The sequence below is a fragment of the Streptopelia decaocto genome, assembly GCF_964273445.1.
Source record: "Streptopelia decaocto genome assembly, chromosome: 2".
In the NCBI taxonomy this organism is placed as follows: domain Eukaryota; kingdom Metazoa; phylum Chordata; class Aves; order Columbiformes; family Columbidae; genus Streptopelia; species Streptopelia decaocto.
In genome coordinates, this window is record NC_138655.1 from 144,713,061 (window position 1) to 144,785,149 (window position 72,089).

The following is a 72,089-nucleotide window of genomic DNA, read 5'->3' on the forward strand; positions in this document are numbered from 1 at the left end:
TCCCCAAGCCTGTAGTGCTCCATGGGTTTGTTGTGACCCAAGTGCAGGAAGGCACTTGGCCTTGTTAAACCTCAGACAATTGGTCTCAGACAAATGATCCATCCGGTCCAGATCCTTTTGTATGGCCTTCCTACCCTCCAGCAGATCAACATGCCCACCCAAGTTGGTGTCATCTGCAAACTTAGGGTGCACTTGATCCCTTCATCCAGATCACTGATAAAGAGATTAAACAGAACTGGCTCCAATACTGGCCACAAACTGGATTTAGCTCCGTTCACCACAACTCTTTGGGCCTGGGCCTCTAGTCAGCTCTTTACCCAGGGGAAAGTGTGCTCGTCCAGACCACGAGCTGCCAGCTTCTCCAAGAGAATGATGTGGGAAAGGATACCAAAGGCTTTGCTGAAGTTTAAGTACACAATATCCACAGCCTTTCCCTCATCTACTAGGTGAGTCACCTTGTCGTAGAAGGAGATCAGGTTGCTCAAACAGGACCTGCCTTTTATAATCCCATGTTGACGGGGCCTGGTCACTTGGTTTTCTCATGTGTGCCGTGTGATGTCACTCAGTATGTTCTGCTCCATGACCTTCCCTGGCACCAAGGTCAGACAGGTCTGTAGGTCCCTGAATCCTCCTTCAGGCCCTTGTTGTAGATGGCTGTCACATTTGCCAGCTTCCAGTCAACTGGGACCTCCCCAGTTAGCCAGAATTGCTGATAGATAATGGAAAGTGGTTCAGTGATCACCTCCACCAGCTCCCGCAGCACCCTTGGGTGTATCCCATCTGGCCCCATAGACCTGTGGGTGTCCAAGTGGTGTAGCAGGTCACTAATTATTTCCCCTTGGATTAGTGGGGCTTCTTTCTGCTCCCCATCACTGTGTTCTGTCTGAGGGGACTGGTGTTGTATTACTTTGCTCAGCTTCCTTTCTAAGATAGAAAAAGAAAAGTGTAAAGAGAAGTTGTTAAATCAACACAGAAGCTTCTTAAATATCTTCAAGGCTCATCTTAAAAATTTTGGCCACTACCCTTCTGTGGTTTGCCTTTCTTGACCTTTGTGTTTCTTCAGTTTCTCCATTTCAGCAGTCTGGGATCTTTCAGCAGCTTGCTGTTCAGGTACTACATTTGTTATCTGAAAGTGAGTAAACCAGTGTTTGTTTTCTTTGCCAACTATGCAAAAACAAAGTTTTGCTCACACACAGTGCTATTCCTGGGACAAGTTTTCCCGTTTGGGCCTGTTAGATATTTCCAGTATCCTGTTAAAAATTGAAAGGTTTTGTAACCTAAGACAATAGTTCAAAGTCGGCTCTTTTTTTTTTTTAATTTTTTCTAAGGATTGTGACAGGCAACATTTTGGCAGCTATAATAAAAACAGCACTGTGGATAGTTACACGCAACCTTGTCCTATCTATATAGGTCTTATCTCATCTTACTGCTATCAATGTTAAAATTGTCATTGCCTTAAATTCGATGAGGACTCAAAACCTATAATCATAAATTCTCCATGGCAAAACCAGTAGTTTGTGGAAAGTATATGGTCAAGAAATTACAACAAAGAATTGAGCTCCTGATTCAGACCTAACTCTGATTTTCAGTTATGTTTATACTTGGGATCCAGGAATGCTTTCTAATATTTGCTTTTGTGTGGGTACCCTGACTCAAATCATTCCCATGTCAAGTGTAAGAGCTAGGAAAATCTGGTACACAGACTAGAAGGGAGCTGTGGCATATATCTAGTGCACATGATTGGGTGGAAGTACCTATGCAGGTGCCCACATAGCATCCATATCATACAACTTGTACACAGCCTGACTTTCGATCTCCACTCTCCTTTCTGGGAAGCTGTTTCTTTGTGTTTCTCTCAGAGAAATGTAATGAGAAATTCTGCAAGGTCCTGGGATAATGTTTCTCCATAAATGTCTACTACTAACACTACTTTAGCATCTAAAATGTTAAAGACACAGTAGTTCTGTGAGATCCATACATTTTAAAAAGGTCTGTACATAAATATATATAAAAGATACACCTAAATGTATTAGCTTGTAATAATTAAAAGACCACCTTGTCCATAAGTTCTTCCTTCTGTTTTGTAAGATGTTGATTTTGCAATTCTCTTTTCTTCTTGGGCATTATAATTTCAGTTTCACTTGGCATTGGAAGATTGGTCATTATAACTTCTTTTTCTTCTGCTTACAGTGCTGAGAACTGACAAAGAAAGTCTAATGAGCATACAAACCTGTTTTAGTTTCCTGTAATACTTTTATCATTCAGGAAAAGAGAGCACCATTGACTAGGAATGCCGTATCAGAAATCTGAAAGAAACTAAGCAACCTCAAATCTTCCATTCTCTCTCAGCAGGATGTCATATATATTATTTTTCCAACTGTAAATTATATTATCTATATGATAGAGCAAATCTGGAAAAAAAATTGATGAGAGGCATGTTCAGTCATCCCTCCATCCATCTGGTGCTTCTTCACACCTCACACAAATACAGGGTGTTTCAAAAAGATGCACCCAATTTGAAATCACTAAATCTCTGCAACCATGAACTGCCCATGATTAACCACCATTAGCAACTAATCTGGAACACAGGGCATTTACAAAAAGGTTACTAAACTTGATAACTCATTAAACCGTTTGTACATTTTGGTGTAATTGTAACATGTTGCCATTGTGAAACATACTGCTCTATTAAATTTGGTCTATCTTTTTGAAACGCTCTGTACATATTTCTTCTCCCAAGATACATTTCATCCCCATTGCGTTTCCATACGTGTCCACACAAACACAGTGGACATGAACCTGGTAAATCAAACACATTATCAACCTGTCTGTTTGAACAGAACTTCCAGGCTTTCCGTAGTTTTGTATTACACCCTAGCCCTATCCAGATCAAGTCCTCGTTGTGTTTTTTCAGCTGCAGATACATTCAATTTTCTCTCACATACACTCACGAATAGCTATGTGGCTAGTTCAGAGGTGGAAACACCACAGTTAAAGAACAGATAGTATTGCCAATACATTGCAGCATCAGGCCTTTTAAAATAATTTTATCTACATACTATGAAAGCTTCAAATAAAACTCAATGTAAATGTTACTTATTACTAAATGACTGCAAAACCAATTGCATGGTCAAATTCTCCTTACACACATGGATTTTATACTGGTGTAACACCTTAGATTTTTGTGGCAATATAGCTGGGTAAATTGAGAGTTTGTACAAGCAGAATCGGGCCCATTGCAGCTATACACAAAATGGGCTGGATGTCAAGCCATGGAATAACAGTGCAAAGCAACTCTAAAGCCACAAGTTTTGATTCCTAGCTGCTTGTAACATTAGCATAACAGGGCTTCTGTAACCCTTCCTCATACCTTCGCCAACTGTTGAGGCACAGCAGTGTAGAAAAGACTGAGTCTAAAGACTTCCTGTAGTCTGAAGGTCCCCAGCTCCTGGGATGGTCCTGTGAGGAATAAGTGGCACTTTTAAACTCCAGTTCAGTATGACAGTCAAAAAGAAATGAATGACAGTTGCACTTGTGTTTCATGTAACATTTGCTGTGAAAAGATAGTAAACCCCCCAACTTCAATGATAAAGGTAGCTACTTCCTAGGCTTCAAACAGTTAAATTTTAAACATATAAATTCTCTGCGTTATATTTTTCCAGCTCACTCCTTTCCCTCATTGCAAATCATTACTATGTTTCTCATTAGGTCACTTTAGTCCCTTCTGGGTTTTGATATTCTTTCTACTGTGCTTTTATGTATTCACATTAAATCTCTGTCATCACATGTATCTCTCAAAACCATGCTGTTTCTGGCTGAAGAGTAAATCTCTTTGCAAACACAGAAAACAACCATAAACTGGATTAAAATTCAACTTTCGAATATGGTCAAGACTCCTATGCCTTTTCAAGAGCATCTCCAGCTGATTGAAGTGTACTCTTAAAACAGAAGGAGTCCAGATCAACTGAATTAAATTTTATTCAGATTTATATATAAAACTGATAAGAAACACTGAACACTAATGTACGAACCATTAGTGCATGAGTGCATTTAAATGTTTACTTTTCAAAAGCTGGAAAAGTATCATTTTAAGTATTTACTACTGTTACTCATTCAACTCACTGCAGAGTGACGGACTAAATTTTATACCCTCTTTAAGATGACTGAAGGTAATTAAGCAAGTTTCTGCCCCCTATTGATCTATCTGATGAAACGTGGATGAAGGGCTAAGAAACTACTGCTTTCTTCCTTCCACTCAATTTAAGTTCTTATGTGCCATTGTTTTATTTTATGCTAAGAGTAGGACACCAGGGCACCCCATAACCATAAGCCTACTGAATATTCTGCACTGTGAGCTTCAGCTCTCAGTGAGCACCCTTGGTACATTCGCATGGTCTTTGGGCTGCCTCAACACTTGACCATCTGTTGTGATTGCATGGTGCCTCTCCACAACTGGGTCGGACCATTGCCTGAGGGCATTAGGTTCCAGACAATGCTGGTTTAGATGAACAGTTTGGTTAACACTCCAAGGGCCATCTGTTCTACAGGAAATCCTTTCTCTGTGTCATTAATGAAGTGTTCCCAGCACATAACTATATATTTGTCTCCTTTTATAAGCTTTTATGTGATGGGAACTATGAGGGCATGTTATTTGCCAACGAATTGTTTGCAAAAATACGAAATTTCATTACATAAGTTACCTCTTAGTACAGATGAACACTAACTATTTGGCAGAGGAAGTCTCTGCTTAGCTAGTGTTTCAGCACAGTTACACCACCTCGATACTTCAGGCAATTTAAAAGAACTAAACCTTAATCTAAACCTTGCAAACAAAGTCTATTGCTTCCTGGAAATCAGAACATGAATTTAACTATGGTGAGGAAGTTGAGCTCCTCTGTAGTGTAGGTTAGGCTGTAGCATATTAGCATGGTGATTATAAGAATTACATTTCAGGGAAGACCTTTCGTATATTTCAGATATGTAATCAAATGCATAATTAATTTGTAGAAAATTAAGCATGGCCAGAATCTAATAACTTTTTTTTAAATAAGTCTTTCATGTTCATTAAGCTTTTCATTCATTGTTCAAACATACTCAACTTTCTGGCATTGGAACTGTAACTTACTGATCAGGAAAGCGCATTCTACAACTAGTCTTTCGGTAACTTCTCCTGCTCCTCCCAATCTCATTTTCATCTTAAGAGGTGAAAGTTTGAAATACAACATATCCTACTTATCTCAGTACAAAAAGCTACTTACAGTTGTATTACTAAAAATATTTTTACTTCATTTCAAAATATGATTAGATTTCACCCTTGACAAGACTCCTAATTGCCTAAAAGGTTCTAAAAGTGAACCCTCTTGGCTGAGGCATGAGGGCCTGGAGACAGATGAAGATAGCATGGATTTACAGACTTGCTCAGAAGGCTTGATAGGTTTTTGCTTTATGCCTAATGTGGAAGAGTGTTGTAAATATTGGACACAGTGACCTGACTGGGAACCTTCCATTTTGGGGAATTTCAGGAATATTCTTTCTTCTTTCTTAAGTCCTGAAATTACAATTACTTGAGTAATTTAAAAAAAATCTGGAACCTTAAGATTTATGTGCTAGCCAAAGATTACTGCCTTTTTTTTTTTTTTTTTTTTTTAGTTATAGCTTCCACTACTTGCAATACATCTGGCATCAAAATGTTTTTATAAATGTCTGTCCAGATCATAGAGAAAATTCACTCCTTTTAGTCTACTTAAGTTCAGAAAGGTCTGGCAAACTTGAATGAGTCTCAATGATATTAATAGGACAGATGTCAACCCTAATAAATACTTTTTCCCATTAATTATGATATTATTATAAGGTTTTATGGTAGTAAGGAGAAACCTTGAAGAATATAAATACTAAGGAAGAAACCCATTCAGTATGTACTAAATATCAGGAGTTAAGGGATGTATTTAGGGAAGCTGGAAAACAGAATGACAACAAGAAATTGAACTATAAATGAGAGACATGAAGCAACAAAACAGATTTCAGAACAACTGTGACAATCTTATTACCTGTGACACTATTTCTGCTCTGCTATTATACCCTTCCCATCATGACATTACTTGGCTATGAATTATTCGCTTTAAATGAAGAAAAGAATAAAAATCACTCAATAAGTAAAACCTCCCCATTAATGGGACTAGCTGGAATGATCTAATATACTTTTCCACCTATAGTCTCCTGTTTCTGTAATAAACACTATTTCTTACTGCGTATATCTCCAATTTTATCAACAGTGCAGTATGCAGTAATCAGCTACCACTGAAACAGAGTATAAATAGATATCCTATTATTTTCAAAATCTTCATCTGTAGCAAAATGGCTTTTCCAGTGTAAATATAATCCCTATCTAGATACATAAAAATTTCTAGAGGTGAATGCAGGTGTCCCCTGCTCTATTTACAAAACAAAATTACACAACCAAACCTGCTACAGTACAAACACCAAGTAAAATATCAGCTAACACCATATGTATACTTAATAGTAATTGAATGGTAATTGAAAACTAGGAACTTTATTGAGTGTGCTATTGTGTGCTCCTTCAAACCCACAGTCAACAATTAAAAAAACTCTGCAGCAGAGCCTTATGATATCATTTAGTCTTTTACTCATTAATAGCAGATTGTATCTTGAAAGCACTTCAGGCCACGCCAAAGTCTACACAGTTTTGGAGAAGCACTGTCCTTCCAGAGCCGTGGAGCTGTGGGCAGGGTGCCAGGTTGGGCACGGACACCCCACATCCCCCCTGTAATGGCCAATGAGGAGTGTCAGGTCTGCGCTTCCATCCGCTTCTTTAAGAGACTGAAGGGAATGAATGTCCTTTGGTGTTTTCAGAAGGGTGCATGGAGGAGGATTCATGTACTTTCTTGCGGGATCAATACAATGTTGATCAATATCAATACAAAACCATACAAAAACGTATCTTAAAGCAATTATGAAGGGTTGTAGAAACCAGAAAGAACAACAGTATGAGTACTAGTAACATAACAGAACCGTGGTTATTATGGATGGGATGTTATTGGAAATTCGGCTAACAGGAAAAAAAAAGGTTGCAAAATAATGGTAGTAAATTGCTCAAAAATAGTATACAGCCAAGGATCATGAAAGACAGAACAGGAGAATTGGGTATTACAGGAACACAGAAAAATGTAAGCTGTGTTTCAAAGTCCTCAAAACATTTCTAACGTGAGAGGAACTAGGCCAGGTCATTTTAAAGCTGAAACTATAATCAAGGGCTCCTTGAGTTCCTCAGGTATATTCAGACAGGCACAGACTTTGGATAGTGGGTTTTTGACATACTCATTACAGGAAAATTCACAAAATACTAAAAGAAGCAAGAGGAAGAAAAGCATTTTGAACCACAAGAATTATACCTAATAGAATACTGGAAAAACTGAAATTCTTATTTTATTAAATTGTACTGGAATAAAAGAGGAGACCTGCCCTTAAAAGGACAGAAAAAGGTTTTGGAGGTAGTGTTGAGGCTGATTTTCAGTCAAAATTTTATGTCGTTGCTGCTGAGATTTTACTGTATGATTAAAGAATTAGGGAAGGTAGAGATATGTGTAAGTGTCAAAGCAGTACTTAAATTACACTGAATCCATTAATATAAATTAAATTATTCAATAAAGGATATTCCTCTATGTCTAATTTTTGGAGCCATAAGCCTAAGTAACTAATAGATAATTACTAATAGTATTTTTTGTTGTTGTTGTTTAGTACAATCAAATACCACTTTCAAACATTACACATATTTCAACTACCTTAGATATGCTCCAGTTCAGTTTATCTCAGCATATGGCTTGTTCTCACCACATGCCATAGATTTCTAAATCTAACTATGATTAATAGGATATGTCAAATAACTGTTGAAGGAAATCCAGTTTCAGAAAGTAAGGCTGATTAATACATTGATTTAGATATTAACTTCTAAGCATTGACTTTTTCTTTTCCTATTATTTGAAGCTTTAGAAAGATCAAGGATATCAAGAAGCCTTTCCTCAAAGAAAAGCATCATGAAACCTAAATTCAATCTAACTTTAGGATAATAAAACAATTAAAAATCTCTTGTTCTTATAATGGTTTTCTACATTTATTCCGATATTAAAAAATATTCTGCAAAAGTTAAAGAATGTCTACAAATATACATTTGCATTTTCCAGGCAATTACTTTCTAAAATGATTAAAACATAATTAATAGCAAAAGAGAAATCCAAACAGTGTAACTGTCCCCACACCTTTGGTAAATGGCAGGATGGAGTAGAAAGAACAGATGACAAATTGCATTTTTATTTGATTATGGTCACATTCAGAAACCTCAATAGTAGAGTGAGTTTTTAAATATTTCAAGCAACTAATGAAATTGGTTATAGATTTGTAAGTGCTAATTATTCTTATGAAGGAAGAAAAAGTGATTTTTAAAGGAAAACCTTCAAATGCTATTAACATGTTAAAAAAAATTTCCTTATAACTCTCACACGTTATTTACTTAAAGGATTCCAAAGTTGGCAAGTTTATGGAAGGACTTACAAGAGTAAGCCTTTGAAAAAGGAGGATGACTTATGTAAAGCAGACCACACTTTTAATCAAAGAAGTGGTTTTGATCATTCAGCATGAAAAAAAAAAGAAGAAAATATAAATGGAAATCTATTCACTAAACATTAAAAATAACACAAAGACATACAATTTTCTTACAAAATCTTTTAGGCCACCATCACTGGAATCCCCTCCCATGCCATTTTAAATGAAACTAGAATTTCATGAAGGACAAATGAATTCTTTGAATGATATGCTTTCTGGAGTTAGTATGTTCACTTCACCATGGGCATATTTAAAAGTGTTTGGGAGATAGAGATTACTATAGATTTTTGAAAATTACACTGAACATTAAAGCATTTTAAAATTTAGCTATGTAGTCATGTATACTTTATTTGCACACTCTTCTATATTCCAATAGCATTTCTTGTTTTGCAATAATCTTTACTTTCAAGAGAATTCAATGATTTCTTAATATCCTGAGTCCTGAAAGCTACAAGCCAGTAAGATCACTATATAAATATTTATCTGTTTGTCAGATTTCCTTCAACTGCATATCTTCATAATGCTTGTATTATTGTTCCTTGAAAGCTGGGACAAGTTAGGCACATACATTTGCAAGAATAAGCAACCATACCTCATATCAGGTATAAAGACCTAGAGGAACTAGAGGGTCTCCATGATAGGTATCTTAGTCATTTCTTAAGAGCCTCCCAGCACCACCCAGGACCCACACAGGATTTTCCTGGTAGTTACTGGCTCAGACACCAGTTTTACCCAAATGCCTGAGCAACATTTTCAATTCTGCTTCTACTTCCACAGTCCCTTTGGGATCTTATCCTACTTAGTTAACCTTGATGAAGTAGAGGAAATATTTTTCACATGTGGGCAGACATGCATCTCAGCTTAAGCTTCAGAAATAAAAGTCTATTCAATACCTCGACTACCTTTTTATTTAAACTTGCTGTGCGAAGACACTGTTGTAGTAGAGTAAGCTGTTGGTCTTCTGCAATACTATGGCATGAGCTTAAGGTAGGATTTGTGCTGCTTTTGGTCTTGAAATATGTAGGTATTATGTCAAACAGCAGGCACCCTGCTTTTCTGTCTCTGTGATTCATGTAATTGCATTTTTTGGTAAAGCACTGCTGCCTGTGGACAAAACTAGGATTTGAGGTCTAGTATTTAAATGTTTTTCAGCATTTTTAGCTATCTATGAGGTACAATGGTAATAAAGGGATTTCTTCCATCACTACATCGTAAATTGAACTGAAATCTGCAGTTATGCTTACTCACTAATTATAGCTGTCAAACATCACACCTCGTGACCTACCATGCTCATTCTCTCTAGATTAAAGGGCAAGGAACAGTGAGTACGTTTCAATTCAAAAGGGTAGGGAGTAGAAGATATGGACCTAGTCTAGTAGTGATGTTACTTAACTCCATATAGATTAAATGGAAAAAAGACTGTTTAAAAGAGTATAATTGAAATGTAAATAGACTGTTACTGGTGCAGTGTAAGGAAAGTATTTAATTACTCAGTTAAAATGCAAATGTGGGCTTAAGAGAAATCAGCGGAAAAAGAAAAACTAGAGTAGGACAAATAAAATAGAGGTATAATACAAGCAGAGCACTTTGCATTATTAGCCAATAACATCTATATTTTACTTAGGAAACCAAGTTAATTGCGTACTTTTTTCTGTGCCACACCCAGGACACTTGGAACTTTTGTCTTTGTATTTTCTCTCTTCTCCTTCTGCTGCTAAAAGGAACCACCAAGAAATACGAACAAAACTATAGGCATAAACTTTTGGAAAAAGTCTAATATTAATCAGCGTTATAGTTTATTGAAAAATTGTAGTAAAACAAGGAATGAAGAACTTATCTGTAAATTATATATTCAAAAGGCATATGTATTTTCGCACGTTTGAAGCTAATTGTATTAGCAGTTTGATCTATGACAGTGAAAAAATGTCTTTCACTTCACCATCTGGGGACATAATAACTAGAGAGAAAAGTACTTACCCTTTTTCTTTGAAAACTCTGTTGAATATAAGCTGGGACTGTCAACAACATCAGAAAATGACAGCAACTCCTCGGCTTGCACTGAGTTGTAACAAAGCCAATTGCTTCTCTGCTACCGCTCAGCATTGGGCAGAAATTTGTACCACTCAAATGATTGGAAAGCAACGATATTGTTTATAGACAATGAAATCAAACTGAATCTTGATAGAATCATTAAAGTTGACAAAAGAGGAACACTTAATCAACTGACACTTTTCCCCCTAAGATTTATTCCAGGATTTTACCATTGATTCAGTTTTGGGTACTTTGCTATTGACTCTGTTTTGTAATTGTTTATTTTCATCTAACATTGTTGCATTATATTAAAACATTAGGAGATGTCATTCTATATCACTTACATTTTTATTTATTTTAATAGAGTAAAAATATGCGGAATTGTGTGGTAATACAGAAAATATTGTGTTTATATAACGATTTTAATGAAATTGCTCTAAAACTTGTTAAACACTTAAGATACTTTGAAGACTGGAAATGCTTCATTCCAATCATATGCCATAGGATTTATATCTTCAGATTCAACCTTACTTACAAATTACTTTTTTACATTTAGTGTTCATTTCTCTTTCTCTTGAGCACTAGTACTCTGACAGTGTTTTATTTCTCTTGCTTGTCCATCTTTCATTTCCACATTCGTATGCACTCAGAGTACCAACAAGAAGTCTCAATGAGCAAAGCATTTAAGTTCTCACTGGGTCTCCTCCTTCCTTGCTGTTTCCCAGAGGATAAGCATTCCACTTTCAGTGTTATTTCCCATTCACTGTGCACATTAATGCTCTGACTTACCTGACTAAACCGCATTACTGCTGTATTTCTTTTGTGTGTAATACTGATTTGTTTGATAATCTGCGGTGAAAAGATAAGGCCATAACAAGTTGCATGCTAAATAATATTCGGTATTGCAGATTAGTCAAGGTATCTTTGTCACATTTCACAATTATTCGTCATGCATGCTCTCTGTGTTTTGAGACACTTAAAGACCTTAGAACCAGCCTCCCAAATATTTCTAGATATTTGACAAATGTGTGCTTGATTTTAGAGATAGGAGGGGAGGGAAGAGTGAGGCAAAATCTCATTCAACAGCCTTTGCAAAGATTGGACTCCTATGTGCTCATTTGTGTTGTGCAAATAAAGGTTTGCCTAACTCAACCAAGAAGATCCCCTTACATGAAGCATTTCTAGGTAAAAATTTGAACTAATTCTGGAATAATAATAAAAACCAAAGAAATATGTCTAATAATGCATTTAAAAAAATATCTTTTATTTCAAAAATTTATTTTTCTCCTGAATTAATGAAAGCTTTCTAATGTCTAGATTATTTTGGTATACATTAAAGATATATCAAACCTGACTACTTAAGCTTTGATCTTAAACGTTGCACTGGGATTTCTAGAACTATCACAACTCAATTTTTGACTTATTAAAATTGTTTTTCTAGGTACCTCAGCTGTGATCCAGAAGTCTGTTTGATCTGTTTTCATCTTATGTATCAGTTCAGAAACATAGCATGAAGCCAAATCAACCCTCAGTTATACCATCTCACAATAATGCCTTCAAATGCTTTCAGTAAATACACAAACCAGACTGTAATTTTTAGCATTAGCTAGGATTCCCTGCTGGCACATTCTTATCCCAAAAGATTTTCCTTGAAGCAAACTCTATACCCTGGTCTAAATTTAGACACACAAATTTTAAAATATTTTATTTATAATTTCCTAATTCAACTACAGTCCTGCTCACACCTTCAGGTTAAAGAAATTTTCTTAAAATGTGATGAGAATTAGAAACCATTTTCATTACAAAGGTGCTTATTAGAATTTATTTAAGAAGCAACATATTTTGTAGGTTTTTTTAACCTTCAGAAACTGATTTGACAGGCCTACTCTGTAACTTTTTTTTTCTTTAATTTTCAAAAAATGCAGTCCTACAGTACTTACCCAGACACACTGAAACTGAAAACTGAGTAAGAACTGCAGGATTGGCCCCCTATTAAAAAAGCCCAAGACACATGGTGCTGAGATTAACAAAACAAAGTAAAGCAGCTATGACTTGGCACAAAGTTTGACAAGCTGCAGAAAAGCAAATGTTTAAATAACTGAAGTGGTACTGATTTTCTATTCACAACCTTTTCTCTTCTAAACAGTATCATATTCTTTTCCAGCACATTTAGATTGCAAGTCAAGCTGTGTTTTATTTTTTATTATAATAAACCCAGTCAGTTTACTGTAACAAAGACATACTAGTGGTGATCAGTGTGAAAGCCAGTACGAAATCAGGCTAGGGGAAAAAAAAAAGTCAAATGGTAAAATAAAGGACCAGCCGTCTGGAAAGTTCCTGGATCATGTAAAAAGAAAATAAAAGGCAGTGTTCTTATGAGACTAATGCAGAATACAGAAATATTTTAAGACAAAACTCTGCATCATTGCCTACAACATTTGTAAACAGCAGCAGCAAATAATTTGAAATAATGCATTTATTAAATATTTTCCAAGTCTTCCTAAACCAAAATAGTATCATTAAAAAAAAAAAATCTATTAGCATTTTTTATATCTGTGCCTCTGAAATACGGTAAAAACAAAATAAAACTGTAAGGTATTTCTGCTACCTTTTTTTTTTCTTCACATGTAAAACAACTTACTTAAAAATAAGGTTATTAAATTTATGAGATATTAAAGGGTGTTTGTATATTTTATTAGATTTGCAATAAATTATGGTTTACAAAAAATAATGTATATATATCTTACCAGATTTTTAGCTCATGGCTTTTCATTTTCAATTTCTGCCTTCATTTGTTCTTCTATTTGTATCAGCTAAAATATAAACGTGAAAATTATTGTTGGATTTTATACTACAAGCAGGCATAATTCTCTAAAAATCCTTTCTAAGTACGGTCTCCCTGATCAAGAAACATCATGCGGACATACACGTATTTTTGTATTATAACCAGTAACAGACATCTTCACTTTCAGCTAGATACTTTAATGTGGCATTTCATAATGTCACAAGAGTCACAAATCTAAAGTCATTTTGAACTAAGTAGAGTGTGATGTCACAGGAGGTAGGAAGATGAAGAAAACATCGAAGCAGAGACTTCAATGACTTAAACTCTCAGAAAAGTGGATATTTGTGGAAACCTCTTGCAGTCAAGCAGCAGTGGCAATTTGGAACCCAATTCCACTGTTGTGTTGTAAATTCGTAGAAAGATCAGCAGGCGTCTATATCATCTGCGGCAAGTTCTAATGTATCCCCACAAGACAAATACTGTCAGACAAATTGCACATCTAGTCTCACCGAGGACAGAGGATTGTGCCTGAAGAGTGATTTAAGCAGAATTCTTTAAGAATCCAGAATCAAACTCCCTTAAACAGTTACATTGCACGGCAAAACTTCCTTGGTTCTACTGGCTTTGGGCAGTCTGGGACTTCTATCAGAGCTACTGTCACTTGGGACTTGTAAGTTAAACATCTATATTTCTCAGTGTCACTCACAGCAGAGTTTGTTAATTACTGAATTTGCATTTAGAACATATTTAAAACCAGACAATGTTGCCTACAACACTGACATTCATTTTCTCTCATAAAAATGGAGAAATGCTCCCCTTCAGCATAATAACCTAGAAGCTAGAATGCACAGCCACAAATCAGGGCAGCTGACATTGTATGCCGCTGGGAGTTTTATGGGGCTTGATTACAATATCCCAAGTCATGGAAAAGTAGCTTAACTACCCCTCTATGATGAGAATAAGCCACCAGTTCTGTTCAAGCTGTGCCATTGGACACAAAGAATATGAAATTCATGAGACTAGATACAGAGTGCTCATGCACAAGCTTGACGACATACCAAAGCTGTGACTGCATGAGAAAGAGACAACCGTGTGTTTTGACTTGCTTGATCATTTATGCATTTTACATTAGACTATGAATTGCAAGACAACAATGTACAAAACATCCCCTGCTCCTCCTAAAACCCAAGCAAAAATACTCAGTAAAAATCTGAAGAAAGAATGAATAAATCTATAGAAAAGTTCCTTTCTCTGTGCTGAGTATCCTAATGTAGTCTGGAGATTATGGTTTTTCTGTGCCTGCTCTCCCTGTATCCAGCTTTAAAGAGAACATTTTTCCCACCAGAACACAATGTAAAACAGAAGTTAAGTCATTGGTAAATGGAGCTACAAGTTCAAAGGTCCTCAAGTTCAATGATCAGAAGCCTGGGCAAGTGCCTCAGTCCTTATGAAACACTCAGTCCTTGCCATCTTTTATGATGCTTTGAGAGAAATTAGAGAGCCCATTGCCCACAGGTAGCACACAGCTCGGCTGCCTGGGCACAGGAGGAAGATCCAGACTCCAAGTCCCATCTACAATAAATCAATCAGTAATTTCTGACCAGTCCAGGTAAGTGACAGCGCTTTCAGTGTGTTTCATCATCACTTATTACTGACTGCCTGCTTTGAATCCCATTTTTAAGAGTTAACTTTTCCTTAAATGGTGTATATTGGGTACTGGTGTCTGTACCAACTTTGTGAACTCCATTTCCGGAGCAAAATGCTCAACTGTTGGGCACTACAGCAGTGTGTGCCTTCATGCCCAGCTCCTCTTTTTAAAGATCAAAGCTTTTTAACCAGAGAAGAATTTATGCACATTCTGGCTATTGAGAGAACATCTTTCAATGGGATATGCAATGCAGGGGAGAGGAGGAAGTCAGAAACTTCAGTCAGTGTAGTTAATTTTTTAGAATTGTAGTTTTTCTTCTGGGAATGGAACTATAACTAGATTCATTATTAGAATTATAATGAGAAGAGGACTGCTTCCAAGATTTCTCACAGCACCTCAGTCCTACAATTTAGCTGACTTGACACACTGCGCAGTGATGGCGAAGGGTACCTGTCCAGGTAGCTGTACCGGAGGCAGCTTGGGAGGAAGGCATGTGATCCAAATTTACAAAAAGATAGCACTTCCAAATGATGTGAGAGGCATACAGAAGGGAGTTTCTATACTGCTGTTCGAACACACAGACTGAGGTGATATCTCTGGGAAGATACTAGGTGTAAGACAATGTCCTCCATTGTATGCAGATGAAGGGAAGGAAAATCTAGATTAAGTTTCAGAAAAAATTCCGTGTAAGTGAAAGGATGAAAAAAAGTACTATTAAAAATATTCTCTGGACTTTGCAAACGAACTAAGAAGAAACGTTCAGTACAGGAACAGGTGACTGGCCATTTCTTTCCAGCATAATGAGACTTCAAACCTAAGCGGGATTCCTGAACATTGTCAGACCTAGATAGAAAAAGAGAAAAACTAACAGAAGACACATCCCTTCTTTGACAGACTAGTGTATTAGACAGATTAATTACTATTCCACTTCTGATTTTGGTTTTCATGTGCAGAATTATCATGAATTTAACCTTTCAATGCTCCTGTAAAGATGAATAGATACCATTCTTTTCAGAGTGGCAAACTTGGTCATAAAGGAGAAATCAATCTAAGGTCACAAGGAAAGGCAATGAAAGGGATGATTTTGGAAATCTAGTGCCTCACTGTCTGCAAAAAAATTTTTTTTTAATATGAAATTACATTAGAATTTAGTAATCATGAAATTAGTATTTAAAAGTATCACTATTTCCCTTATATTTCACCACAAATAAGTGAGTTATCTACAAAACATTTGTATTTTGTATTTATATCTACAAAACATTCTGTATTTTCACTGTGTTTAACAACATTATGAAACGTGACAGGATAAAAAAATCAGAATCACGATATTCATTAAGGGAATACCAATTCATTGTTACTCCACAGTTAATTACACTACCATAAACCAAAACGTATCACAATTCAAGTTAAAGTCAGCTTTCTAACATTGTTTGAAATATATAGTGCTGACAGTCCAAGCTTGATACTGTTCTGCCAAGAGTGTAGCTTACAAAAGTAAAAATTACAGTATCTTTTGAACAGTTTGCTCATCAGTTTCCATTTTTTTATCACATTCTTGGAACCTGTGTATCTGAAAACAAGAGAGGAAAGAGAAAACCCACGAAATTACATGGCTACATGAATTTATCAAACATGTTTGCTTCAGGTCAGTCTCTTAACCCAGAGGAATGCTCCAGGGATGTGAGTCCTGGCAGAACTGTGACCTTCACCACCGCCCTTGACATTCACAGCCTCTTCCTGCTGTTCAGCCGGCTGCTCAGAGGGAGATGAAGAAGTAAGTTCAAGAGCCAAGTGTGACCAAGTGCCCACAGCTTTTCATTAATACTGATCCTGGACATCCTTACTGGTAGTCACAGCCAATACAAAGTGTTTTAGCAGGTGGTTCTTTATCGCTAATACAAAACTTCCAACAGATAAGAAGCACCATTGAATTAGATAATAAACAGGAATCAGGAATATTGGGTCAAATTCATCTTGCCACTATTAAAGTTAATATTTGGTCTAATCTATAGAGACAAAACAAAGCTAAACAGCCAAATTCTACTCTGTTGCTGTAGTTTCTAGTCCTCCATTAAATATTTCACTCTGGCAATATATGAGAAGTAACCTGCAGGTAAAGACTGTGCATTGTGTGTATCAGGAAAAAAAAAAAAAAAAACCCCTCCTTTTAAGAGCTGTAATAAAACACAAGCATCAAAAGTGGCGATGGCTTATTTGGGAGAAATTAATTTTGTTAGAAACTTCTGTAGAAACACAAAACTAATTATATGAAGAAAAGCACCTTCGGGTATTTTGCAGAAGCTCAAAAGCTACTTTAGAGAGAGAGTAGGTTTTAATATAATTCCATTAAAATAAAATAGTAGACCACCATTAAAAAATATATCTACATACAACACTTCTCTATTTCAGTAACTTTAGAGCATGTATCTGTCACAAAATATGAACTGTAGCCACATTGCTAGGCAATAATAGAAGTCTCAAAAGCCACAGCAAATATTCCTTTGTCATAAATTAAAAATATGTAAATATATGCATTTAAATTAGAATAAATATGTATGAATTCCTCTACAAATACATAGCAAATTAGCATTCAATACCAGAAAAATACAAGTCCAGAAATGAGTCGCCAATGTTCTGAAGTGTGTCAACAATTAATTGTGACTTTAGTAATGTTTCTTACACGTTGCATTTAAACTTCGCATCTTGGTCCAACATCTGTTTGAAGTTTTACCTAATAAATACTTTTCTTTTTCAGAGCATTTTAGAGGCGAGAAATCTCATTGCACAGTTTAAAAACTTCTTCTTTGAAACCCTCATTCTCTTTTTCAAGCATTTGTTTTTTTACACGTTCATCATCTCCAAAGACAACCTGAAAGATCGCGACGCCTTGAATTCATAAGTAAGGAATCAGGGATTTAAATAGGCTGCACTGGTGTAATATTATACAACACAGTATCATATAATTTCGGAATTCTATTATGGAGTCATAATATGAATAGAAAGAAGTCGAGACTCTAAATGGGTCCCCGCTAGAAGAAAGGCTGCCGTACATTATGTACAAAGCCCATAACACATGGGGACGTTTTATTGACAGGAATAATGCAGATCATACTGTTTGCGTGCCCTCATCATTCAGGTCAATTTCTTATGGGGGCTGCGGCCAGGAGGCAGCTGGGGCCTCTCCACCCACGCTTGCCGCTCCGGCCGTCACCAGGCCCGGCCGCGCCGGGGGGTGGCAAAGTGCACGGCGAGGGAGGGGGGCTTGTCGCCTTTGTGCCATTTCCCAGTGACAGTGCTGCCAGTGTCACGAGGAGCACATCACATGTCAAAGCGGTGAAGTTTTCAGGCTGGGAGCCGCATGGAGTCCATCAGGCCTTCTGATATCAACACAGTTGGTTTTCTACTTGGTGCCGGAGCCACCCAGAGGCAATTCATATTCTGGACATTAACATGGCTTTGCATGCCTGTCACACATAGAGCGTGCAGGGGTTTAACGCTATTGAAGACTCTGGTTTAAATCTCTATGCAAACAGTGATTACCTTGTAAGAAGGTTCCAGGATAACATGCAACAAAAGACTTTAAAGTTATAGTTTTAGTAAAGCAAACTCATTTACATTTTTATTATGCGTGTCCTTTGTTTAAATCTTGCCACGTCCATTATGGAAAAGACTTCTTATGCAACTGAAGCTTATTGGGACAGCTACTCTTTTTTTCTTGTTGGTTTCAAAGCTATTGAAAACATTTGAATATACTGTCTTATGGCTGTCTAGATTTTACTGCCACATATTTCTTTTAAAATTATAGAAAAGCTTTCAGAGCTGGCACAGATCTTTATAGTAATACCAGAATATTAACTAACTCCTGAAACCATTTAAAATATTAACACAAAAGAGAAGACTCAGACAGAAGTTGCTTTATGAACTAAAGAAAATCTAGGATATTATTTGCTTTGCTTGGTAAAAATATGAACTCTTCTGAAAAAATTACTTCAAAATGAAAATGTTAAAGGACTTCAAAACTAAAATTCTGAGGTTTAAAAATTGTAAATAAACTTAAACTATAATATATTTATGGGTAAAATTTACTCCATAACTATTGGTATTTCTTAAAAAAAAAGACATTTTTGAGCTCAAATTTACCAGAACAAATTACCAACATACATAAAGTTTTGGCCAGAGTTTTCACCGATTTTATAGGAAATAATGTAAATAAACTGCCAAGTGCTTCAGAAAGGAATTCGTATTAGTTTGTGGTTCCCTTTGCTGAAGAAACAGCAGCAGTTTACATAAAGACGGAATACGATTAACAAAAATGTTCCTTTTAATAATGTAATTTTAAAATAAATTCTAATTAAATACTTCAACAGTATTACATTTTAAGCAAACTTTATGCAGTAAAAGACTTAAAATTAATCCTTTAGGATAATTATTAGAGTGCACATTTTTACTGAAAACTTTACTAAATCCTGCAGACAAATGATCACACTCTAAGGAAAAGAGTAGGAACAGGACATGCAGTATTTAAGTAATTATTTAACACGCTGCTCTGGCAGTGGTCAACTCTAATCCATTGCAAAACAGACTTAGAATTTCAAAAGGCATTTTAAGTAACTGTTACAGCTCTTAATAGGCTTAAGTATTTGTCCCTTTCCTCTGGCTGCATTTGAGCATCAACAGCTGATGCTCAAAGAAGAATCTTTACATAAAATAAAAAAAAAAATATTTTAATTAATCCTGTAACTAAGTTTTAAATGGTATCTCAAATGTAAGTGTAATGACATTTTTTTACTATTTCAAGGAAAGGATGTAAAAAACCCACAAAATATATTTTCTGCACAAACTTGTACGTTGCACAAGACTCAGACAAACTTTAGCTCTAGCTCCATCATCTGCTGAAAACGAGAACTGCAAGTAATTAACTATTCAGTCTCCTGCTGCAATGAGGACACTCATTAGCAAAATGAACAAAGGGACAATTTTCTGTAGCTACAGTCATCTGTTACACTTTGAGTGGCAGGTTTTGTAGCAATGTTCTCTCTACCATCTGCCCACAGCGGTAGCGTTTGGCTTGCTCAAACTGGGGAACGTTTAACTGGTAAGAAAAAAGGGTTAGAGGTTGGAAGGTGATTATAACACGTCTGACATAGCAAGCTTCAATATTTCTCACCTTTTCTGTTTTATTGCCTTTATTCTAGCAGTTTGATTCCTTTAAGTAAAAAACATGTATATTTTAGCATTAATAAATTCTGCTAAATATTTGCTAAGTTTTTGTATTTAGACTCTCGTGATTGCTTTTCTAATAATACTAGACAGATATGCATATGTCATTTTTTAAAAATAACAAACTTCAATTAGATCCATCCACCTATACTCATAGTATTCTAGCTGAATAAGTAAAGGTGAGAGAATATGGCTTTTTATCTTGCAGCTGAGAAAGATGCATTTCCTTTTGGTACCCTGCAGTCTTTAATTTACACTCAAAATAATCCTTTGGTCTTTTGAATAACAGTTATGATTTTTGCAATCTTATTGCAAAGAAACATGATACAAAATATGATTTTCTATGACACAAAAGAAGAAAAAATTTGAGCATATTCTAGTCAAAATTATAAACCGAAATTTCACTGTTGTGGATTTATTGGGAATTTGCCCTGAAAATAAATCAGTTCTCGAAAATCTGTCATCCAAACTATTACATACCTTTCACTTTCTATTTTAGGTATTTAACGGTCACATTAATACACCACAAGAGGGTGCAATTGTCACGAAAAACACTCCTTTAGACATATAACAGTTTCGTGGAGCAAGGGAAATTATAATTTCGATATTTTTTATAGTTATTGTTATTATCCATACTATGTTATGTTCACATGTTTATAATTTTAATTCTTTCACAGTTTATATCTGTACATTTCAAAGAAATGCAGGTTAAGGTTGAACATGAGAACCTCTATTATGGCCACTGGTTGAATACGTCTTCACTTTTCAGTCAGTCACCTCGTTATTATAATATACCCCTATCTTCAATTCATCTAGTGCCTATATTCTATAATGGCTTCCCATCTTGAAGATTTCAGGAGAACAAGATGTCATTATTCTTTTGGCCATATGCTCTAATCAGCAATCATTCCCACTGTGCTTTCATGTTGCAGCCACTGTATTTGTCTTTTAAATGTAACAAAGTATAGACACCAGCCAGGAAGGGACTAACAAATTGCTACTGGCCCAAATAGCTCCATTTACCTTTTCAAGGCAGGTCAGAGCTGGAAAAAGACTGGAGACAGCATAGCTTTGGACAGAAAATAACCATTTTATTGCAAACTCTCTGACAGAGGAAAACAGGGTTTCTTGTTTCTGTTTTGTATAATTGCAGATCTCTCAGAGAAGAAGCTGGTGATGACAAACTTTTGCTGTATGGATCGGCTACCAATTGCATAGATGCTGAAGCAGTCCTTGAAGTGCACCATCCTAAGGAGGAGGGGTTAGCCAGCCACTTCCACACTAATTGTTTATTCCAACCAGCCTTCTCTCTCCTTTCTCTCTTTCTTTTCTCTCTCTTTTCCCATCCATTCAGAAACATGTCTGGGACAAAGATCTATTAGAGAATTTTTGTGAACTGTTGTTAGAATACTTCTTGTCACCTGGAGAGAGAATGAAGTTTTTGTGTACTGTACCTCTTATGAGAATGCTGTATGGATTCCCAAAGCCAAGGCGAATATCCCTAAGTCTTCTCCTTGACAAGGTATCCAAATTCTGCAATCAAGTAATCTCAAACTATTTGATAAACAGATTTGTGCTAAGTTTTTCAACTTAGGGCATTTTCTCCAGCTCTTAAAAAAGTTTTGACTTTTTCTTGTTCACTTTCCTAACTGTGCAAACTAAGACTAGTAGTCACAAGATTACACAGATGAAATTAGATAAATTACATTTATCTAATCATTGGAGTATCATATGAACCCTTTTAAAAGCTGTTGTAAACTACGGGGGTGTGTTCAGTTGCCAGGGTGCTCCAACCCATCCCCGCTCTCCCATTTTTGTTTTGTAGATACTGAATTCCTGAAGATAGCTACCATGCTGTAGGTATGGGCTGCATTCCTTACTTCTAGAGGTATAACTAATAATTTGGTTCAATGGATCCACTGCACCACAGGTTGCTACAACTGCCATGTGCTGAGGGAGCTGGCTGAAGTCATTGCTGGACCACTCTCCATCATCTTTGCCAAGACTTGGGAAATGGGAGAGATGCCTGAGGACTGGAGGAAAGCAAATGTTACTCCAGTCTTCAAAAAGAGCAAGAAGGAGAACCCGGGTAACTATAGACTGGTCAGCCTCACCTCCCTCCCTGGGAAAGTGATGTAACAACTTATTCTTGGTGCCATCTCAAGGCATATCAAGGATAAGAGGGTCATTAGGGGCAGTCAACATGGCTTCACCAAGGGGAAGTAATGTTTGACCAACCTCATCTCCTTTTATGAGGACATAACCAAGTAGATAGATGATGGCAGAGCAGTGGATGTGGTCTATCTTGATTTCAGTAAAGCATGTGACACAGTCTCCCACAGCATCCTCACAGCTGAACTGATGAATGTGGTCTGGATGATCGGGTAGTGAGGTGGACTGTGAACTGGCTGAGGGGAAGAAGCCAGAGAGTCGTGGTCAATGAGGCAGAGTCTAGTTGGAGGCCTGTATCTAGTGGAGTGCCTCAAGGGTCAGTACTGGGGCCGGTATTATTCAATATATTCATCAGCGACTTGGATGAGGAAATAGAGTGTACTGTCAGCAAGTTTGCTGATGACATCAAGCTGTGAGGAGTGGCTGACACACCAGAAGTCTGTGCTGCCATCCGGTGAGACCTGGACAGGCTGGAGAGTTGGGCGGGGAAAAATTTAATTAAATATAACAAGGGCAAGTGTAGAGTCTTGCATCTGGGCAGGAACAACCCCAGGTTCCAGTATAAGTTGGGGAATGACCCACTAGAGAGCAACTTAGGGGAAAGGGACCTGGGGGTCCTGGTGGACAGCAGGATGACCATGAGCCAGCACTGTGCCCTTGTGGCCAGGAAGGCCAATGGCATCCTGGGGTGTATTAGAAGTGGGGTAGTTAGTAGGTTGAGAGAGGTCCTCCTTCCCCTCTACTCTGCCCTGGTGAGATCACATCTGGAATATTGTGTCCAGTTCTGGGCACCTCAGTTCAAGAAGGACAGGGAACTGCTGGAGAGAGTCCAGCGTAGGGCAACAAAGATGATTAAGGGAGTGGAGCATCTCCCGTATGAGGAAAGGCTGAGGGAGCTGGGGCTCTTTAGCTTGGAGAAGAGGAGACTGAGGGGTGACTTCATTAATGTTTACAAATATATAAAGGGTGAGTGTCACAAGGATGGAGCCAGGCTTTTCTCAGTGACAACCAGTGGTTGGACAAGGGGCAATGGGTTCAAACTGAAACACAAGAGGTTCCACTTACATTTGAAAAGAAACTTCTTCTCAGTGAGGGTGACAGAGCACTGGAACAGGCTGCTCAGGGGGGTTGTGGAGTTTCCTACTCTGGAAACATTCAAACCCGCCTGGACACATTCCTGTGTAGCCTCATCTAGGTGTTCCTGCTCCGGCAGGGGGATTGAACTAGATGATCTTTTGAGGTCCATTCCTATTCCTAACATTCTGTGATTCTGTGATTACATACCTATCACTCTGTGTTGCCTACAAGTTTAATCAGCAGTGTTTTAATTTAATTCCAGTAGGATCCAGTGACAGGACATGTGGGAATGGTTCAAGTTGTTCTTCAGTGTTGAATATCACTCTTTTTTTTTTTTTTTAACTACTTTATCTTTTCTATAAAGCTGGTTTAGTCAAAGATTTCAGCTTTACAGGTATGGTTCTACCAGATTTCAATAATGTCCCTTACAACACATTTATTGATGCAAGTATGACTATGCCTATTTCCCCTCTTCCTTACTTAAATCCTATAATTAGTATATACTCAATATTTTGCTTCTCCCCATATCCTCTGCCATTTCAAACAAACATCATTTGTTTGTAACATAAGAAGTTGGAGTGCTATTTACCTTCTCAGTTTATATTATTAGTGAGATTCTACAAGTATGATTTTTTTTTTGAAGGCAGAGCTCAATGTTTTAGATATAATATATGCAAATATATGTATCAATGTACTGCCTCTGGCTCCAGAATGACCACCAGCTGACAGCTTGGGTGTCTTCACAGTGGGTTTCACAGCCACTACAGTGGTATACACTTGCCATTTGGTTAAGCGGCCAAAGCCAAAATCTGCATAAAAATCTGTGATGACGCACTAAAGAATTCTGCATTACAGGCACTAAAAGCTACTGCTACCCAAACTTGTACCACTAAAAACTGCAAGACAGTTTAAATACTACTGCCAAACTATTTTGAAGCCTAATAGCAATGAAAGGTTTAAGATCTAATTCCCAGTGGAAGTTACAAACATTTCTTTACAGGCTGCTTTCTGATCCAGTTAGGTGTTCTAAAAGTACTCCCACCAAACCAGAACTTTTAAAAGATAGTGGGGAGGTGATTCAGTGCCCCTAGAATTCCACAGCCTACTGTGATAATGGCACACCTTGTTTACATCCAGGTTCCTCCTCTTTTGGAGAAGAAATTTGAGCCATAAAGAATGCAATGACAGCCTCTTATTATATTCACATGGGAGCCTGGATTGCAGCCCCCGCTACAGAGAACATTTAAATAAACATTTTCATAAATATTTATATTTATGGCTGTAAACCAGCCTTACTGGGACATACCCAAATGAAGCAAATAAGCCATATCACTGCTGTCTGTCGCAAGAAGGAATGACCGTCACTGCCTTTTGCAGACAGGAATGACTGACTTGGCTTAACAATCCAGTTCTACAACAGGTTGCATAGCTATGAATTCCAGATGGGGAGAGACACCCAGTTTCCTCAGAGGGTACATTACAGAACCCACATTTCTCCTTTACAGGCCATGCTGTCTACCTCAGGTGGCTGGCAACATGGTTTGATGGCATTTTCAGATCACATTAGTACTACTCATCTCAATGATGCATAGAGAACAGACATGAAAAAACAATCCAGTGTTAGGCTTAGCTAGAACCTCTTTAGAGCCCAAGACTGCTTTTTATCAGCCTAAAGCATATGTGAAGTTTTGAAAAAGTGTTATAGCTTTTTTTTACATTGCACTGAACTGCAGATGAGTACAGTTAATTTGGGTAGAAGGACATGTTTATGTTACAGAAGGGATACAAAGATGATGCACAGACATATAAGACTAAATTATGTTTCCCCTTTTAAGACTACTGAAAGAATAAGCAGGAAAGTTCTTAGCCATTATAACCAGCTATTTATGGCTGTATTTTAGTGGTGAAAAAGATTCATAATTGAAAAGGTCTTCTCATGTCTATCAATGGTTGTACCCAAGTAGCTGTCATACTCTACTGTCAACTTCTACTACAGGAGTTAAGAAAAATCAAACACAGGGATTTTGTGGTTTATGTTTTAAATGAAGATATATCTTCATTGAAAACTTGAAATGCCTATTTAAATTACTAACAACACAATTCTGAAGAAAATAAAATATTTTAGAAGTTATTTAGAGACACTGGGAACAAAGAGAAACAAGAGAAGATGTAATTTAAGTACTTCAATAAGTAGCAGTAGAACAGGTGGACTTTCTGTAACGGTTTGTGCATGGAGTAAGAATAGCACTGAGCAGTATTTTATAAAAGTTTTATAAAACTTCTTGAGTTGATTTTTTTTGTTAAGTTCTTAAAAAAATTTTAGAAAATATTTTAAATGTATTTTATTTAAAAACACCCCCCCCACACCAAAACAAAACAAAAACACCCACAAAACCCAAACAAACAAACAGATCAAAAAAGGTAGTACAACGATCAACTATTGGCCAGACTATCACTGATATAACTTTGTGATGTTAATAGAGTACTATAAATTATTTTAGTCAAAATACTTACCATAGCACAGGATAATCCCAAATAGTGTTCTAGTACCTTCCCAACCTAATATTTCCTATAAAAATAATGGCACTAGAAATTCACTGTATTGAATGTGTTTAAATATTTCCTCATTTGTATAATGAGTATGTGATCGTTTACAAAAACATAGCATTTTAGCCTTTCCATTTTTTTTGGTGTTCCTGCAATTTTCTCTCCAGATCTTCAACTATGGACTCTTCCTCATGTAGCTTGTTACGTAAAAGCTTCAAAAGCTTTTCTGTTGAACATTCTGTGTCTTCTCCATTTGTGTTGTAGTACTTCTATTACAAGAAATGATTCTTCAGTGAGACTCTTTAATAAATCCCATAGCCCTTTTTGAAAGCTACAGAATATTTTATTGTAATTTGAACACATTATAATGCATGTTTTACATTCAAGAGTCCTGTTCCAGTGTTGAAAATAAAGTTTTACTGTATCTGACCTTTAAAATACTTAACCAAAAAGTGTGTTACGTCTAAAACATAATCTATAATACTAGAGAATTCAAATGTATGGCAAAAAAAAAGGAAATTTGGGAAAAAATGCATATCTTGTATATTTTAAAACTTTCAAATAATATAATGAAAACGTATAAGAAATAAAATCAAACAAATACAGAAAATACAGCATAAGTACAGAATAAAAAATTATTAAATTGTTAACTTTGCATTACTGGCATTTATTTTTGTGTCTTCTTGATTACACAAGCAGTGTTTAAATTGCATTAAAGAACAAAAAAAGAGCATCTCCAATGGGTGATTTACTTCTTATGCAGTTGAAAATAAAAATAAGACTTTCATAGAAAAAAACACATGTGCAGCCTCCCATTATACAGAAATGTCTCTCCCAGGTGATGAACTGCTGAGAGCTGACCATTAGGAGACACTAGCCTCAAAAGTGTGCTTGAGATCCTCCTTCAGGAGGACCTAGATACCCAGTTCAAGTAATTTTTCAAGGGTAGGTGATTAAATATTGGTCAACTTCTTAAAAATATTAATATTAGCAGAAATTACTATCTGTTGTGTAATACATTAACATTTGTAGCACTCACTGAGGAAGTGGAAGAAGCAGAGTTCGGTTATTTCCCCAGACACTCTGTTCCGCTGCCTCAGAGCACTCGACCTACAAAGCGTTAGACATGCCTGGGATGGGGTGAATGTCTACCTGGTGGCTGAAGATGGACCAGAAGAATCCAAGAGTAATGCAAGATCTTCCAAAATGAAAGCAAAGCAAAGGGAACCCGACCGGGCAATCCCCTGGTGAGAACACTGCTACTATTCACTCCATGGAACCCATATGCAATTTTACCATGGAGTGATAACATGAGCTGCATCCTAAAAAATACCTGGTTTTCTATTTCGACTATCAGAAAGCAAGGACAGCACAGCTGCATCATAAACATGTCTTCATTCTTCATCAAGCATTATGGGAGTCAAATGCCACTCTCTTCTTTTTTTTCAGAAGTGCCAATTTCCCAAAAGGAGTGTTTCACTACCTAATTTTAAAAGGGAACATAGTTTTTCTTCAACTAGTCTGTATAGTCTACAGTGCTCTTTTAAACAAACCCTCCTTGAAGTCTCAAATTCATTGCTAAGAAGATTTCATAATTCTTAAGGAAAAAAAATACTTTATACTTGGGTTTGGAGCAGAATTTCTTTCTTCAAGTGATGGGTTTACATATCATTATGCAGGAACGATGAAGAACAAAAGTAAAAAATTAACATCTTTACTCTCTGTGAAGCCTTAATAAATCTTGTATTTTCTTTCTTTACAGAAGCTGCCCTTTCTTTCCCCGCTAAAGCCTAGCTTTTGCCTCCTAATCATCCACTTTAAGCCATGCAACATTCTTGAAACACGTATCATCTTCTGTCACTTGCCCAGTATTTTCAGCCTTCTGATCTCCTCTCACATCTTTTAAAAATTCCTCAGTCTCACAGTTCCTCAGATCTTTCCCACGAACTTTTCTCCTTTGCTTTACATTCCTCTGTCCTATTAGCTGAAACATCTACATGATTAATGCTGGTTTGGACTCATTCACAAGCGCACCTGTTCTCCCCTCCCTTCACATGTCTAGGAGATCACTCATTCTGTAAAACAAGAAAAAAAACAACAACAAAAAGAGATCTTTTCTCCTTCCAGGATACTAGATGGTTTTCTATATACTGAATCACAGAGTAGATGCTGCTAATATACTGTACACACTTCCCACTACATATCTGCACTTGACTGTACTATGTATATATAACAGTAGAATAATTATAGATAAATATTTGTACCTACTACCTGTCACAACTATCCACATAAATAGAAGTGGTTTATTGTCTTTTCTTTCTTTTTTTTTTTTTTTTTAATACTGACTTTGTTTGTCAAGAAGTACAAACTTGCATGTACTCCATTGTATGTGAGGGAAGGAAAATAAAATCTAAGTTCCGTCCTTTCAAATTGGGATTATTCTCACTGTTCCAATTCCATCCCGATAGGCAGTTTGTGGCACAGTCCCTAGAGGGCAGCAGAAAGCCACCGGCAGTGCCCACGGTTGGTCATGGCTCTCTATTCAGTTGCCAGGGAGCTCAATTACCCAATCTGTTCAAGGCATTTTCATTTATTATTGAACCAAACAGCATTTTACGCAATTACTATATTTCTGTCTTCTAACTGACCCAATCACAGACTGCATTAGAGCAAGTTCACCTCCATTTGCTGTGGATTGGTCATCCCTTCGATTGGACTTCTTTTGACTCACCTCAGTAACACAGAAAAGTAAGCACTGCCTGCACATTCGGGTCTAACCCTACACTGCTCAAGTATTTTGTAGTCAATTGTTTTTCAGTAGTCAAGAAACTAAAAACTCTGCAATTTTTGCTTTCTTCCACTGGTAGCTACTAAGGTAACTCATTCATGTTGTAGTAACTGATATTACACACCTAAAACTGTAGTCGAGTATGCGCGACTGCATACGGGGAAAAAACAATACTTGTAATAACAGTTAAATTTTTATGTGTTTGTTTTTTTTCTATTCAATATAGTTTAAATGCTTAGTCTTCATGAAAAACTCAAATACACCCTTCTCCATGTCTGAAGGGCAAAGCTATTCTCTATAATTACATTATGACATATTAATACTCAGACCAGCCATCTATTACAAAACCAAACCAAACAACTTTTATGTATTCTTCACTTTCATTTAGGAAAATTAAATGCTATCTAAGCTCTTGAACTTAAAAAAAATAGTAAGCTCATGTTCCTTTTCTATCATGTTTTTTTCTGCAATGACTTTTTTTTTCTTTTTTTCTTTTTTCTTTTTTTTTCTTATTGTTCATACCAGAAGCTTGAAACTGAGGTTTTATGCGTATTTCTCCCTTGTAGTGAGTGCTCACTAGTTGTTACATGATTGCCTAGGAATGTTAATGCTGGCATGGGCTGTGATTTACCACGTAAAGATCACTGACTATATATTTTCAAAGAAATACATGGTGAAAGAACTGTAAATAATTTATACACACAGGAAGTGTGCTACATTTCTTGCCTATTAATATACCGTTATAAAGTATTTTACTAGAAATAACCAGACTACAATTTAAGCTTTCCTAGTTGCTGTTGTTAATATGCCAAATACAATATAATCCACGTTCTGTTAATTGCAAATTTGCAAAAGACACCTTAGCAGTCACTTTTCAATCTATATTAGGCCTTTTTTTTATTTCCTTATTTTCAATACTTTTGTGGATTACTTTTCAATAAGTAAAATATTGTATCTCTCTGTGCAAAGAGGGTATATGAATGAGAACTGGCATCTAGTGAAAATGACACATAAGTGGATAAGAATTTTCCTCTTTACCCATTTATGTAAAAACTCAAGGTCTGTCAATCTATCATTTATATATTTACAAAGACTTTAAGCCTGCTCTTATTTTTTTTTCATATTATGCTTGAATTACGCTTTTGTAGATGAACAAATCTTGCTAGAGAGAGTGAATGAGATAAAAATAAAAACCTTAATATTATTTATTTTTACATACAAAGTACTGTTCAGGATGGCTAAATTCATCCACCTGAACACAAGCATGTAATGCATTTCTATGCTCGTTGGTCTGCAACGCTCACTGGGGCATGGGGCTCTACATCTGCCAGAGCTCACCGTGTCATGTTCATGCTTCGGACATCTCAGGCTGTCAGCAGGAGTTTCCATACGCAGAGTAAACCACCTAAATTTAGGTGTCTACGTAAGAACTAGGTAAGTTTCTGTTACAGGCAATGAAGTCAATGGAACCTGGCTGGGAGACACAACATGGGGCCAAAGGCAACCTGTCCCTTTCCAAAACCAGAGCCAGGGGCCAAGCAGCACATCTGGAGACATCCCCACTGACTAGAGACAGATGTGCACTGACTAGATGGGCAGCTTAGATGCTTTGCTCAAAGATACCCTCGTGAGACACCTAAATGTATATTTCTTAATCTGTGAGCTGATTCTCACCCCAAATAACAAATTTGGCTGCTAAATAAAGTATTGGGGAGCCTTCGATAATGAAAAGAAGAAATACTGCACCATAATGTTCTCTAATGAAACTAAAAATTATATTAATAAAACTCTACTTCTGCAGAACTAAGTATAAATTACAAAAATGTGCCAAAATGAACATATATTGCCATGTCAGAAGTATCAATGACATCTTTGTCACGTTTATTCTAAGTACCATCCCATTGTATCACTCCTGTGGATGATAAAAATTTAAAACCCACATTAATGAAACTGGAACTCATGAAATGGAAGATCTGAATATACAATATTAAACATGCATTTCAGTAGTCCCAGGCAAGGAAAGCATAATGAGAACTGACCCTCAATATAAATGTATTTTGTATCCAGATGCACAAAGTGTTCTCTGTTAAACTAAAACCTCCCCTCCCTAGACCTTCGGTATTGTGTATTTTAAAGATATTTTGATTCAGTATTTGACAAGCAGAGAATATTTATGCAGGAAAGATATTTAGCTTTCTCAAAAAATAACTAACTTAGGAACACTCGACTGTCTGCCAGATGGGAACTAGTCAGATACTGCAAAGGAGACTCACACATATATATTCAGTACACATACCAAAATGTAAACCTGGAAAGTGGTCAAAACTTGTTTATAAATCCTAATTCAACACTCTGTAAATTATTTTATGGTAAAAAGAATAAAAACCTCTGCATTTTACAAAAAGTGACAGAGGAATTGTTAAAGGAAATGCATTCTGCTTGCCACTGGCTCAAATGAGCAAAATACTCTGAAGTCTTTCAGGGATGAGAGGAAGAATGAGATATTGCTTCTAAAAATAGTACCAAAAGCATTTAATTTTAGTATTTATCTATATACACACACCATGTAAGAACCAAAAAGAAAAGTTTGTGGTTTTTTTTTCCCTAGGAAATTAACCTTTTTGAGCACATAACTGTTTGATATCCTGAAGCACCTCCCTTTGTAATTTGTAATACAGTAAAGGGACAGACATAAACACCTCATTGTGATGGAAAGGATCTTCCTCTGCAGGTCTCGAGGGGCACACATCTTTCATTGGCAATGGCTGAGGCATCTGTGTTAAGCAGACTGCACTGTGCCTCCTCGTGGACTGCACGCTCCCAAGTCTAAGCATTAAATTTCAGTGAGACGCTGCTTAAGAGACACATACAATTGTGCAAGAGTAGACAACACAATTTGTATCTTCTTTCTGATTTGCTTTTGTATGTGATTTGCGGAAGCACTGTGCTGTTTTTTTTAATCTCTTTCATCAGTTGTACGTGCTCTCCTTAGCTGTACTCATAACTGACATCAAGCAGGTATTAATGGAGCTGACAAGCCCACATTTATTTCCAGAGTCTCTCCCCTGTTAGATAAATTTAAGCCTTCAGAATTTTCACTTACATTTATATATTTTTTTACATTAAACAATGTTAATCCCTACATAACTTTTTCTGATTCAGATAGCCAAGTAATCCAGTCTCTAATTCCTGCCTCTAATTCATCTATCAATACGTGTATATTTTCCTATTTTGAAAATGGAAATTCCTACATTTAACTGAAATAGGCACATGAAGACAAAAACCAAAACTAATTTCTTAAGAATTTGACAAAACAGAGATGAGAATGACAAAACAACCCATTCTACAACATGAGGAAGATTGTTACGATACTTCCCTAATTTACCTTGATTAAAGCTTGTGTAGCAATAACTAGCTCCTTTAATTCTGGTATTTATTTGATATCTGTTCGTGTAGTATGATCTGTGCTGTCATATCCTATTTTTAAGTCATCCGAAACGCAAGGCCTGCGAAACCAGACAGAATTGAAAAAAAAACACTTGCAATATTACAGCATGTGTATTAATCAAGTTAATCAATCTTCTGTTAATAACGGAAATTCAGAGGCAAAGTGCCTATTTTTTTTAATAATTTCACTTATCTGACTTTTTTAAGATAGAGAATTTAAAAGAGCACAACAAACACATTAATAGTTTGCTTCTATGTTTGTTTCATGAAGACAAAAAATAACAAAAACTTATATGACATTAAACATTATGTTAAAGAACATAGAAGAAAATGCTAAAGAACAGGACATGTTCTTTCAGTAAATAGATTGTTTTCAGTGTTCTGTAGAGAAACATATTAGTCCAGAAATGCTGGACTGTAGATTCAGTTAGGAATCTACATTTTAGGAATCTAGATTTTCTGTCTAACTGATAAATTTGATTATTTTGATACTATGAACACAGTCTAAAAGACACTAAACATTGTTACATTTCTAATAAAAAAATAAGAGCATTGGACTGCAGAAATGTATTTTGACTTTGTCAAAATTCCTTTCTGTTAGAAATGGGATGTTGACAGAAAATTCTTGCCCAGGTCTACCTAATTAACTGGGAAATAAATAGGTTTAAAATTTTAATAGCATTCAATCAGAAGTGTTCTGAAGACCTCTTTATTCTGTGAATATTAAGATATATTCCAAGTATTCACAGCCCAGAAAGCCAGTCGTATCCTGGGCTGTGTCAAAAGGAGCATGGCCAGTAGGTCAAGGGAGGTGATTCTGCCCCTCTGCTCCACTCTGGTGAGACCCCACCTGGAGTCCTGTGTCCAGCTCTGGAGCCCTCAGCACAGGAAAGACATGGACCTGTTGGAGAGGGGCCAGAGGAGGCCACAAAAATAATCAGAGGGCTGCAACAGCTCTGCTGTGAGGACAGGCTGAGAGAGTTGGGGCTGTTCAGCCTGGAGAAGAGAAGGCTCCAGGGAAACCTTATTGCCACATTTCAGTACTTAAAAGGGGCCCGTGAGAAAGATGGGGCCAGACTTTTTACAAGGGTATGTTACAACAGCACAAGGGGTAATGGTTTTAAACTGAAAGAGGGTAGTTTGAGATTGGATATAAGGAAAAAAATTTTCACAATGAGGGTGGTGAGGCCCTGGAACAGGTTGCCCAGAGAGGTGGTAGATGCCCCATCCCTGGAAACATTCAAGGCCAGGCTGGACGGGGCTCTGAGCATCTTCTAGTTGAAGATGCCCCTGCTCATTGCAGGTGATTGGGCTAAATGACCTTTAAAGGTCCCTTCTACCCCAAAGCATTCTATGAATCTAAACTATTCCCTATCAAAGTATTAAGGATCATGAAGCTGTATTATCATTTCCAAACAGTTCTGTGCAATAGAACAGGAGATGTGAAACTCCTCAGCGATGCAGTTGTGACCCAGCTGTAAAGTTGTCCTGTAATGTGGACAGCACAGCACAGAAGTCTGAGTTACTATGGACTATGTAAACTTCAATATAGTGCACAAGTAGATTGCTCTCAATAGAAAGTACAAATAGATTCTTCCAAAACTGAGAGAAGCATGTACCCACTTACAGTCTGACCCCTGTCAGTGCCTGGAACAGCTGCAAAAAATCAGGAAAAGCAGATATTTAGATGAAAGCTCAGGGTACGATCACTCCAGGAACAAAGAGCAAAATTTAGGATGTGTCCTATGTCACGGTCCAAAGCACCGTGAAAGCGAGTCCTGTGAACACCGCCGCTGTCACTTGAGACCGAGTGGGAACCGCGCTCGGCCCGTGCCAGGATCTCGGCAGGACACCGCTGTACCCACCCGAGGAGGGGGTCACACCGAACCCGCCACCGCCCCTCACCGGTGCTCGGGCTCCGGCTCCTCCAGGCACACGGCAGCGCCAGCAGCTCCAGCGTCTTCGGGGCCAGGCGGCGGGCCCAGGGCCGCGGGCCGGCAGCCCCTGCCGGCGGGGCGCTCATGGCCGGCGCGCCAGACCCGACCGCCGCCGCTGCGGGACGCCGTCCGCGGAACCATGGCAACCGCCCCGCCCGCCGCGACACTTCCGCCCACGGGCGGCGGGAAGTGACGGATGACGGAGCCGGTGGCGGAGCCGGGGGGTGGTGGAGCCGGGCCCGGTGCTTCCCCCGGCCTGTCCCGCAGAAGCGCCGCCGCCTCCCGCCGGCCCCGCCACCAGGCTCCGCGGACGCCGCAGCCGGCAGCAGCGGCCGAGCAGGTGCCCGCCCCGAGGGGCGCAGGTTCTGCCCGGCAGCAGAACACACTTCATGCGTTCCTCCGATTTGCTGCCTGTCAAACTGCTACTCCGGAAATAATCTTTCTCGCCCCTTCTAGGTGCTTTTTCTCATTCAACACGTGTTAATCTACTTCAATAATCTCTTTTTCCCCACCTTCAGCCAACCTCCTCACCGCTACGAGCGTCTGGATAACTCAAGATTTCCTATTTAAGCTGAAAGTGCTGCTAAATTGGAAATTAAATAGTTAGGTCTTCACTGGAGAGTTCACACACCCCACGTAAATTATTATCAGGTCAACCTTTCCCCTACATCATGGTATGTTTCAGAGAATATTGCGTATAATGGGCACCCAAATGCAGCGACCCCCACCACACATTGACCATCCACCCCTCCCTCCTCCAGTCTGTTTGAAAACAGAGGTGAGATGTTCAGATGGGCTTTTAAAGCTACATAAGAATGAGAAGAAAATGTGGAGAAAATACAGGAACAGCAGTGTAGATGATGGGCATAGAAGAACAAAAAATCTCCGCTGAGGACTGCAAGCTAGGAGAAGGTGATGTCAAACATGAGTCTAAGCCATTGTGAGTGGTGTGTTTGCTTTCATTGTAATAACAAACTTGGGCTTTGACAGTCTAGTTCTCACATGGTTAGGAGAAAATAGTGCAATGACCAAAAGCTATGCATGATTCTCTCGTAACTCTCCCTTTATAGAAGTTCATCAGAGAGTACGGGCTGGCTGGAAAAACTACGAAGTTATCGATCTGTTTTTGAGTACATTATGTGATCTGTTTGACCTCAACAGCTATTAGCATTTGCACTGAAAATCATTTCAGCTCTACTTGAACTCAAGTTACACCTAGAGAGATGGCAAGCATTTAGTATCAAACGTCACATCAACACAACACAACTCTATAAATGTAGAAGCAAAATAATGACTTGGCTAATAGAAACTGTAAGGATTTTGAACAGGATGATTGCTTCTAATGGAGCTGAATTTTGTCAGGATTAACACCTACATCTGTTCAATATGATACATAATTATTATGGACCAGGTTAAAGACTTGTTTTCCTTTATCTGAAAGAATAACTCACCATTTGCAATATTTGGTCTTATGAGCATGGATAAAACCATCCCAGCCTCTGTGAAACTATGGAAGTGTCGTGGATTCATATGGCTTATAAAAAATAAAGGGCCTTTATTTTCAAGAATGAAAATAATTTTACTAATTGCACCTTTCATGCAAGCTCTGGCTGCTGCCTCGTATCATCCACAGAAGAATACGGAAAGCTATACCAATTGCCAAGATAAAATTAAATGCTAGATTTGTTCTTTTCCTTAAGTTCAAGCTGAAAAGGGGATAAACCACTGATCTCTTTATATTAGTGAAACGTAATTGGTAAGAAATTTAAGAAGTTGGATACACTAAAGGAGTCATCAATACATTCAAAAATGTTACTTGAATATAAAAAGGGAGATTTTATTCTTAAGTCATGTGCTGAGTAATAGTTTAAACTGATACTTGTAACATCAGTATTCCTCTCAGACGTTTTCTTTCTGTTTAAAAAAATGATAAGAGTAATTGAGTGAAAAGCAAAAATTGTTACTTGGCTTAAAAACACAGTTTGTAAAACTTGCTTTACTTTTCGGTCACTTTCCAACAATAAGTTTAGAGAAGAGTGCATTTTGGGTTGGGAAAAAGTCTGATTTGCCATTGAAAACAGAGAAAACATTTATTAACATAGGCTGTAGTGTGATGTGGCAAAAACTGCCAAAAAATTAGATCAAACTTTTATGACATGTAGGAATCAGATTACAAGTGAAGACAACTTGTTTTCTTAATCCCTTATATTACTTTGATACACAGGAAAGGAGCAAGTTGTATCCGTTAGAGGTTCTGATCAGAAGATTCGCATTTAAATTACTGATCAAAAGATTGACATTTATGTATGAACACTGAAAAACACTGAAAAAATCAACACTGTTTATGATATATATTGCATCCTGTGTCAGTTGTTTTCTTACTTTTTGATTACAGTCTCGTCTTAACTATTCTAACTACTATCTTTATGTTAAGTAGCTCAATGCTTCACACCCTAATTACCTACTGCAGTCATAATAATCATGTTTATTTAGAAATGTCTTTGCTGCCTAGCCTGGGCAAGGCCAGCTATTGATTCTTTTCAGATAATAATAACAAGTTATTTGTTTATAGTTTTCATTCACCAAATTCCCCTAAACTGATTTTGTGGTATTTTAACCCAGTTAGGAGCTGCTGAAAATGGATTTGGAATGGTACTGGTGCCAAATCTTAAAGAACAGTATCTATGGCATAATAAAATACTGCTTTTAACTCTGCAAAATCAGGTAGCTGCAATATTTGAAAACTAGATCCTATTTGCCTCTGATTTGTGTCCCATCTCCCCAGGAGTGCTGGGCTTCTGCTTTCTGTGGAGGGACCACTGTGGCACCACGAGCCAGAGACTGGGCTTCTCCACCAGCACCGCTCTGTCTCACCCTGGCTTCCCATGCAGCTTAGGTGAACTTGACCGCTAAGGAACTGATATTTATAGTTCCACGTAACATCTTTTTAAAACAAGATGCCCTTCTATTACTTAACTAAACCACAGTATTTAAGGTCTGTTATGTTAGAATGGAACAAGGAAGCTTCTGTGGCTGTTTCTGATGTGTCTGTTTGTCTCTTTGGCCTGGAAATGTTCACATTCCATGCCACAGTGGAACTGGCAATACGCAGTAAAGCTCCTTTCCCCTTTGGCTATCTCAGGTTATTCTAATTAGGATCATTTTACACATTCTGTCTCCTGTGACTGAAGCCATCAGGAGTTTATGTGGGGTCATACATTTCTGACTGAGTCTCCAAAGTAACCAGGTTCATGTGCTACCTGTTCTTAGTCCCATATTTCAGAGAAACAAGTTATTTTCTAAGTTAGAGTGGGTGACAATACAAGTATGACAATTAAAACCATACACGTTTCTGATTTTTCCTCATTTCCTCAGTGTCTGAGGGATGTTTGTTGACCTAAGAGAAATATAATAAATCTATTTTATTCTCTCTGGCTTTGTTGGAAAAAGTGAACAGATCTTCAGGCATAGAGATCCTTCCGCAAGTCTGATAAAGCAGCAGCAAACTTCAGAAGAGACAGTGGCTCTTTTTTAAAACCAATTACATTAATCACTCGGACAATTTGGAAGAAAAAACTGTAGCAGCACTTCAGATGAAAGCTGTATTTGCTGAGGGAGAGAATGACACATCATAAACCCCCAAGGAACAGAAATAAATAGAACAAAGAAGTGGGATGAGATTTGATTGCACATTAAGACCAAAGTCTTTACCAAGCTATTGCCCTCCTCTTGTCATTAAACCATGATGGTCCTCACGTTCTTAGGCCATCCTGATTTCACCATGCTGCTACTAGCATTTTGTTACCAGAATCCTGTCATAAAAATATTTGCAATTATGTCATATCTGAAAGCCAATGCCATGAGTCAAGGCTAAATTTTTTGATTGCCAGTTTGTATCCATTTCTTTTTGGCCCACGCTGCCCTTTAACTTAATGAGCTCCTCTCACTCCCTAGTATTTCATCTGTGATGTATTTATAGAGATCCCTTCTCAAGTTTCATTTGATAAAGCAAGCCAAGAACAGTTAGTCGCCTCTTGTTAGGCAGTCACCAGTGCCCTGAGCGTTTTAATTCCCCTTTACTCACGTTCCAGTCAAAATTCAACATCCTTGAGCAATGTTGACCAGAAATGCATATGGTATTCCAGATGAAGCCTCACAAGTCCTTCCTACAATAAATACTTATTTTGGATACATTCTCACCTGCTATATTCTAGGATCCTATTTATCCTTTTGAAAGCTACATCGCATCAGAAATGACACTGATTCTGCAGCTGAATAGCATGTGTGGGTCCTTCTCTCCTGATGGTTTCCCACAGATGAGATTCTGCTAATAGCAGAAATACTGACCTGCCACCAGGTGGATGGTCTTTCATTTGGCATCTAGTCACACACGTAGTTCCATCTCTAGTTTTCAGAGGTTTATCATATGATGTTTCAAGAATCTTTATTGTAGAAGTGCTGCTCAGCTCTCAGTCATTAGTGAAAGCCAGTAGCACACTAAGTGCCAGAGTAATTAATAAAAACATTGAAGTCAGTTCCAAGACAGATCTTTAAAGAACTCCACAAGCAGGTTTCTTTCAGTGTAATGATTCCTTTAAGTTCTCTTCTGTTGTCTCTCCCCTAGCCAGGCCTATCTCTACCTCTTATTTCTTGTTCTAATCCCTGTCTTCATTGGTTTGCTCATGGCTCATACTATCTAGTATCAGAAACTTTATTTATATACAGCACGATTAGATATACTCACCTTCCTGTAGTTATTTTATAAAAAATTCAGATAGATATGCACAAAAACCTCTGTTGAGTTGAAGGGTGCAGGTCTGATATAGTAAATTGATTATATTTGGGATTCTTGCTCTGAATTACTAATTGATTAATGCTTAATTTTCATAAAATTGTCCTTGCATATAAATCACAATTTCATTTTCATGTGTGGATAATGTAATTTATAACTAGTACTTCTTTATAAAAATGTCAATATTTCAATTATGCTTGAGTAAATATGGAAACTCTCAAATTAGAACTTTGAAAATGTTAAATCAGAAAAACAATTCCACACCATACACTTAGGTTTAATTATTGACACAGATGAGTAGGACAGCAGTCAGGACAAACAATGTCATACCTCCTCTCTAATGGCTCTACCTGCGTTATTTTTTCTCATTAGACAGTAGAGTTAAATAGTTGTGATCTGACCTTGCCGTCACAGTTAGCTCTGCAACGTGGATGGAAACAGAGCAGGTTTTTAATTGTGATGAGGTAAGTTCTCTGCCTACATTTCATCAGGGCGAGGACACGACTTGCTGAGCGGGTTGTGTAGCACATAACCACAGCCCTTTCCCACAGGAAGGACTTGGCAGTGGAACAACTAAGCTGGTTAATGTAATCATGTGCTATTCCGTGACTCTCAAAACACCAATGGCAAAATGTGGTTTTGTGCTACACTCGCCTCTCTGTGTGAAGCGGTGATTCCTCTTCCTGCTGCTTACTGATGGGCGAGAGCGGGAAAAACTGTGCATTGCAAGGCTGCAGAGAAGAGAGGGGATGGCACCCGCCTGGATGCCTTCCTGTGTAACCTCATGTAGGTGTTCCTGCTCCGGCGGGGGGATTGTACTAGATGATCTTTCGAGGTCCCTTCCACTCCCTAACATTCTGTGGTTCTATGATCACATCAGTCTCACTTTCCAAAGCCTTTCCATTGTGGGGCCACACATGGAAGTGATGGCTACTTGTCACCTCACTGGAGTATTTATTCATTTCAGGAGTAAGTAGTATTGCATCTTCTTTTCTACCACAGTTATTTTACACTTACAGTTTTTATCAAGATTAATCTATTAATAATATTTCCTGTAATTGTGAGTGGCAACTTCCTGCTTCTGCTGTTGCTGTGTTGCCCACTTCCCCTACCTCCTTCACAGTCTGTCCTTGCCAGAACTCTGTTCTGCTCTTGGTATTTGCCAAAAGAGCTACCTTCCTCTACCCTGAATTAGTTGTTAACCAACATGAAAGGGAAAGCAACTACTTAATTTCCCATAACTGATAACAAAATATAGACACCGTAAACACTTTAATATCTTGTCAGGTTTACCAAACTAGAGAAGATAACCCTTTCTAAATGTCATACATGTTATAAATCTTGTTTACATCATATTATTACCACTCTTTTTGTGTGTCAGAGAAAACAGCATTGTAGGTCACTTTTTTTTTCTGTAGCATCTTAATGCTTTATGCACAATGACCACCACATACGCCGTCTACACTTTTAAGCAGAAATGAGACACTTGAGCGGCATCATCGCGCACATTCAGAGACTGGCTCATCAAGTGGGATACCACCTGAGACCTTGAGATATGAGCAAATGTCTTTATCTATCACCAACAGCCCCTTTTCCACAAACTCTTGCCACATGATGTCATAGCGTGGGTTACATCTCTAATGACTAGTGCACCCATACAGTGCATAAGATTTTAATAAGATTTTAACGTGACTGGAGAGCAGAATCTGAACAACAAATCATAAGGCAAAGCTTTCTGAGACACAGACCTTGTTCTATGCAGCATATTCACACCTCAGAAGTGAGTGTGGATACAGTTTCTCTTCTTTTCATGTTAGTGGTACATTTGGGGTTGAATGAAGTAGGTAGTCTAGTTAATACCAACACTGAAGCCATCACAAGGCAACTGGTGCTAGGAGAAGAAAAAAGAGATGGGGAGTTGGAAAGAACAGAACTGGTTCTTTTGGCAGTGCTGTTGGCTTGTGACATCTTGATAGGTTCATTAACTATGAATAATTCACCTGCAACTTGGTAATTTTATGAAAGGAATGGAATATTGTATGATCACCTGCAGGAAACAGACGATAAAACTGATTATTCAGAAAGTTCTTTCTAGTTCCAGCTTATATGTATTTTCTCCCTGTATTGGAAGATCCTTGATATATACATTTTCTATTGATTTTTAAATTTTGTCCTTAGATATAGGACTTCAAATTATTAATAAAAATTAAACATTTCATTTTCAAAGTACATACAAAGGGCTATTAATTCATTACATACTTCAGTGAAAAATATTTTTGGCTGAAGGGCTGCTATGATAGCATAAAAAAAAAAAGCAGTGGAAATGCTTATTCAGTGTCATTCAATACATCGTTTAAGCTACCTTCTCCTCCCTCCTTCACTAACAAATGTTCCTGGTGATGTAATTAGCTTGTTCCTTCTATGAGAATCGTGTATCCATTACACATTAAAGTTAAAAGTAGTTCCACTCTTGGACATCTAGTTTTACGTCAGTGAATGCCACTGTTGTTCCACAGCTGTTTGTGTGATCATGGTTTGCCTTCTAAACAATCTAAACAATTCCTGGAATGTGCAGCGTAACCAGTGATAATAGTCAGGAGAAACTTCAACCACAGGAGATGTTTACACTTTATTACTACAGAGATTGTTTCCAGATCTATTCTGTATTAGAAAAAGGACTGCCCATTACCCTGTAATGGATGAACCAGAAGCCCAGGAATATCAGTCTATGAAGATGGGGAAAGGCATCTCCATGCTGTGTTCTCACTTTCCTAACCCCTCCAGTGCCTGTGAGGCCACAACATGCAGGCAAAAGTGACAGAAGTCGCAAATGCAGGAATATTCTGGAAGCAATCGGTGTGTCATGTTTTATGCAGGAGACACTAAAGCAAAGGTCAGTTTTCCCCAGGAATCAACAGCAGCTCTATATGCAGCTCAGAGAATATATGCAGCTCAGAGAAAGAGCAAAAAACATCTTCTGGTAGCAAAAGGCACCTAAGGCACAAGCACGCATCCCTGGCTTTTGTAGATACCCTTAGACTGAAGACATTCAAATTCTTCCTTGAAATCTCTTTTTCACAAGAACTGCATTCATGGCACTTAACCATTCCTCTCTGGAGCAGACCACAGTTTAGGCTGTTATTGTTAAACCCAGGTATCAGATACCTAAGAAAACGACCTTTTAGGTAAGTGCTGATTTCTAGTAACTGCTTGTGTGAAAGCTGAAAACTCGCTGTGACATGCTCGTGCTGCAGCAGTTCAGTGGGATTTTTGTCACTGATCACCCAGGGAGCCTGGATTGCCCCCAGGCCAAGTACGTGTGACCAACTTGGGGTGCTCAGCTATGGAAAATGTTGGTTACATTATATTGTCAGTATTTAATAACAACATGGGTAACCACACCAAGGTGAGGTTCTCTTTCCATTTACTTCACATGGGAGGTAATAAATATGTTAAAAGTAATATACTATTAACACTAAGACAGTGGTATAAATGTTTGTTGTGTCTCTCAGTTACCTAGTAACAGATTTTGATTGTGTTTTAACCTTATTAGCAAGCTTACTATGTGCATTTTAACTGAAAACATAGGATAGACATTATATCTACTTATAAATGAAAAGAGAATAAAAGAACAATCTATCTGCTACCTGTACCAAAAACTGCTGGCATATTTAGCATGTATTTCAGGATACTCCTTGGAGTTTTTTGTCTAGAATATGCTATAGCAGAGCATCAGAAAACCAACATGCTAGTAATTCAGGTTTACATAACAAATGTTTCCTTTCTTAAATGAAGCACTGCAAAGTGTTGTACCTCATTGTAACCAACAGTCAAAATTAAACAGCTGTGCATCCATTAATGTACCACTGTTCCAAATAACCTATGGTTTTAGAGAGGCAGAGCAGTCATTAGTGGAAGTTTCTGTAATATTCTAGAAGAAACTGCAGTACTGAGTATTCAAAATGCAGCACTCATAACAGGAGTGCTCTTATTCTGCTGGATCCACCTACTATTCTCTTAACAGTAAAAACTGCCTCTTTATCGCTCTCTCTCTGTTACCAGATTGTTTAAGACCTTAAACCCACTATCCTGTAGCCAGCTCTGGCCTTTACTAGTGGACAGAGCAATTCACTAAGCAAAACCACAGAGATACCTTATTTAAACTAAAAAAAAGTAGGCAGAGGACTGGCGAGCATGAAGTAATGCACATCTTTTATCATAATAACAATGAACAAACCCACTGGCACGTTTAAAACCCCCTAGGAGGGGGCATCTTCCAGTGATTTTACATTAAATCATCTATGAATATACACATTTTAACTTGGAAATACACCTTGTCCAGTTTTGACTAAGAAGTAAAACAGAAATCTTTCCTTTGCTCCAAGCCTTAATTTCAAGGAGAGAAGATTTCAATTTACTGCTATTTGATCAATATATATTCCTCTCTAAGCAATGATTAGTCCAGAAATAAAGACTCGCTGACTGATCTCACAAGCTATATTTAAAACAAAGTTCTGAACATTCTGAAATACAAGAGTCACTCTGTAATTTCAGAGCAGTTGTAATATCTTATCTCCCTGTAACAGGCTGCCAGAAATTCTCCTGCCTAATGCCCATCACCATTTGTTCTAAAGATATCAACTTTCTGGCTGTAGCAGGTAAGTCAGGACATTTGGGCTTTGATTCATATCTCTTTGATTCACACACCTCTGACATTTCCATTTTGGAGGCAATATAATGATTATAAATTTTTATTAAGAGGTTCCCAGTAATGCATGGAATTAGCTGCTGTATTTTATCTAGAATAAAAAAGGAGGATGTCAACACCATTCACATAAATATCCAGTTTTGAGCATGAAGGATTTCAGCGTTTTTCCTTCAACATGCCAAGTTAGCCGAGAGGATCAGAACATGTTTTCTTTGTAAAGAGAATGAAATTCCATATTGTGTTACTGGCACCCCTGGGAATCAGCTGCAGAGATTAAAGATACCTGGACCTGGATCCAAAAGACAACCAAGGCTCCAAAGAAACAATTATGTTTAACAGTGCAGTCTGTTGCAAGTGATCCTTTTAGTTACGTGTTTTTAATTAATGTAAATGGAACAAGTAAAAGAAATCTTTCAAAAAATCAGTATCAAAATAGCTTTTTGTTTGTTTGTTTGTTTCTAAGTTCTGCAATCTGCTTGGATTCCTAAAGCTTTTCAAAAAATATTTGGGACTATGGGATGGAATCCAGAACATTTAAAAAATATCACTCTGAAATTACATATATCAATACCTTTTTTAAAATTAATTTTCCATTTTGGTAGGAATGACTGTGTTAATGTTTGATCATAGTGTAAACTAGTGCTTCTTGGTCAGCATGCCTGTCAGAACATAATCAAATCCAGTGTGTACAGATAACCTCATCGTTCATGGACAAAGCGTGAGATATGATTTTATTTATACCACAGCTAGTGCTAAAAGACATAGCTTAATTTAAAGACATCTCAGGCATTAATAAACCAATTATCCATGATCTTTGTAAGACCTACATTTCAAATCTGGTCTCTCCTGTTATTTTGTGATGATTAATGTAATATTTTTAATGCATGCATGTACTACATTTTGTCAAGCAGGATTACAGGTGGACAAATAGCAGCTTGTGCCAGTGATTGTCAGAAAACTAATGAATATTATTACAAATTATGAATCACTACATTGATTATGCGCAGACAGAAGCATCATTCCTTGTCAACAATAACATGGATACAACACAGTCAACTGTAGGCCCATCAACTCAAATGATTTATACTTGATGGTCAAGTGTAAATATCACACTACCCGGCTGACAAATTGTCTCATGAGAAATTGCTGTAGCCACTTTCTGCAACACTTCCCAGGTCGGCCCCGAGAACACGAGTGTGGGTGTTCGATAACGTCCCGTTATCAAACCGTCCCACAGTCAGTCCCGAGCCCAGCACAGCACTGCCGTGCCGCCATGGCCGAGCGGGCCCTTCTCCCCGACACACCCCTCCGCCCGAGGCTGCCGTTCCCACCGCCTCCCGCGCCTCCCTCCGGCAGCCCCGCCACAGCCTCGGCTACGGAGCGCGAATTCCCCGGCACCGGCTCGCAGGCGGCGGGGCTGAAGCAGACGAGGGAAGCCGCTCCCACACCCGAGAGCCCAGGCCACGCCAGGCCCTCCCTAGGAATCGCGGGAGTGGAACCCCGGGCCCGGCGCCGCTGAGAGACGAACCGCCCCGTGTCACAGACTCGGGCCCGCCCCCCGCATTCCAGCGTGCCCGGGCGCTGAGGTAAACACGGGCGCGGCCCCGCCCCGGCCCGGCCTCCGCCGGCAGCTTCCAGAAGGGCCTGGGCGCTCGGCCGCGCGCGCCCGCGGAGGGGCCGGGCCGGGCCGGGCCGGGCCGGGGGGCGGCGCGGCCGCGCGGCGCTGGTGGCGCAGTCGGAATTGCCGCCGCGGGGCCCGGCCGGCAGCGGCGCGCAGGGGCGGGGCGGCGGGGGTGATGCCCTTGTTTATTTTTACCCGGGCGGCTCATCCCCTCCGGCAGCCCCAGCGCGGCCCCCACCGCCGCTCCCCGCCCCGGCCCCGACGGCGCCGCCTATAAAGCGCCGCCCGCGGGGAGCCGAGGATGCAGCTCTACAGCTCCGTGATCACCCACTACCCGGCGGGCGGGACGGCCGCAGCAGCCGCCGCAGCACCGCCGAGCGCGGCCGGTGTCTTCAAGGTCTCCCTGTCGCCGGGACCCTCCTCCGCTGAGGCAGCGAGCGCCGCCGACGCCGCGGGCCCGAGCCCGACCGCTGAGAGCCCCGCCAAGGACAGCTTCGTTCCCGGGGCGGGAAGCAGCAGCAGCGCCGCCGCCATGCCCGCCTTCTCCTCCTGCCTGGAGGTGATGCCGAGCGGCCCCGCGGCGGGCCCCGGCAGCCGGCCCGCGGGCGGCCCGCAGTACAGCTCCTGCGCGCAGGTCACCGTGAGCCGCCGCCGGCCGCTGGAGCGGGTCGTGCCCATCCGCATCGTGCAGCGAACCGAGGCCCCCGGCGAGCTGGTGCCGGCCTCGCCCCGCAGCCGCGCCTGGCTGGAGGGCATCCTGGAGAGCATGCGGCAGGCCGGGGGGGACGGCGAGGCCGCCGCTCTGCCGCCGCCCCCCGAGGAGCCCAGCAACCGCAGCCTGCGCCTCAGCGAGCACTGCCAGGCGCTGCAGGCGGCGGCCGCCGGCGCCCAGCCCGGGCTGGTCCCCGGCTGTCGCCCCGCGGAGGGGAGCCAGGCTCAGCCCGGCGCCGGGCCCTCGCCCGGGGAGGAGGAGGAGGACGGAGCCGGCCCCGATGCGCGCAGGGGGCCGGGTAGCAGGCCGGAGCGCAGCGAGAAGCTGGCGCTGTACCTGGCCGAGGTGGAGAAGCAGGACAAGTACCTGCGGCAGAAGGGCCGGTTCCGCTTCCACATCATCCCCGACGGGAACTGCCTCTACCGCGCCGTCTGCAAGGCGGTGTACGGGGACCAGCGGCTGCACAGCGAGCTCCGTGAGCAGACCGTGCACTACATCGCTGACCACCTGGACCACTTCAACCCCATCATCGAGGGAGACGTGGGCGAGTTCCTCATCGGCGCTGCCCAGGACGGGGCCTGGGCTGGCTACCCGGAGCTGCTGGCCATGGGGCAAATGCTGAACGTGAACATCCACCTCACCACGGGCGGCCGGCCCGAGAGCCCCACCGTTTCCACCATGGTTCACTACCTGGGGCCCGAGGACCCGACACGGCCCAGTATCTGGCTGAGCTGGCTTAGCAATGGGCACTACGATGCTGTGCTGGACCGTGTGTGCCCCAACCCAGAGTACGAGGCGTGGTGCAGACAGACTCAGGTACAGCGCAGACGGGATGAGGAGCTGGCCAAGTCCATGGCAGTGTCCTTGTCCAAGATGTACATTGAGCAGAATGCTTGCTCTTGAGACCACCTGGGCTGCAGGCTGGGAGCTTTGCTGCAGGGACAGAGACAGACAGAAGGTGTGCTGGCTGTGATGGTGATGCCTTAAACCTTAATGAAGCAGCAGCACCCCAGATGGACAAGGACTGTAGATTGTGGGGGATAAATACAAACATGTTTGTAATATTCTGTTGTAAAAACTTAGCCTCAGATTACTTGCAGGCAGATTCTTCATGTATGTTTGTGTCTTCCCTCTCCACTGTCTCTATTTTCTATAAGAATGTATTTTTTGCACAATATTTTTAAACTGTTACCTCCATCCTCTACATCTTACATTAGTATCTGGCTTTCAGCTGTACAGCCAAAAACGTTTGTAATCAGTTTTTGTAAATAAGGCTTATGATGTAACAGCTATTTTTTGCTGTGTTTTTTACCCATAAACCTTATATTTTTACCAGATGAAGTTGATGTCAAACTGACCCTCTCTAGTTGACGGAAGCAGTGTGGGTACCTTTTTGCAAAACTAAAACAATGGTTTTTGTGAAAGTGCAGCAAAGTATGAACTGACTGCTTTTCAAAACAGTTGCTTTCTCTGCCTGGAGCACAGAACAGGTCCTTTGAGCCAGTTGGAATGCAGCTAGAGATGAAGAGTACAGGGAGCAATTGACTCTTCTGTATTTAATTATTGTTTTGAGTAAACTGGCCTCCTGTTGCCTTGTTGGCTCACCCTCTGCTCCATTTATATTATTTATCTGTAATAACAGAATATTAACTTGCAATAGAATGTTGTGACTAGATAATAGTCTCCTGCTTTGGCAATAATTGCCTTGGCTGCACCTCGGTGTTTGTGTTCTGGTTTCTGGGGTTATGGTGTTTTTTGTGTAAGCCCTGCTTCTTTTTTTTGGCACTGTTGTTGCACCAACAAAACATTATCTGATCACAACGTTTTATTCACTTGACATTTGCTAATCAAGAAATCAGGAATGGCGTTTTACACTATGGTTTAAAAGAAAAAGTATTTAAACTGAGATTTGTATGGTTTGCTGGGTCAAACATTTAAATGTTTCCAATCTAAGTTCTGTCTCTTCTACTTTCTGATTAACCTGTTAGATATATTTATTAAGTAATGCAGTTTGTACTTTTTTATTTTGTAATATATTGTGATTTTTGGGATTTATACTGTATTTGTATAATAGGAATATTCACAGCTAAAATGGAATGAATAAAGAATATAATTTTACTTGTGTGTTGGGGTTTTTTTTGTTGTTTTTCTACGCTTTGTATTCTTCTTGTAGTGAAGAACTGCTGTTGGGTTCCCAAGGCCCTTTATTTAGCTCCTCTGCCTTAGTTTCCTTAAGTGGGAAGAAGAGGCATGGTACTTCACAAATGTGAACCACTGGTAATTCTGGTGTCTCTGAATATGTGAAGGAAAAGCATTTAAACACAATGGAATAGCTGTAATTCTTGTATAATTATAAAAGATCTTACCACGTCTTTGCCAATGAGAAACATTTTTGTGTGTTACGCCTTAGGAAATGGGTTCCCTTGTGTAGTGCCTGGCTGGTTGTGATGAACTAGCTCTGCTGGGCCTGGGCCTGGGCTTGGGCTTGGACTTGGGTGACTGGGAATCTCCATTCTGCAGCCAGTCGCAACCCAGTTTTGGATTTGCCTTGTCACCAGCGATACCTCAGCAACCCTCTTCTTGCTACTTGAGTAGAGGTAATGTCATAAGGAATTGCAGCTTTGTTCTCCCCTTGCAAGACTGAAAAGCTTTGCAAGTTGTTAAACAGTACTGTGTGTGCATTACAGATCTAACTTCCCCTGATCTCTAGAAATACTAAGCCATCCTTAAATGACAGAAGGGTACTGGGTTAAAATTAGGATTAGAAATGAACTAAGTATCTGAAATGGAGCAGTCTTAATTGAGCACACTTGCAATGAAGAGCTGCAGGATTGTGTGTGTGTTTATACCGTTAAATATACTACGTATATTTATACTGCTTTATGGGATGCAAAGAGTAATTTACAAAAATTTATTATGTTACTTCCAAAATATTGGTAAATACCGGTGATGTTTTTCTCAATTTTCTTCACACACAATCATGCTTTTTCTTCAAAGGTCAAATACTAGTGGAAAAAAACAGTCTTGATAGTCTACTATTGCTAAACTTTATCAAAACTCTCAGAAGCTGAGTTCTGAGGTGAGAGTAAGACAAAGATGCAGACATGGATGTATTAATGAGGAACAGAGGTGGTGGATGAGGAAAACAGTTACTCAGGTGGCTGTAAGCACAAAAACTTTAATGCAGCATCACTAAATATCACCGATGTGTTTGACTTATTAAAAACTCTGTATCCAGACTGCTTAGGTTTTTGAGTTGGATATGATGAATTCATTCAAATTTGTCAATATCCTAAACTTAAAAAAATTCTTTTAGGTCTTTTAAAATTACAATTCTCAGCTATATCATGAATTGTGATTACAAATTTTGTGTTTTATGGCGCAAACCTCAAAAACTCTAATAGAGTAAGGTAAGCAAAGAAGAATTGATATTGTATAGTGTTCAACCTGTGAAACATAATTTGTATTAAAATATCAACAAAAAAGTATGTTAAAAATGAACAGCACAGAACCCTAGGATGAGTTCCCACAGGGTTCCTCAGTGATTTTGATGCTACTTTATGAGTCACTGGAGCATGCAGATAACTTTAGGAAATTGGAAACAAATAGGTTACTTGTTGAACTGATTTGCAGAGACATTGTGTATGGCTGAAGCATGTAATAAGATACTTGGTTTTGCAGGTTGTATTATATACTGTATCTATTCTAAAAGGAAATTACAAAAGTGTCATGTCAGATGTTTCAGACATGTTGAAAGTAAAAACTTTTTTTAATAGCTCTGGTGTTTGAAGTTCTGCTAAGAGACTGAGTTCAGACGCAAGCTAGTGGTGTCTTGCCCAAGTAGCAGTAGAGGCAGTTTTATAGGGTAGTTTATAGAGGCAGCGATCCCAACGTGAACCAAGCTTTACAAAGCTGCTTGCAGCATTGTCACTTGCCCCCAGCAAAAGCACAAGTAGATGCAAGTTTTCCCTTACTGTCCCCCTGTTCAACAGTTCCAGTAACGGGGGAAGGACAAATATTGTCCTTGCTCATAATTTCAGTACCCAATTATTTTGACCTTAGCTAATCACTTGCATAACCCAGCTAATCCTTAGACCTGCCTGGGGACGTTGGTCAACAGACTCTTTATTATTGGCAATAAGTGAGAAGGAGAGCTTGATTTTCAGTATTTGGTTGTGTGGTCCTTAAGTCAGGTGGAAAATGCTTTAATTCTAAACTGAGCAAATGGGAACTGACTCCTCATTGACATGGAACTTTCTGATGCCATCTTTGCTTGTATTTTATGATGCAATTATGAATTAGATCATGCATGGATGCTTCAGTTCAGGAGTTTCTTAGGTTGCCAAGAATATGTCATTCTCTCACTAAACGTGCAGTGGATACGTTAGATTTTTAATATGTATTGAACAGACTCTGTTACACAAAGCAAGGCTTGGAAGAACTGAATTTGTTTGTATCTACAATGAATGCGTCCCACAGTAAGAGTGGTGGGCAAGTCCAAAAGGGAAGATTTATTTAAGTTAATAGTGTCTGAATCTGCAGCCTTCTAGCACAGTTGAGCTGTGTGAAGGGTGGCACCTGCAGTGAAGAAAACTATTGTAGGACGGGAGGGTCGCTGGGGGGAAAGCTGGAGCCAGGAGATGGTTATGAAGGGCACAGGTTGTCCTCCATCCCATCATCTCCTGTGTTGACCCATGTCCCAAGTGTGGGGAGATCCCGACTTGCTGTGATGGGCCCTGCTCTGGTGACAGTGTGCATCAGGCTCACTGGTGCTGCTCATTGGTGTTTAGCTACCAAGTTCTTATCCTGCCAAGCTTTTGGGGGCTGCAAATGAAAGAAGGGATGCAACACTCTATCTCAGAAAAAAATGAACAGAATTTCATTTTCAAAGACACAGGCATTTTTCTTGCTTGTGAGCTTTTGTTGCTAAGTATCCACGGGGTAAAGCATAGTTGAATATCAAAACAGTTTGCAAAGACAAATATAATTTAAAAAATCACATAAAGCACATGTTAGCAGCTTTTTGAGGCTCCAATAGTGTTTGAAATATCTTTTAAAATTAATCCCTAGTTTCATTATCTAGACCATGTTATTTTCAGAAGTACAAGGATCCAGCATTTTTCCTGCATATAACTTCTATTTTTTGCTGAGTGTAAAACTTCATTTTTCAGCTATTCAACTAACCAACATTTCTGGGAAACAAACCCCTGTGGTTTCAGATCTCTGGGTGGGATTTGAGATTTAGTAAGCTCCATCAATTTAGCCTAATATGGCTAAGAGCAATACTTCTTCCCATCACTGATGCAGTACTCAAGTTTAGATGGCTGCTTTTAGAAAGAACATGATCTTTAGCACTCCAACCAGGCTTCTTTTGATATTTTTAGAGAGAGTCTCTGTGGTCAAAATGTATTCCTTCTGTAAATAAATAATACAGTACATATTACATCTAAATTGTCTGTTTTCCATATGACTTAAAGATTGAGCATTGACTGAGCAATTAAGTAATTAACTAAGTTGTTTATATAACTTGTTTGCTTTCCTCCCAAACTTTAGCTCCACTGGATTAGGTTACTCACAGGGACTGACCTTGCTTTTAGTGTCTTAAGGTGAGGGCGATGACAAAGATATTGTCTCATTAATTATTGAAATAATTTGTATTACTCATGCAAACCCTACCTGCAATCTTTTAATTCCTTTTCATTTTATCTTTTATTGATTGTCAATTATTTGCCCGTTCAGTTTTAACCTTGGAAACTAGCTATGCTGTAAAGCAAATCCTGATTAACTTTAACCTGATTAACTGAAGACATTTGAATGAGTTTAGAAGTTGACAGCCGTTTTGCTGCTTATGCATGACTGGAGGGAAAGGTAATGCCCAAAATGAAGCAGTTGTGAAAGTACTTGCTTTGCTCTGAAAGGTGATTATATCAGCTTATAAATCAGCATTTTGACTGCTGATCTAAAAGCTTTAATGCCCTTGTATTTATTGTTTCTTAATAATAAAGAAATAATGTTATCTCACAGAATGTTATATTTTTTTTCTAAACTGAGAGCAATACAGGTGGATTTTAAAAAGAAAAAAATGTTCTGCTATTAGGAGCCAGCAAATATTTACTTTTTTTTTTTTTTTTTTTTTTTTCATTTATTTCCCACTATGTCCCGTATCCAGGGAAAAAAAAAAAAACTTATTTAGTTTTAGGTAAGGAATGTTTGTGCATGTGACATACATCCTTCCTGAACTGGTAAGCTGAATATATGTAGAATAAGACCTTTTACATTGGATTTATACCCATAAAAGTGGTGAATAAGAAGTTTCCTTGGCTAAATGACTGTCTTTCATACTGTAGAACACTTAGCACAACAAAGCTGTAGTCCCACTGGGACTTTGATGAGGATCCGTATCACTAACAGCACACGCTTCACAGATATCTGAAAACTTCATCTCTGTTTCATTTTTTTTTGGCATGCAGCTTATCTGGCTGATCAGGAAGTAAATATTTATGGATGTTTTCTAAATTAGGTAGATGTCCTTTTGTATATACATTTGTATAAACATTTGCATGAATGTGATTCCTAGTAGATTACCTTTTTTCAGCTAGTATTTTACTGCAGTCCACCTGAAGAGGCCCTGTAACGTTTGAATATGCTATAAATTAAATCAAACAGTAAAAAAAATCAGCTATTTGATGATGTATTTGATAGCATTTGTGTAGTCAGTTTCCTCTCCTTGAAGAAGAGTTTTATATAGCTCTGGCCAGAGACAAACATGTTGCAAAATGGACAAACAGGACAAATCTTGGTTCTGTTAGGTAAATTAAAGAATCTTTTAATGAGAAACAGTTATTGTGGAAAGCTTAACCCAATATGTTATTGCAAAGGGGGCTGTTGGCATACTCTAGTACATAAGTTCTTCAAAACACTTTATTGTCACACAGAAATTGTTTCAACAAAAACCCGAAAGAATGTAATTTTTTACAAAAAAAGTTGCCTAAAATGACTGGACAGGATTGCAGTAATTCTCTAACTGTTCTGTCCAGTATGGTATTGCTACAACAAATTTCCTGCTGTATTTGCTTCTAGGAGCCCTTCAAATAAACAAGTGATAATTAACGCATGAGATATAATTTTTTCTTTGGCCTGGGCAGGCCTGATACATTGCTCATACATTAACTTTCTCTGGCTACCACCACCACCACATTCTGCATTAGCCAGTGTCCAAGAGCTCAGCAACACTTAGGTTTATGGACCTATCACAAAAGCCTCTGCAATTTCAAGTAAGAAACTTGACAGATGCCGGACTAGACTAGAACACCAGCTAACTGATGTAATACCACACTGGGTATTATTTGTATGCTAACACTTGAAGTTGTGATATGTACCTGAAATACACTCTGATTGCAGGTAAGAATCACCAGGCAATTACAGCATAAATCTATGCAGCTGTGAGTCCTGGGTGACCTCCAGTTTCTCTGGGCTAGTTTGATCCAGGTTGTCTTGTGCTGTCTGTCAGTCCTTGGAGCAGTCAGGCAGGTGCCCCCAACAGCTGGTGTCCCAGCCCATGTCTGCTGGCTCAGCAGCTGGGACAGGACAGCTTGGAGAAGCAGTGGGGTCAGCGAACCCTCAGCTCAATGTGTCAACATCACTCCTGGAATTCACCTTTGAAACAGTAACTTCCATGACATTATTTGGTGAGTAAATAGCAGTAAATACTGGAGAAAATCTGATTTTTTGTTGTTATCTGGAAGCACACATGATGTATCACACTAGACCCATCCTCAAGTGACAAAAGAGAAACTGCTCCGGGTAGGCTATATTTGAAAGGACCCACAGCATCCATCATCCCAGCGACAGGTTATACAACATGAACCTTGGCAGTGGCCTCAGCATCTATAGGAAATCACTCTGTCAACCAGGTTTCTAGCCTGTAAGGCCAAGTAGGTAATAGTAGATGCTCTACTTCAGTCAAAGGATTGAGTTAATCTCTGCTAAGACTTTCGGTGCTTCCTCAAGCCTTTAAGCTTTATCTCAGGGCTCTCTGAACTGAGCTCTTGCCAACCAGCAGCTATATCAAATCTCTTTCGATCACCTGATATTGCTAGAGGAGGTAGATAAGAAGCAGGTACTGTCTCTGTGCAGGGAAACTTGTGCTCCAGCATATCTCTGTTCTCCTAACGGTGTCATATATCACTCCTGCCTAATGTAAAGTGTGAAGAAAAATAAATGATACACCACTGCAACACGGAATTGTCTCTCTCTCACAACTCACGTAAAACCTCTCAGATAAGAATTGTCAAATCTGTGCCAAGCCAGTTATACTTAGTTTTTTCTTTCCTACAGACTACAAATATATCACTAGGACTTTATAGCTGGCCATGGAGGCATTTTGCAGCTCTGAAAATCCTACAGACATTTGATCCTATGGAGATCTTCAGTGGAATGCGATCAGGTTTTCTATCAAATTCAACTCTGGATCCAGATTTCTCTGCTTGAATATTTGCCTCAGTCTATTTACTACCACAATTATGTATTTAATCCCCTCATAAATGTTGTTTATTCCCATAACGTAGGGAGTATATGTTTGGTATTTTTTCCAGTGATAGTCAATATTATCAAAGCTAGAAAGGAGAAGAGAATAGTACCTTATGGTTGGGAATGTTACATGACTGCTTAAAACCAAGAACCACGCCCCTCAAAATTCATTCTTGACCTGGAAATTTTAATTCCCAGTTTTGTTGTTGTTGTTGTTGTTGTTTAAAAGTGAAATTGTGACATGAGGCCAGATCTCATGTATAGATTCCTTTTACACACAGATATCTATAGTGATTTTGGATGAGGAAGGAAAAATGCAATTAAATAAATAGACAAAAATGTTTGTATACACACCAAAAATATTAGGAATGGATTTCTGTCCTCACTACTAAAAAGACTAACTCTTGATAGTTGTTTAAGACTAAAAGCCTTATTTAGAGATCCTTATTTTTGCTAAATATTCCTTCTATTAAGTGCATGGTCATGCATTTTCTAAGTGCTCTGAAAAGAGGATCTGGACTGTGCGTGCAAAAATGAAAGCAGTGTGTCTGTCACTGAGGTTAAAGTGTAGCATGCAAGGAAGTCTTGCCTTTCAATGGCCTGATCTCTCGGTTTTGCATCTTACTTATAACTTTGCCTCCATTTCCTTGCCATAAAACATGGTTTTTGCACTTTTTGAAAAACATTCTTTTTTTCTCACCCAGAGATTAAACATGAATAGAGATGTTTGGTCTTGGGAGTCAAGCTCAAAGGATAATTTAGAAATTTTACATCTGATAAGATTTGATTTGTATCTTGTTCTCAGTTTCATGAACTTTATGATGTAATTCAAGCACACAGCTTTGGAAAGTTCGTAAAGAAGTATTAATTCCACCTTTATAGCCTTTTTAAGAAAGTGCTTACAGCTGTGTTAAGTTTGAAAAATAGTAAGATAATTCTGAATGGGATGTTATTAAATCTGACATTTCTTGATTTTATATCCCTTATTGTAAACTTCCAGATTTAATTTCTTAGGGAAAAAAAAAAAGAAGAATTTAGAATGGAGCTTATTTGGGCCTTTTGCTGCTGTGCTGAAGGGCAAGCTCATACCAGCAAAACCCTGAACCTTGTTGCCTTCCTGAAAGAACAGCCTTTGGCTCTTGTTATCGCAGATGGGGAATTAAATCCAGAGTCTGTTTACACAGATTCTTGAAAGAAAATATTTGAAGGGGAGAATGTCATCTCTATGGCTGTACGGAAGGTCAGCATCATCACCTGTGCAGTGCTTGAAATGTCATTTCCTGACTTTTCTTCCTTCTATTCGCACCCTGTTGAGCTCAGCAGGGGCAGCATCATTGCAACGGCAGCACAGTGCTCTTTAGGTAGAAGGAAAAAGCAGGTCTCTGGGGTGGATAGCAGGATCCTGAGCCATGGGATTGTTTTACTGTCTCTTCCAATGCACACACAGGGCCCTGTGCACACTGGCAAGCTTCAGTGTCAACACTTAGGAGCAGAGGTCAGCCTCCAGGGATCTAACTCTATGGACTACATTTCAAGGCATTCTTTTTTGCAGAGCTGCTGTGCAGCATCGTGCAATACTAAGCTGCAGTAATTGTATGAGGAGTATGTAGGCCCAGGAGAGAGCTGAAGGTACTATATTACAGAAATATAAAGGTTACATATATAATGAAATTGCCACCTAATAGGAAGGTGTGGGGACTACAAGCAGGAAAAGGGTATAGCAGTTACAAATAAATAACAGAAACCACTTCTCAGCAAATCTTGTGGAAACGAGAGGGAATTACATGACAGCAGCTCATTTCCAACCCCAAGCTAATGTGACTTAGCTGCTTTGCCCGTTCTTGGGGCTCAAGAGATCTGAATTGCCACCCTTCCACAATGTGCTACACTACAGCCTGAGAGCTCAGAAGGCTGGCTTAGAACGAAGAGATGTTCTACAGTCATAATTCTGTGAAAAATTTAGACTTTTTTTTTTTTCCTGAAGGTTTAGGAGGAAATTGCCTGTTTCTAAATGATGCAATTTTAAGAGGTCAAAATGCAGTCCCTGAAGTATACACACACACACACACACACACACACACACACACACACACTCACACACACACAGTGTCTGCCCTGGCTACTTGAAAAATATGACTTTCACCATCCATCATCCCAGGCAGGGCTGTCACTGTCCCACGGCTTGTATCGCCGTCACTATCTCCTGCATTACCTTTACCCTTGCTCTTACCCTCTCAGCTCTTTCTCCCTGTCCTTCTGCCAACCTGTTGCCAATGGTCTGACCCTGATGCTGCTTCCCTCTCCCTTGCAGTGTGCCTAACTCATAGTGATAATGACCCTTTTTCATATAATCTGTCCTAATAATGTTGGATCTAATCCCGCTGGACCCGCAGAGGGCAGCTATTTTTCAAGAGGGCGTAGCAACACTGCCCATTAACAGTAAGCCTTGTTTATACTGGTGATATCCTGGCAGGAGCTAGATCCCTTATTAATGATGGGATCTAGCAGCCATTTGGAACAAGTCAGTCTTCCTCTTGTTTTCATGAGCAAGTTAAACAAATTACAAGTTTGAATGCAACCACAAGCTGCTGTGGGCAGGAAGGCTGTTGTGTAGGGCAGGGAGCAGGGCAGAGGGAGGAGCTGCTGGGGCTGGTTCTGCACAGACCCTGGCAAAGCTCAGCTCACTCCTGATCCAGGGACAAAGGGAGATGAGGCAGCCGCAGGGAGGTCTGAAGTCTTTGTTATGATTTTAAAACATGCTTTTTCTAAACCTCTTTAGTTCTAAATAATTTCAGCTCAGTGACTGATAACTGCCAAGAGCTGTAACAAAGGCTGTTTTACCATGGCACTCTGCTTTGCTTGCATCGCCAGAGAGATCAGAGATGTAGTCACTGCAGACACATCAGCTCATCAAGAGGTCCACCAGCTATCCCAATGGACCAGAGCCCACAGCGTGGTATGAAAGCAGATGAGACACCCAAATAAGCAGAGCAGTTGGTTACTGAGCCATCATTCCCTGGAAACATGGGGTCTGATAGGCTGCCATGCCTGCTCCGTCTCCACCCTTTGAAAACATGCTGTTTTGTGAGGTCCGTATTTTATAGTTTTTAAAAGACTGCAAATTCTTCTGCATTTGGGTCATCTTGTCTTCTACATGGCACTCTATAAAACTGTCACCCTGGCCGGGAAATGCAAATTAAAATCCCTGCAATAGCACAGCTTTACCCACAGCTCTATTGGTGGCCCATGGCTGGGACAAGTCGTGCAGCTGTTGCTCAATTTCTGCTTATCAGAGATGCAAGGAGCGACTTTCTCACAGTATTAACGTGCCATGAGCTACAACTAACAGGCTTTATAAACAGCAGAAAGTACAACAGAGCTGTACTATGAGTCATGGTAGATTTGATACATGCACTTTATTTTTCCTTATTTTTCTGTGATTATAAATTGCTAATTCATTATAGATGCAATTGAAACAGTTGACATTTCTAATTTTGTATTCTGTTATGCTGTTTCTGCTGTTTTCCTTTAGGCTGTAACCCTTTTCTGGCAAACTTGCTTTGCATTTGTTTTTGAGTAGATACATTTGCACATGCCTGTTTATATGCTAAAATATAACATTTGTCCTCGACATTTTAGTAGGAGAGAAATATAACATTTACTCATGCATCTGTAAGTATTTGCCAATTAAACAGAAAAGTCACACAACAGATCCAGTTATTAATTGTTCTGCTAAAAACAACTCCTATAAGGCCAAGAGAAGTGTCTTATGTTTAAATACCTAACAATTAAAAATCCTTATTGAGCGTAACATTGTAGTAGTAGTCTAGCATTTGAACAGAATGATGTCTCTGGCACAATTTCCATTAAAATATATATATATTAATTTCATATAGTTATCATTAAAAATACATTCCTTTAAGTGAATTTCACAACTTTCAAAAAGACAGAGGCTGTCCATTGGTTTCTTTGTATGTACAACCTTGGTAGGACCAGTAAAGCTGTTTTCACTTTGGCCAAGGCAGAACACTGTGCCAGCTCTTTGATTAATAATCATTTGCAAGATAAGTTCCCTCCTCTCAGGCTATTTCATATCACTAATTTGTTTTAATTTGCTGCATGGAAGATTTTATCTCTATTTTAAACATGATTAGGGATAGAAACACATTCCCAGAGCTTTTTTTCCCCTAAACTTATATGTGTTGTTTATTGTAGCATCTCTTCAATGCCTTTAAAAAACATAAGGAGATTACAAACCTCAGTAGGTTATATTGCACTGACAGATGAGATTGAGTCTTTTTTATCTTACATAAACAATTTTGTAGGAAAATAGTGTTACCATCATATGTTCTTCTCTCAAAGAGTAGGTGCACAAAAAATCTTTGACAGAAATGCCTTTAAAAATAGAGAGGGAAAAGTGAGTTGTACTGTGTACCTTTGGCTTTCAGTTCTACCAGTACACATTTATACTGGAATCCTGCCACGCTGTGTTGTTTCAGCCCTGCACAAAAATTGGTCCCCAGTAAATAAGTGTCACGCATATGGCTGCGTATCATTGTAAAAATAATTCATGCTCACTTCTCCAATGTTCAGAACTCTTGTTCCTTACAGCGCTGAACCTGTAAATAAATGAATCAGACACCTAAATAATGGGAACGAGAATAATAGTTATGTTGTTCGTGATGTGTCTTGTGTTTCATTACTCTTTGCAGTTCCTCACAGGTTTCAGTCAAGCAGAACTCTAGCTTAATTGTAAAAGCCAGTGTGAGCTAAGTGTGATTTTTGCTAAACTTCGTTACCTTCCTTTTTTACTGCTTTCAGTTGGTGTGCCAGAAAAGTTCACCAATCTTGAAAAGAGACACAATCTTTATTTGTTACATGTGTCACTACAAACAGATGCTTCTGAAGGAGGAATTCAGTAGCTTCTTGAAGAAATTAGCAGATTACATTACAGTTTGAAGGGAGCATTATTAGAGGATTAGAAACCTCTCTTAATCATTAAGATTAAAAGCACTAGCAATTTAAGGTGTTGCATTGCTCGATTTGCAAAGATATAGGTATGTGGGTGTGCACTTTCTAACCTTATGAGTAGATGTGGTTTTGGCTCAAGTGGAAAGCATCATTGGTGCCAGAATTCCTAAACACACCCAGGACACCTATTGTAGACACGCCAAGAGCATCTACTGTTGCTGCTAGAGAGGGGGAGAATTAAAGTTTAGCTTTACAGTGCACTGAAGAAAACCCACTGGTGTGGTGAACTATTTTTAAGTACAATATTTCTTTCAACAAAAACTGGAATCTACATGGAAAAAAACCCTGAGATTATTTTCAATTGTATGTTAGTTAAAGAATGCAATAGACTTCTACTGAACAGCGTGCTTTTAATGCCATATGGATGGTGTCATTCTTAAAGGTCATACATTTTTAAAAGCTCTATGAAAGTGTGCTTCTTGTAATGGTTGTAATGTAAAAATTGCATTGTAATCTAAAACTTGTAATGTTTCTTAACTTCTCATTTATATAGTCGAGCCTAAGCAACTTAATTCCTTTCATGCTGGATAAATGCATGTGGATAATGGCAGTAATTGTGGCAGTGCATGTAAAATAGTTATTGCAACAGCAGTCACTTATAAGAAACCTAACGGGTTTGCAATATACAGCTGGGCCCTTGGACCCAAGTGGGTGATATCTGAGCTCAACATTTTCAATATTCAGCTCTACAGTATAAAGACCTTTTTACCCCTTAACAACACTGCTGTGAAATGATTGCATTTTTCAGAGCTATAGTTTCAATACAAAACTATAACTCTAACAATTGTACACTCTTAAAAAATAATTTAAGGTTTATAACCTATATCAGAAAAAAATCCTTTCCAGGATTTCTTCCAGTCTTTCCAATAATTGCCCCTTCAACTTTGAACACCTGTGTGGCACTTAACTTGCCATTTGGAAAAAAAAATCTGCAGTGAATGAATCCAGACTGTGCCTTGGAAAAAATAAAAGAAAAAAGCTGCACACCTCCATGGCTGTGCCAGTCGGCATACTACAGATGCATTTTGCAGAATAAGAGTATAGGACCCACTGAATTGATTTAGAGTGAGGGGTCAGCAACATCTAGTGTTCTCCCTCCTGTAGTAGCTGTAAGCAGACACTTGGAGAACAAGCGAAGCATATGTGATATTTGCCACTAAAATTTTCCCCACACTTGACTACTCACACTTAAGAGGATTTTCTGCTGGGGTTGGTCTGTTTGGTAACCCCTTCCCTCTCTTGCAAGCATGCCCCAAGTAATGGGTGGTCTCCCTTGATTTCCCTTGCACCTATAAGTTCATTTGGCCATGCATGGCACCCTTCAAACATCTTGTATCTCTTACCCCACACACCACATGTCCTTGGAGAAACTGCATGGGTGAAGCTGAGCAACACCTGCCCTCCCACCACGCTGTGCTGGCAGGCCCAGGACCTCCCATCTGCCCATGACCAGCATTTCACACCATCAGGCGCTGCTGTCTTGGACCTCTCAGGCCTGAGCAAGAAAACCTGTTAAAAAGATGAAGCTGAACCTTCAGAAGATGAGCTACAACTGCCAATGCAAAGAGAGAAAAAAGCTTTCCTTCAAGTTCCACAGGCAATAAATTACCTGTTGCTCCCATTTCCCTGTAGGAGATAAACATCTCACCGCCTCACTTTGCTGTCACTCTATTATGGAGCCTTCGGTGACCTTTTCTCTCAGATAACCAGCATACCTAACTAAACTTATAGTGTGGATTATCTAAATTTAGAGTTGATAAGTTGAGTTTCTATGTTTGGAGTTAATAAGTTGGTTTGTTGTATGTTTGCCGTATGTATAAGGTTAAGTGTTGCCATAGTTACAAAGTACAGGGGCGGTGCCTGCACCCTGAGGCGGGAATCAGCCTGTGACCACGAAGTGGCAGTCTTGTTGCCATGCGAACACTGCCTGACCAGTGTTCCCGCCAGAGATAGCCAGCCTTTTGTCTGTCAAAGTGATTAACCAATCAGCATAAGACACGCTCGTCTTCTGCTGTATAAATGTGGACATTTTGAGCAATAAAGTGGACACTTTGCTTGCATCAAGTCGCGTCCCCGTCTCTCAGTCGCGTCAAATTGGTGACCCCGACGTGATCGTCCGTGACAGGAACGCAGGTCAGATATCCACCTGCCTGGAGGCAGCCCAGGGCGAGGTGGCAGGGCGCGACGTCCCGCAGAACGTGGAGTAAGCTGCAGAAAGGATAAGCCGGCCGGCGAATCACTCCCTCCGGAACGAGAGGTGAGCTGCTGCGGGAAACTTAAAGATGGGGGGTCAGGAGAGTTCCCCTGAAAGAGACGTTTATGAACTTATGACTCTGCTTAAAAAGCAGGGAAGAAAAGTTCGTTCGGGACAAGATCTTAAGATAATCCTTATATGGGTGCAGGTTAAGATCCCCACAGTGACTGATACAGCCACCTCAGGAAATGAGGAAGCGCAGCGTATGCTCCCTAGTTGGAGAAAAATTGCGCAGCGTATGCTCCCTAGTTGGAGAAAAGAAGCCGTATCGGCACAGGAGCAACATCAGCGAGCTCCCTCCTCGGAGCAGGAGGAGACAGCTCAGCCACCCCTTCCCTACCCTCCTAACATCGCTGGTGGGGCGGGATCCTCGGCGCGGTCGCCACCTCGTGCTGCCGCCGCCTCGGTGCGGTCGCCATCTTGCGCACTGCCGCCATCTTGTGGCGCAGCCGCCGCTTCGCTACCGTTAGCATGTGCCGCACAGGCTGCACCCCGCAGCACAGGGTTTCCCCTTGAACACGGTCCCTCGGACCCGAGTCCTATATACTCCAAAAAGGGGCCTGATCTTTTTCCCCAAACCTCATGGGAAAAAATTAAGTGCCAAGTGATAAACGAGGGCGAATTGGAAATAGCCAAAACTATAGTGGCCCTCGTTGTGTGCCGGGGATGGGGGGAGGCTCGGGCTCGGCCCGTGCTCTCTCGGTCCGATCTGCGGCGGGGGCTGGCGGTTTTGCCGTCCGTGGGCAGGGAGCCGGAAGTTTCCCGCTCTGAGTCTCTGGGGAAATGTGACAAAAAACCGGAAATGCAACTAGGGGACTGTCCGGATGAGGCAGGCCCTGAGTGCCGCCCTCCACCTACGGCTCCACCTCTGCCCTGCCCCGAGCCAGACACGCCCCCTCTGAGACCATCGCGTCAGCCGGGCCGGGCCCGGCCAGGCCGTCGGGGCCGGGACCGCCCCACGACGAGCCTCCACAAACACCTGTGGAAGTTTCTTGTGAGCCTCCTTCTACATCATTGCGCTCACCCCAAGTAGCAGAGCAGTTACTATAAGAGATTAACAGCTATCTATGGGACATATTGTACCCTAACAAAAACACTCACCTATTTTTGTAATTAAAAAACCGACTGGCAAGTGGCGCTTGCTCCATGACTTCCGAAAAATTAATGACGCTATGGAAAATATGGGGGCCCTGCAACCTGGGCTCCGCTCACCCACTATGATCCCTCGCAATTGGCATTTAACTATCATAGACCTCAAAGATTGCTTTTTCAACATTCCACTGCATCCGGACGATGCTCCTAAATTTGCCTTTTCAGTCCCTAGCGTCAATATGCAAGCCCCTTTACAAAGATATCATTGGGTTGTACTGCCACAAGGGATGAAAAATAGTCCCACAATATGTCAGTGGTATATGGCAAAAATACTTAGCCCTGTTCGAGCTGCTCTGCCTACTGTCTTGCTATATCATTATATAGATGACATCCTAGTGGCAGCACAATACCATGAAGTCATGGAGAAAGCCGTAGCCCTTGTCGTGGCTGCTGTAAAATCAGCAGACCTTTGTATTGCGCCAGAAAAAATTTAAAAAGTACCACCTTGGAGATACTTAGGATGGCGTATAAGAAATCAGACTATTGTCCCTCAGCTCCTGCAGATACAAGCAAATGTAAAAACTCTACATGATGTGCAAAAACTGTTAGGAACAATCAACTGGGTTAGACCATTACTGGAAGATCTCACAAATCAGTTATCCTTTGGTGGGATGACCATCAGAAGCAGTGGAACTCAGATATAGAAACTGTGCAAGGTTCTCCTCAGATAGTGGAATTATCTGCAGTTGTTCGAGTTTTTCGCAAATGGTCTGTTCCTCTTAACATAATTACTTATTCTGCTTATGTTGCAGGAATTGTTAGTCGTGCTGAGGCTTCCGTGTTACGTGATGTTTCTCATGTTGCATTATTTGACTTGTTACAGGAGCTTATCTTCCTATTAGACTCTCGTCTTCACCCTTATTTCATTATGCATGTTAGATCTCATACTTCTCTACCAGGTTTCATTGCAGAAGGGAACCGACAAGCGGATCTGCTTACGCTACTGGTGCAGATATTACCAGATCGGTTAGCACAAGCTAAACTCAGCCATTCCTTTTTCCACCAAAACGCTGGGGGCCTAAAACGTTTATTACAAAAACAAAAAGGGGGAATAGGTGCCGCCACGCCAGAGGAACGAATACAGAAAGCTTTATATGTTTTTAACTTTTTGAATTGTTCTCTAGTAGATTATAATCCTCCAGTAGTTCGACATTTTAGCACGAACACCCTCTTGGAGCCCACAGTTAAGCCGCCAGTATTGATCCGGGACCCAGAAACAGGTAAAATAATGGGACCCTATCCCCTTGTCACTTGGGGAAGAGGCTATGCTTGTATCTCCACAGAGAGAGGTCCTCGTTGGATCCCGGCGAAAAACGTGAGACCTTTCCGAGAGGCGCTGCAACAGTCTCCTGATGACAATGATCTGGCCCTAGAGCTGGGAAGTGATGCCAACGGCTCCTACTGATGACGTCACTTCAGGACGTGGACAAGCGCGATCTTCAATGCCCTCACTGTGGACTGTGCAACCCCTGGATCCTTAGAATTTGTGCGGACTGTGAAAAGCTACAGTGGGTTAATAGACGTCGTGTAGGGCGATGGTGTAATGATTGTTTACTTGCTCACTTTAGGATTTTGCAAAATTTGTTGGTAGATACGGGAATTGAGGGTGAAAGGTCTCATTCTTACCAGACAAAGTCGGAAGAATGGCACAGATATATCGCTAAACGATCAGACAATATCCTTTGGAGAACTATTGAGTGTGCCAAATTTGTTCCGGTACCTCAAATTTGGGAAGTAAGCCCCGATAAGTGGGAAGAAACAAAAAAGAAGTGTTTAAAAAAGAGAAACAGAAGGAAGAATAAGAATTTGCAAACATGGGCAAAGTGTTAGTCTCTTTGTCATTTATCATAGGTATAGGCTTTTGCTTTGATTTGCATCATGTTGACCCTCGCACTAATGTATGGCTTACCTGGGCAAATCATACCGGAACTACAGATTTTTGTTTGTCCTTGGCACAAGTAGGCTTAGACCCCAAGTTCTCCCGGTTAATGGGTCAGTAATACCCCAAGAAGCTTGGCCAGTTACTAAGAAACAAGCAGATCATATAGTGACAAACAATGGTATTTCTGGATGGGCGAAAGATGTGCTTAAACAAGGAGTCTCTGTTTTCTTAATGATTTGTACATTATTAATAGTAATCCCGTGTGTATTGCAATGTTTGCAAAAATCAATAACTGCTTCCATGAACAAAATTTTCCTTGTGCAGCAAGGAGCGGACCAAAATCAGAAAGGGATTACAAAAGCCCCCAGTACAGAGGTGTTGGTAAAACAGGATGTCCTCGAGTTGGTCGGTCGCCGACCTTGGGAGGTACCCGTTAATTAAAACAGAAAAGGGGGAGATGTGGATTATCTAAATTTAGAGTTGATAAGTTGAGTTTCTATGTTTGGAGTTAATAAGTTGGTTTGTTGTATGTTTGCCGTATGTATAAGGTTAAGTGTTGCCATAGTTACAAAGTACAGGGGCGGTGCCTGCACCCTGAGGCGGGAATCAGCCTGTGACCACGAAGTGGCAGTCTTGTTGCCATGCGAACACTGCCTGACCAGTGTTCCCGCCAGAGATAGCCAGCCTTTTGTCTGTCAAAGTGATTAACCAATCAGCATAAGACACGCTCGTCTTCTGCTGTATAAATGTGGACATTTTGAGCAATAAAGTGGACACTTTGCTTGCATCAAGTCGCGTCCCCGTCTCTCAGTCGCGTCATTATAGGAATTTCTTCTGCTTGTATTTAGCTTTATCATTGCCCTGTTTGAAGAAAGGCCTTCATGCCTGCAAGATCTTTTTCCCCTCTGTATCAGCTGGTCCATGGAAGATTTTCCTCTTCCCATAAACTCTTCCTTTCTCATGTCCTTGGACGTTGATGGTGGTAACAACCACTGCCAAGGAAATGTTCGTGAAAGGAATGGTATTGTTTGAATTACTGCTTGCTCTTTGTTTTATTTTTAGGTTGTATTTAGTGTCAGTAACAAAGATTTAAGCTTTATTAGCACTGAATCCTGAGTGTAGCGGAAGTCAGGGCTGTGAGGTTAGGATAACTGGGTAAGTAGGCCAATAAGTAATTATGATAAGAAGGTTAGGATAATTAGCAGCAGCAATAAATGACCAAAGTTATCCTACTTGAGTTCTCTGTTCTACATTTTGTTAGTGATCATTTTCTTAGGACTAGTTCTGAGAAGCAGCAATAGCTTATTAAACACTGTTGCAGTCATAGAAGTTAAAATTAAATTACAATGATGAAAAGGTGTAACGGTTGTTTGATGTAAAAAGGATAATGCAACTAGTGTTAGTAAAGTGGAATATTTTACATCGAGTGATACAGTAGATGGACATCAATGAACACTGAAAGTCCAAACCCAGAGTTAATGCAAAGGGAAAGATAAGAAAGGTTTAACCAGCAACACATTCAAGGTGAAACTGCCTGCAGCTGACATGACTAAAAAGGGATATTAAAGAAGAACACATGGTTAGCAGTTTGGTGCATCTATGGTTAATATCTGCACTGGAGATATGAAATTCCAGATAAATGTAGTTCTTGGCTTTCTTTCAATGTCTTTTCTTCTGCTGTTTCTGGGGTTTATGTCTGTTGCGCCTGGGCTTTTCACTCCACCTACTCTTAGTATTGAAGTCTGGGTGACTTTGAGTCTCAGCCAGCATGTGTGGAACAGACTATCTGCTTCCAAGTAGGATGCAAGTCAGATCATTCAGGGGCTAATAATTCTCCTGGATCTTCCCTGTAGTTTGTCTCAAAGTGAAAGATGTTCTTCCATAAGTGTCACTGTTGCCTGGTGGAGCATGGGAGTGCAAAGAACCACAGACACACATGGGTTGAAAGAGAAATGACAACTACACAAAGGATGTGGCTTTATGAGGAAGTTGCCCAGTTGAAATGCCAAAGGAAACCTTCAGAGAACACATCACAGCTGCATATTCTGCTTTCTTGCTCTTGCTGATATTTTCTTTTTCTGTCCCCATAATGATAGAAATTAAAATAAAAAGTAAGGGGTATATCCTTGTCCCAGAGATTCCTGTCTGAACAACTTCTAGTTTGAATAATAGTCTCACAGACCGGCAAACTCTGTGATTCTGTGAAACTCATGCTAGCTTTTGTTTTCATCTATGTTTCCTCTATGAGTAGAAGTCATTAGGCAAGGATTACACTGTACATTTTCTTGAAAGGTAAGGAAATGGTGGCCATTGATTGTGTTACTACATACATGTATTTCTGAATATACTCTAATGACAGTTCACTTGCAGCAGGGAGGAGGGGATGAGAGGAGAGAATATAATTGTAATAGGTCCCTCAGCATCTCTTGAATTTGCAGAAGTGCACTTTTTTTTTCCCCAAAACAAAACAGTCAGCTTCAGAGACAGGCCTAAATTTAAAGTTTGCTCTTTGCCTGCAGCCTGGAGGAAGAACTGAGAAATTCCACTTGCTGAAAGGTGACAGAATAGTGACATGGCGTTTGAATTCCTCATGCTTCACTTGTTGACCCTGTGTGATATAGTCGGGGCTTGAGAAAGTCCACTTTCTTCCTAGTGTATTCTTAATTCTGTTTGTTTAAAAGACTTCCTTCTTTCTGTTCCTTGTTGCACAAGAATGTATCACTTTATATCATGGATACTCAAGGTGTGTTGAAGCTTTCAGGAACAGGACAGTGCAGTTTCTGCAGTTCTTTGTGGATCTTCTCCCTGCTCTTCCAGCTGCATTACCTGGATTGCGGTGGGCCACTCTGATTTTTGATTTCCCCTCTACAAAACTGTCCAGTTATGGAAGTCTGCATTTCTACATGTGATCTCATTAGCATCCACTGGGTTTTCCTTGAACTATAACAGTTGTTGGGCTTCAACCTGAAAACCAAAACTGCTTATGCTGGTTTGATTTCAGTGAAAGGTGCTTTTTTCCTCTTTTTCTTTTTCTGGAAATGGAAAATAGAATATCTAATAAAAGATACTCCATGCAATGCCTCACAAACTCTGTCTGCCCCAAGCAGCCAGTCCAGGAAGACAGAGCACCCTGGGCCTGAACAGCCGATCCCAGGGGAAGAGAGAAAAAGGCAGAAAGGCCCAGAGACCTCTGCAAAACAGCAGAACAGCAGCAAAAGGCCAAACTAACAGAAACTTCCAAATGGAACTCAGCTGAAATGGATCTGAACTGTGAAGAGTCCTCATCACTGATTCTCCTCACTGGAAAACCTGGCTCTCATTAAACATGAGCATGACGCTAATGGCATGGAATATTCTCATTGATCAGCCTGAATGTCAGTCAAGGTCTGTCCCATCCATACCCCCATTCCCAGCTGCCTCACACACCTGCGGGCAGAGAGGTCAGAAGGACCTTGGTTCCCAGACAGCACCAACTAAGATAACAGCAAGCTCTTACATTCTCTTTGTTCCAACTCAAAACCACTGGCAAGTTACTTGAAGAAAAACATCAACTCTGCCCTGGGGTGTTATCTTCCTGTTCTTAAGCTAAATCCAAACAACAGCCATGCTAGCTGCAAAAAAGGAAAGTTTTTACCTTCATGAAGAAATCTAACTCACTTTCAGTCAAACCAGCACACATGCCTATACATGTTATGTACAGTAATAGCATATAGGAGTTCCTGACAAAGATTGTATTAAGCACTGTATAAACAGGTAACAAAGCCAGTCTGTGCTTCAGAGAGCTTGCACAAATTCAAAATAAGTTGATGCAGATGAATGAAGTAAGCTAGATGATCTACAGCCTGCCCAGGGAAGAGGTTGAGTCACCATCCCTGGAGGTGTTTAAAAGATGCATAGATGAGGTTCTCAGGGATATGGTTTAGAGGTGGACTTGGCAGTGTTAATGGTTGGACTGGATGATCTTAAAGGTCTTTTCCAACCATAATGATTCTATGATTTTATGATTTTTCTGTATTCTGAGAAGATAAGAATAATGAAATGGTTTAGTCAAAGTACCAGCTTGCTGCTTGGTGATACACTTAACAGTTGATGTTGTGGCAGCTACCCTTTTGAAAACAAAGCCTAGGAGTAATATGTATCATAAGACATTTATCCAGACTAATAATACAAATGTATCCATGCATACACATATGTATATACACATGCACAAACACTCAGGTGCTTATTATAGGTCACAATACATTGCTGACAGTAATTACAGGTTCAGAAATAACATTACATTTCTTTAATTTAATAGAGCTATAAACGAAATGAAATACAAACTTTATATTATCTTCCTTTTGCCAGATCTGATGCTTTTCTAAAGTTTCATCTTAAAAATTCTTCACATCTGCTGCTTTACGGTGAATCAAAATGTATCCTGTATGACTAGTAAGGGGTGATTCACCTGAATTTTTCATAACCTATGGATTACAAAGAATTCAGCAGTGAAATGTGTTTTACCCAGCTAACTATTGCCTCTGAGGTTCAGCAAGAGGCTTGTGGGTTTCCAATAAGGCTCCTAAATTTGCAACATGAACTCAAATTGTTTTGGGGCTTCAGTCTCGTTTGTGCTTCGAAGTTGGGGTTGGGGCCTTTGGCTTCTCTGATGAAAGCTTCTCTTATACTCCCATTTAGAACTTTTTGAGAAAAAAGAATAAGGAAAGTGTGGGGAAAAAAAAAAAGTCCTACTTTTTTTAAAAGGAAGTTTTTTTCTTCCTTTAAAAGAGAAAAACTAAATAATACTTAATGAAATTGCATGTGTTAAATGCTGCCTCGTTTTTATGCAAAAAATAAGCAGCTCATCCTGACCAGGCTATATGAGGTTTCCAAAATGATTTGAGACTGCTAGGGAGGTAAAATAATTAATAAACCTAAGTACTGGGTGCTATTGCTTGGACAGACTCTGCTCCTTACTAGGTTGCTTTGCATATCACTGTGAAAATAAACCATTATAGTGGGTCTTGTTTATACTCTGGATGACTCTTCTTCCAGTGACTTGTAAGCTCTAAGTAATGGAATGCTTCACTCTGACACAGGAGAAGCACACAGGGCAAATCAGCCAGTGATGGAAGGCAGACTCACACCTTTGTCATACTTTTGTCTCACAAAAGTAATTTTAAAAATCTTCAACTCTCTGAATGGAGAAATGAGACCCAGCAGCTGTAATTCTTCCCTAATGTAACGTCAGCTTCATATTTTCCAAGCTGTCTTCTTTTAAACTTGACTCTCCCAGTGCAGCCAATACTTTGTACCACGTACCCACTACACATTTTGGGGGTTCAAAGTCATTATTGCGTTGCTTTGAAAAGTTCAGACAATGGCTCTAAATATTTTAAGTTCCCCTTCCTTGACTGATTCTTCCTGTGTATGCAGATGAAGTTTTTGTATTTCACTGAAGGAAGAGATATTTGATGGATAGTTGTTAAAAATTAAACAGCAGGAAGCAATGAAAATAAACATTCCTCAGAGAGAGTAATGTGGATGTTTTATAAAGCACAAAACTATTTGTCACTTAGAGAAATCCAGAGTAAGGGACCAAGTAGAGGCAGTTAAAGGGTGGCTGGAGAGCAGAGTCCATGTGCATCTGCAGAAGAAGGTGCTGCCTCCAGCTGCAGGTGGATTGCAAGTGCACAGTTGGGACCACTTATTGAACAAAAGCAAGGCACTGTCACCCAGTGCAGGTGGGAATCCACACAGGTCATAAATCTGATTCCAGTTTGGTTTTATTTTGTTTCTTTGGATCTTGGAAATTCTTCTCTAAACCAAAGATTATGGTATTTTGCATTCATCAGAAGTGAACTGACACAGCACAGCCATGTGCTAACACAGACGAACAGCAGAGCAGTGCTGTCATCCAGCTGTTTTTCTGTCCATCTAGTTATTGCTTCTAGATAGTAGCCCCCCGTTGTGCCCGTACAACCTATTTCACTGCTCTTCTTTCCTCAGAGGTTCCTCTCAGCCCCGTGTACACTGCCCCCTGCACTCTTGCTGCTGCTGCATTTACATCTTCCTTGCCTTCTTCATCCCTTTTGAGCAAGCCTGAGATGCTGCCTGCGGGGCTTGGTCTGGAAAGTACTGCTACATGGCTGATTGTTTTCAATGTGGTAGCTGAGAATTCACAAGGTTGTGTTGTGTTGTGTAAAACATCTTATAAAAATGGCTGAAAGATAATTATTTTAAAACTTTTGGTCAAGAAAATGTGTTACAAAATAGTTACAAAAGCTTAGCTGCCCTTATTGCGTTGGATAGATTCACTAGGTCTTTCAGGCTACAGCTCCACTAGTAATCTAATTAACACCATGATCTAAGCCCAGGATAATAATGAGGCTGTTAGTTCCATTCCTGGCACAGTTTTGGCCTGTGCCCACCAGCACTTTCCCCCAAAATTCTTGGATTCAGTCCAGAGCACATCTTCTGTGGGGGACTGTTTACAAAAGGCAAGACCACTCTCCTTTCCTGGAAGTGTGAGAAAGTTTACCTGCAGAGATGCAGGCTGGGCCATGTCCCTTGATCTCTAGGGCAGAGGATAAGCCCTGACCTCTTATACTTACTAGTGTATTAGTGACCTAATAGTCTTAATGTGCTTTCCAATGGAAAATGCCAATGGCTTCCTGTCAAAAGAAAATAGCTCAGAATTTCCAGAACAGACTATAGCAATGGGATGATATCCATCTTTGTGAGGGATGGACTGAGCATGCTTTCTGCATTGTTATAAAAAATAGCCTGTGTAAAGGTCCCTCTTCATGCAATTACAGCTTAATGTGGAATTACGTGAAGAATTAATGATGGAGAAAATGTTCAGCATAAAGGGAGTCTCATACAGGAGTTGGCAGAGAAGAGACAGAAAGGAGGGAAATGTTCCTGAAGGCAAAGTGATATTGTGGCGGCAGTGGTACCAACCAGCAGTAACGTGGTGGGGTTGGTACCGTGGTGGGGGTGGTACCGTGGTGGCAGTGGTACTGCAGGGGCGGTGGTACAATGCATTGAGCAGAAGGGGAATGTTGGCTGAAACCCAAAAAGTAGAAAAAGTATAGACAAACCTGTGTACAGACAAATATTCTGTGTACGGTACTCTTGTGTTACAAGTAGTGCTCGTTT

General features: G+C 39.7%; 2 protein-coding genes across 2 annotated transcripts; one reads left to right on the plus strand and one right to left on the minus strand.

The window, feature by feature from the left end:
* Window positions 1-1,018: 1,018 nt before the first annotated feature.
* LOC309435876 (uncharacterized protein C10orf67 homolog, mitochondrial) lies at window positions 1,019-34,354 on the minus strand (the record flags this gene model as incomplete). Its single annotated transcript, XM_082044618.1, is given in 7 exon segments — window positions 1,019-1,164; window positions 17,850-17,966; window positions 26,224-26,365; window positions 32,270-32,317; window positions 32,321-32,390; window positions 34,237-34,264; window positions 34,267-34,354. Coding segments are annotated over 7 exon segments (639 nt in total).
* An 11,129-nt stretch (window positions 34,355-45,483) lies between these two features.
* OTUD1 (OTU deubiquitinase 1) lies at window positions 45,484-48,219 on the plus strand. The gene has a single exon (XM_082045520.1). The coding sequence runs from the start codon at window positions 45,691-45,693 to the stop codon at window positions 47,002-47,004; it is 1,314 nt and encodes a 437-aa protein (XP_081901646.1). The 5' UTR covers window positions 45,484-45,690; the 3' UTR covers window positions 47,005-48,219.
* Window positions 48,220-72,089: the final 23,870 nt, after the last annotated feature.

Excerpts from the sequence above, each read along its gene's own strand:
- OTUD1 (XM_082045520.1), top strand. The coding sequence starts at position 45,691 with ATGCAGCTCTACAGCTCCGTGATCACCCACTACCCGGCGGGCGGGACG.